The 72089-nt window shown below is 35.2% G+C and overlaps 5 protein-coding genes across 7 annotated transcripts; 4 read left to right on the plus strand and 1 right to left on the minus strand.

The window, feature by feature from the left end:
- Positions 1–16502: 16502 nt before the first annotated feature.
- On the plus strand, positions 16503–18649 carry LOC113353747 (GDSL esterase/lipase At4g26790-like). Its single transcript, XM_026597247.1, has 3 exons — positions 16503–17013; positions 17334–17817; positions 18304–18649. The coding sequence occupies exons 1-3, from the start codon at positions 16627–16629 to the stop codon at positions 18495–18497; spliced, it is 1065 nt and encodes a 354-aa protein (XP_026453032.1). The 5' UTR covers positions 16503–16626; the 3' UTR covers positions 18498–18649.
- Positions 18650–34268: 15619 nt separating this feature from the next.
- LOC113351665 lies at positions 34269–34991 on the plus strand. Its single transcript, XM_026595608.1, has 2 exons — positions 34269–34467; positions 34534–34991. The coding sequence occupies exons 1-2, from the start codon at positions 34269–34271 to the stop codon at positions 34989–34991; spliced, it is 657 nt and encodes a 218-aa protein (XP_026451393.1).
- Positions 34992–37228: 2237 nt separating this feature from the next.
- On the plus strand, positions 37229–37951 carry LOC113351666. The gene is made up of 2 exons (XM_026595609.1): positions 37229–37427; positions 37494–37951. Exons 1-2 carry the CDS (start codon positions 37229–37231, stop codon positions 37949–37951), a joined length of 657 nt encoding a protein of 218 aa, XP_026451394.1.
- A 28041-nt stretch (positions 37952–65992) lies between these two features.
- Positions 65993–67980, plus strand: LOC113353748 (GDSL esterase/lipase At4g26790-like). The gene is made up of 3 exons (XM_026597248.1): positions 65993–66452; positions 66537–67029; positions 67702–67980. The coding sequence occupies exons 1-3, from the start codon at positions 66072–66074 to the stop codon at positions 67893–67895; spliced, it is 1068 nt and encodes a 355-aa protein (XP_026453033.1). The 5' UTR covers positions 65993–66071; the 3' UTR covers positions 67896–67980.
- A 325-nt stretch (positions 67981–68305) lies between these two features.
- LOC113348521 lies at positions 68306–71743 on the minus strand. Of its 3 annotated transcripts, none has more exons than XM_026592326.1 (6): positions 71470–71742; positions 70581–70755; positions 70375–70462; positions 69306–69800; positions 69146–69214; positions 68306–69072 (listed from the first exon to the last, which is right to left on the minus strand). In XM_026592326.1, exons 2-6 carry the CDS (start codon positions 70751–70753, stop codon positions 68482–68484), a joined length of 1416 nt encoding a protein of 471 aa, XP_026448111.1. In that variant the 5' UTR covers positions 70754–70755; positions 71470–71742; the 3' UTR covers positions 68306–68481. The 3 variants fall into 3 exon arrangements, with proteins under 3 accessions (XP_026448111.1, XP_026448112.1, XP_026448113.1); XM_026592327.1 differs by having other exon boundaries at positions 68306–69069; positions 71470–71737; XM_026592328.1 differs by lacking the exon at positions 69146–69214 and having other exon boundaries at positions 68306–69069; positions 71470–71743.
- Positions 71744–72089: the final 346 nt, after the last annotated feature.

Consider the following 72089-nt stretch of genomic DNA (forward strand, 5'->3'; position numbering starts at 1 on the left):
GTCTTATGATAAATCAAGGTGCATAGGAACCAATTGATAATCCGGTCTTATATTCCCGAAGAACAACCTAGAAATAACAATGGGTTATTTGGTTTCTGGTACTCAGTTTTTGACCAAAACCTGGGTTTGGTCTAACACTTGTCCAGGCTTTGTGTTTGGTCTAAAGACCAACGTTGACCCGTGTTGACTCGGTTATATGGTGACGTGTCTAACTGTTTGACTTGGTTATTCTTTGTGCACCCCTTAAATTATTATGTATTTTAACAAACACCCCTAATTCATTCTTCATTCTTTTAACAACTCTGAATCGATACCAAAATCTAGAGTAGCAACAAGTCTTCCATGATTAAACATCATCCACTACTTCACAGATTCAACAATTCTCTGACTTCATCACAGTCATGGCAACAATACATGAGATCCCTTCTACAAACTGTTTCTCGGCTTCAACTATTGCACGCTTCTCCAGAATCATACCCACTTCTTCATCTATCTCTCGATTGAATGAGTCACAATCTCCTTCTCTCCTCTTGATTTCTTGGTCAACATCATCATAGATTCAACCTGAGTTTAGGAGTAATGAACTACATTTGATCAATTCCATTCTATTTGTATCTCAACTTATAAAATAAGTCTTGGCCATTGCCAATGACCCTTGTACAAAACAATTGAATCCTGGTTAGCCATCAAGGAGATCGTTTAGTCGCAGCTGCAACTGGCCCTTCTCGCAGATATCAAACTTAATATTCATAAACCCTTGTAGACTCTAAACTTCTCTGAACCAGACGTCATTAGCTAGTAAATCAATGGCAGAAACTCATCCATAGCTCCCTGTAATATCAGCTTGAATTGTTGTGCAACCATTCTCAACTTCTTTTCCCATTTCTTAACATAATCCAGCCAATTGGCACCGTGAATCAGTGGCTGGACCTAGCAGCAGCAAGAAGAAAACATGAACAGATTGAATAAATGCATAGCTCGTGGTTCAGGCATTTTGTCGAACACAAGATGCGCGAGAAGCTGGTAAATCAGATATTTTTAGTTTGTTATTGTATTGAGTTCTCTTTAACCTGCAAATGTGATTTCTAAGACACACCCATTCTCATAAATCTTCTCAAACACAAAAACATTCATGAACTAGTCATCTTTCATTCCTCAAATCAACGGTAGTGACTTCACTTTCTCAACTGATCTTCCGATAAGCAAATTTATCTTTCATCCCTCTAATCTTCTTCTTCTTCCATCACTGATTTCAACGGCAAAGAAATCATTTTTCTTCCCTTAATTCCCGGCACAAAACAAAGTAACAATATTTCTTTCTGTAACCTTCGAAAACTCTAGCCATTGCCAAACACCCATCGGGCAGTAACCCTTGTTGCTGATTCATTTGTCTAAGAATCTAAAATTAAATCCTGTATAACCATCCATACTTAAAGTAAGAAACAAACCCATCAGAAATTGATCAATTTCACATCGATTTCGTATCTAAACATCAACCAATTGAAAACCCTAAATTAGCTTACCATTTTTCTAATTTTTCATGATTCGTAGGAGCAACATCTCCTTCGTATTCATAGAGAATAACTCCACCTTTATCTACAGCTTCACTAGTTGATTCACTCAAACTAACAGGAAAATAAAACAAAGAGAAAAAGAAGCACGAAGATGAAGATAAGAAGGGTGACCGAGGATGCTAACGAATTATCATTTTTGAGGCCCCTGGTAGTGAATACCTAATAATTTAAGGGGTACACAAAAAATAACCAAGTCAAATAGTTAGACACGTCACCATATAACCATGTCAATGCGGGTCAACGTTGGTCTTTAGACCAAACGCAAAGCCTGGACAAATGTTAGACCAAACCCAGGTTTTGGTCAAAACCTGAGTACCAAAAACCAAATAACCCAATAACAATCACCTTACAATAACTTAACTATATGGTAGTAGAACAAGTTATTGTGGAATCACAAAGAATGAGACAAAGAGCTTTGTGATTACTTTTGATATCTTACCTATCTTAGAGAAGATAGTACTCAACATGATAGAACAAGTAAGATCAGAATACTCAACTACATAGAAAATAGTTGGATCTGGCTTCAAAATCCCAATGAAGTCTTTAAGTCGTTAAGCTATACGGTTTTGGAAAAACCTAGGCTAAAGGAGAATCGCCTCTAGTCACAACTAACATCACACATGAGGTGTGGGGATTAGGTTTCCTAATTTATAGAGTTCTCCCCTATATAGTCTTCAAATCAGGGTATGCTTAGTTAGCTGAGAAACAAAACATTCATTATTCACCGTTAGATGAAATCCTAATTTAAGATGCAAGCTAAGTTTTGCATGTCACAATCAAAGAAATATCTCTCCACCGTTAGATGGACTTATATTGTCACACACAAATGAAATATACTTCATTTATATATGGCTAACCGTACCTAAACATGTACATTTAGTTGGTTCAATAATAGCTAACCAAAGTTAGCCATATGAACATTTTTGTCTAATCCACATTCATCTGACACACCCAGATCAACTATGGTGAATAATGATAATTAATCAAAGGATCTAATTGTGTTCTTCATAGAGTTTTTTAATTGTTCATTGTTTTATAGTAAAATACATGAACGAATCGAAACAAAATCGGATTGATTCGAAATAATCAATTCATGAACATTAAGCCATGGTTTGCAAAGATTGCATTTCTTATTATATAAACATATTTGTTCATGAGTATGAAATCATAATTTACCGATTTAAGAACTTGAACCACTTAAGTTTGCAAGCGGGTATGCAAACTTAAGTTCCGGATATTGGTCACAAGCCAACAGTTTGGAAACGGGTATGCAAACTTTAGCTCCATACCGAACTCAGTTGAAACCGCTTGCGAACAGATACGCAAACTTGGTTCCCGAACTTCAAACATTAAATCAGTTTGTGAACGGGTATGCAAACTTAAGTACCCCGACTTAAACAGTTGAATAACTTTGGGAACGGGTATGCAAACTTCCGTTCCTGAATTCCGTCAAAGCAGTTCGTACATTAAGTACACAAATCGTAATGTATCCAGACATGAGTTTTAGCTCTTAACTCCCATTTCAATAATTGAAACATTCTTATAAGACGACAATGGTTGTCTCACACATACCATTATCTAATAAGCAATTTTTAAGTGATCGGATGATCAATATGAAACTTTCGAAGTCGACATCAAATAACTGTCTCACACAAATCATATAAGATATTTCAAGGCAATTTCCACATGATCATCTTTTGATATAAATTCAAGAATCATGATGAACGTAGCTAAGACAGAAAGCTAACTACACATATTTCGAGAAATAGATATGCAAGTTACACTCAATTCGAAATATCAAATATGTATGATATGAAAGACTATATCATATACGACTTGTCTCAATAGGAGATATGCAAGAATAGGATAAACTTCTGAGTGATAGACAAGTTTTAGTCTTTACATACCTTTTGTTGATGAAGTTCCTCCGAGTTCTTCAGTAGATCTTCATCTTCAGTTGTAAGTATCATGAAGTCTAAAGCTCAACTACACATTCTATCCTAGTCTGAAACATCTATTAGTAGACTAGAAATTGAGACTATAGTTTTGATCAACTAAATTGACAAAAAATCTTGAGATAGCAACACTTGCGAGTTCGACCGAGAAATGCTCTAATAAAAGGATGTAAAAATAAAAGTTAAACTCTGGAATGGAACTGTGTATGGAAATATTAATTCTAATCTGGAGGATAATGTAAAGCACCTGGAATGGATTACTCTAGAAGAAAAAAAAAGATAGATAGAGGTTCAACTATTATGGAAGAAAAAAGAGTGGTTCAACATTGGCATGATATTCAATAAAAATTTTGGAAAACCAAAAGTATGGATCGGTTTATCAAGCTTGGAGACACAAAGATGATGCCAAGAAAAGAATAAGGAGAAACAAAATTGACTCTATCCAAATGATGGAGGAAGTTGGCTTAATGACATCAAGGCCATATCTGATTTCTTTACTACCCATTATGAGATCATGGAAACTGCTGATAACATCAACATTAATTAAAACATCATCAACCTTATCCCCACTTCCATCTCTAGTTCTGAGAATGAGCATATGCTCCATCTCCCAGATGTTATGGAAATTAAAAATGTTCTCCTTTGTATGGCTGGTGAAAGGATCATGGTTATAATGCCTTCCACCTAATTTCTTTCAATCTAACTGGGAAGTGGTTAGACAAGACACAATTTCCATGGTACAAAGATTCTTCTCTTCTGGATTCATTCTGAAGGAAATGAATTATATCTTTATATCCCTTATTCCTAAGATTGATAACCCCACTACCCATCCCACTTTAGACCAATTTCTCTTTGCAACACCACCTATAAAATTATATCCAAACTCCTTGCCCAAAGACTAAAACCTATTTTACCAAAACTCATTTCCCCTTTCTAATCTTCCTTCATCCACAGTAGCCAAATCTCTGACAACATTGTTGTTGCTCATGAATTAATTCATCATATGAACACGAAAAATGGAAAGAAAAAATGTGACAAAGGCATAATGGGGATGAAATTGACATGGCTAAAGCTTTTGACATATTTGACTGGAAATTTCTCATGGCCATCATGCTTCAAATGGGCTTTAGTGATAGATGGTGTAATCTTATAGGCCGATGTATTTCAACCACCGACCTAGTTGTCGTTGTCAACGGCTCACCTGGAGAGTTCTTAAAACCTTCTAGAGGTAAGGCAAGGTGACCCTCTCTCTCTCCCTATCTATTCTTATTCTGCATGGAGGCCATATCCATAAGCCTAACTCATGTTGAATCTCTGGGACAAATTCATGGAACCAAAATTTACCCTCAAGCTCCTGCTATCAGCAATCTCCTATTTGCTGATGGCTGCATGATTTTCTGCTAATCAAATATGGAAGAATACAAGAATCTGGTTCCGCTTTTCAGTGATTTTAGCCTCACTTCTGACCAGATGATCAATTTCTCTAATTCATGGATATTTTTCAGCAGAAATACTACTCCTATCATAGCTGACAACATAAGTAACTTCATGAGAGCGCAAAAAAATTGACATCAAAGATAAATATCCGGGGTCCCCTAATTTCACTAAAAATAGTAAGGTGCAATCCTTCAAACCTCGTATTGACATATACTGAGAGATAGGCTTCCTAGATGGAAATGTACCTTATCTGCTATAGGGAAAGTCACTATGATCAACTCTGCCACTTCTATTTCCAGCATTTTTTTAAATAAACTGCTTCAAACTGCCAAAAGCTACTTATAAAGAATTAAATGTTATTCAAAGGGACTTCTTCTGGAATAAATACCAAGAAAAGACAAAAGGTCTGTACTACATTGCTTAGGATGCTATTAACAAACCAAAAGAATTTGAAATCCTGGGCTTCAAAAACATGGAGTTCATCAATAATGATATGATAATAAAAACTTGAAGGCTTATTTCTAAACCACATTCTCTCCGGACCAGTACTATGAAGGAAACACATTACCCTAACCATGAAGTTATAAGAATGAGTACTAAACCAAAACCTTATGATTTTTTGATATGGAAAGGTATTCTAGAAGGAGTGGACAATATCCAGAAGTATTGCAGGTGGAAGGTGGGAATGGTCAGAAAACGCATATCTGGGAGGACAAATGGATTTATGGGCAAGAAAGCATCACTATTAAGCCTCCACAGTGTCCATCAAATCTTACAACTGTGAATCAACTTTTAAATTCTATGAATGAATGGGACTCAAATATCTTATCTTTATAGTTCTCTCCCGAAGATCAGCATGCTATTCAATAAACCTACTATAACAATAATGAGAAGGATAACATTATCAGGACCCTAAACAAAAGTGGGAAGTTCTTTGTTAAATCTCTCCATGACAAGAAAATCAACACCAAATACGAGAACGATCTTGTCAACCCAGCTTGGAAGAAAATCTTGAAACTTGATACCTCTCTAGCCATACATGTTTTTCTCTTGAAGTGTGCTCATTGGGTGAAACTCAATTGAGATCTGAATCGACCGATGTTGAAGAATCATCGGATGAGTTGTGGTTGGGGGTGAAATGCCACTCGAACCCAGAGATAGCTGGTTCTCCCCGAAATTTTGAGATGCACCGGTCGATTAAACATCTAAGGGTAAAACACTATTTCGGTGCGGGACGCAATCCTAGTAGGAAAAGGAAGGAAATAAATACTCAATTTAAAGTCAGTAAATAGGTACTCTACCCACCAATGCTAAGACAACATTCTAAATTACATTGATCCAATCTGCAATCTTTACAAGAATGGTAAGGAAGACATTACTCATGATCTAATGACCTGTGTGTTTTCTTCGGCTATCTGGATCAAGATATTATATAAACTTCACCGGATATTTGGTGATTTTACCCCCATTCATGATTGGTTAGCAAGTGGCTCATCCATGATAATCAACTTAGTAGTTGGAACTCTACCTTTGCTACTGTATGCCGGTTCATTTGGAAAACTGGATGTGATTTCATATTCAAGAAAATATCCCATACAACCCAATCTACTGTGAGCAGCATTACTCAGCATCTTTGCTCTCATGACAGAGTGGTTCACAACCCAGGCCATATACTGAACAACCTTCATTACCAAAGGCACTCTGAAGACACTGGCCATAGACTTGTCAGAAAGCATAAAGAAAAAAATTGGAGTCACTGTTAGCATTAGTATTATGGATGTCTTATCCACCAATACTGATGGGTATATATATATATATATATCAATTTACTAACTTTTCTCTCATTGGTATATCCTTTTCAAGAACTTGTATGGGAGCAAAAAACTACAAATATTACATCTCTGGAGACTGCAGAGATGCTAGAGGAGCTGAACTAGCTATGGAATGGGGGAAAGAGTTGTAGAAAGTTAACATAAATTTTCAAGCTCAGGATGAAACAACTGTGAATGAGATCAAGGAGCCTTACAACAGAGAAGTTCAAGGCAGATTGCACCTAGGAAATCTTACCAAAATGGGATATGATCAAAATAAGACTGCAATTAGATTAACAAAACTCTCTATTCAGTTGTTTCTTTTAGACAATTTAAATCGAAGAGGTCTGAATCTCCTAAGTCTATATAACTCTTTGCAATTAGTTGACATTTTGATCTTAGTGACACCATAACAGTTGTTTTCCTTATAAAGCATAGTTTGGACAATTTATACAAGTTAAAGAGTGGTCCAGATTTCACATACGGAAAGCTAAATCTACGACTGTAAAATGACCAGTTTAATTAAATATCAATAATAAATGTTCTATTAGTATTTCATAATAAATTTTTGTTTAATTAATCAAATAAATATGTTCTCATTGACACAGTACATAATCAATTTATCTTATATTAAAACAGTAGACATTAATGGTGGTTGTGATGGTGGGTGGGCGTGGTGGATCAACGGTAGGGATAATGGTGGTGGGTGTTGGTGAAAATGGTGGAGTGATGACGTTAATGGTGGTGGTGGAAGAAGAAGTAGTGGTAGTGGGATGAGAAAGATGTCCTAAGATAGATAAATTACTTATTTACCCTTGGTTTATTTTTTTATTTGATATTACTTTTTTTTAAATTTAGAATAATACTTTCGTTAATAAAGTACATAATAAATTTATTTTATATTGAATCAGTGGATATTAATATTGGTTGTGATGGTGGTAGGGGTGGTGGATCACCGGTGGGGATAATGGCATTGGTTGTCGGATGTGAGAACGGTGGAGTGATGACATTAATGGTGGTGGTGCTGGAAGAAGTAGTGGTAAGAAAAGCTAAATCTAAGGCTGTAAATTGATCAGTTTAATTAAATTTCAATAATAAATATTCTATTAGTATTTCATAATAAATGTTTGTTTAATAAATCAAATAAATATACTTTCATTAATACATTACATAATAAATTTATGTTATATTAAATCAGTAGACACTAATGGTGGTTGCGATGGTGGGTAGGAGTAGTGGATCAACAGTGAGGATAATGGTGATGGTTGTTGGTGAGAATGGTGGAGTGATGACGTTAATGACAGTGGTGGAAGAAGTAGTGGTAGTGGGATGAGAAAGGTGTCCTAAGATAGATAAATTACTTAGTTATCATTGGTTTATTTTTTTTATTTGGTATTACTTTTTTTCTTTTCTTTTTTAAATTAATACTTTCGTTAATACAATATACAATAAATTTATATTATATTGAATCAATGGACATTAATATTGGTTGTAATGGTAGGCGGGGGTGGTGGATCAGCGGTGGGGATAATGGCGGTGGGCGTTGGATGTGAGTGGAGTGATGACATTAATGGTGGTGGTGCTGGAATAAGTAGTGATAGTGAGATGAGAAATGTCTCATAAGGTAGATAAATTACTAAGTTACCTTGGTTTATTTTTTTATTCGATATTAGTTTTTAAATTTGTTTTTTCTTTCATTTTTTCATTTTTTTAATTTTAAAATAATACTTTCATTAATATTGTACATGATAAATTTATATTATATTGAATCAATGGACATTAATATTGGTTGCGATAGAGGGCAGGGGTGGTGGATCAGCGGCGGAGATAATGGTGGTGGGTGTTGGACGTGAGAATGGTGGAGTGATGACGTTAATGGTGGTGGTGTTGGAAGAAGTAGTGGTGGTGGGATGAGAAATAGTGTCCTAAGGTAGATAAATTACTTATTTACCCTTGGTTATTTTTTTGTTTGATTTTAGTTCTTAAATTTATTTATTTTTTATTTTTTTTAAATTTTTTAAGTTAAAATAAATATTTTTAAGGACTATAAGGAAACCAAGATAATTCTGAAAGTTAGATACCAATTAAACCAATATAAAGCGCGGTTATAATTGAAAAAATTATTTTGCATAAAAAGATGCCTCAAAAGGCTTTATTAGAAAACAAAAGAACAAACGTTTACATTGAGTTGATTGGTAGTCGAGCGACAAGCTGGGCCCCAACCCTTTTTGACATCTAAAAAATCATTTACATGTAAACTTTAAATAATGCTTTATTCTGCATCCGTACCAAAAAAAACTGTTTAGGGAAAAGATATATAAATGGTTGTGGTTGTTTACATCATTATTGTATCATTAATTTCACATAATAGATATTTTACTAATCTCTCATTATAAATTAAATATATTTTCATTAAATAAATAATAAATTTGTTAATAATCATTACGGGTGATCAGGGTGGTCTTTGTGAGTGGTGGTGCATGGAGCCGGTGACGATATTGTTGGTGGTGGAAAAGGTAGTGGTTCCGGTGATGGTAGTGCAGGTGCTCAGTGCGTTAATGGTAATTATGTTTATTCTATGTCGTTAAGACTTAACTAATATTTATTATGGAAGTTGTGGTTGATTTTTTTAATGTGAAAATAAGATGGTTATTAATACAAAAGAAACAATTGTACAGACTGACCACAATTTTTTTCCGAAAAACAACCTGTGAAAACCCAACGATGATAGGGATAGTAAAGGTTTTCAGTTGGTCTCACTACATGTTTCTCCAGGTGATTTTTTCGAGAAAAATATTTAGGTCAACCTAGCAATTCTCAGAAGAAAACATAACAGTTAAAAAATATGGAGAATAATTGTCATTTTATATAGAGCCAACAAAAAGAATGTCAAAAATTAAAATTGACATAATTTTTTACTTGCTACGGAGGTCGTGCCGTTACGGCACGGGTGAAGTTCTAGTATATCTTAATGATATCTCCCTGCATGGTGCTATGCATAACCGTGCGGGGAATCAAGTTTCTTCATGGGCGTGTTTTTTTGCAGCCATCTCAGTTTTCTTACAAAAACAAATTTGCGCGCGCGCGCACAAAAAAAAAGAAAAAGGAAAAAAAACTGATTCTGATAAAGGGTCCATGCCCATGAATGTGTGGTCTAAAACAGAAGTCTTTTGGTTTTCCTCTTTTCATGTATGTAAAGTATATTGTATCCATGTAAACAGACAATTCATATCAATAAAATCCTTTTCTTCTCTGCCTCTTTCTCTTTTCCTATAATCCTACTACAAAACGTTATCATGCACGAAGCGATACCGCAGAGCTAGATTGAATCAAATTTTTTTTAATATGGATTATTGGAGATCAATTGTCGTCAAGCTAATGAATTCGCTGGAATCAAATCAGATAAGTTGGATCTATTTTTTTCTTTTTGATTTTGATTTTGGAAAATCTCATAATCAATTGATATTTGTATGTGTATGTGTATGTGTATGTTGTGTTTGATTGTGTCGTAATCTCCTTGTTTGTAATTTGGATGGGTTTGTATAATTTGTTTAGATTTAATACATATTAAATTTGTAATTAGTATAATTGGTTTAGATTTTATAATATGTTAATACATATTACATCCGTATTTGATTACGAGGAATGAGAAATTGAATTTGGCCATGAATCTGTCGTTTTTTGTAAAACGGAGGAATGCGAAGTGTTTCAGTAAACTAAGGAAGGAGAAAGGAAAATGGGTCCGGTCCACCCACCTCGGTTCAACCCACCCACGGTTCGGTCCACCCAAAATTCGGTCCACCCACGATTCGGTCCAGGCCTAGCAGTTCCAGCTGTTATCCAGTTTATGGGATCTAGGTTGTGCGCGAGTAAAGGCGTTCTGGTTTCGTGTATATAGAGATGGAACCAAAGCTGGATTTGAGGTATGTAACTATTGTCAGTTTTAACATTGTATATCGTATGGTCTTATTTATTTATTTTTGGAACATACCTGTGTTTGGTTTTTTTTTTTATTTCTTAAGATAAGTCCATAGTATATAATATCGGCTAAGTTGAATGGTCAATTTAAATTGTGATTATTGATCTCGATCATTAAGAATTTTTCTCTTAGTGTTATTTTGTTCTCTTGAATATGATATTGGCCATAGTTGAATGGTGTCTTTAGTTCAATTGGTTGTACCAACTCGATTCAAATGTATTTATTTGGGGCTTAGAAGTATTTGAGCACCATTGTTGCTTACCTGATATTTTCCTTCCAAAATTTGAATGTTCCGTGGAATGTAATCCACTTACTGGAGTATTAATTTTTCAGTAGTTTCAAACGATACGTTCAAATAAAATCACATGTATTCCAATTTTTGTGGAAGAACTCACAAAATATGATATGAGTCAGAAAATTTCCATTTCTATACTTCATCCATGATACTAACGAACCAATATATTTTGAAGTATGACAACAAGAGAATTGTTTTTAGTAATCTATTAAATCTAAAGTAATTGGTTGACATATGTAGTGAGATTCTCTTAGCTTGTTGAGATAAAGAAATTTCTAAAATTAAGCTAAATGTAGCAAAATTGAAAATGGAAAGAACCCCGAAGGAATGAGGGTTAGATGTACCGACTCATATAAAGCATGAGAAAAGGGACATATATATCATTGGATGAAGCTAAAATGTAATTCTAGCTTCCATCATAAATGAAAGAGTTGGAAATGCACCTCGTCATAGGTATTGGTATATACAATGTAATGTGTGTATCATAGTAGCAACCAATTTTTACATCAACTTTAATGGCAACAAGAACTTTGCCTGGCCAATCGACTATCTTATTAAGTTGAACGAGATCCAATTTCTGCACTTATGGAATGAAAACACGAGACATAAATTCTCTAAAGCACTTGAGATATATTTGGTGACACGTAATATATATTAACTCTAAAGTACTTGAGTTGAATCCCACTTTTATTACGTAATAAGGCCACACCACTTATTAAAACTCTCAAGACCCAAGTGTCTAACTCATAGTTGTTTTTCTTCCACTAGCTTAAGGAATTTAAACTAGTTGTTGAACTATTTCCTTATAATGTGACTACGAGGATTGGATCATCGAGCGCAATATTTCTCAAAAATTTGTTTTCAAGATAGGAAAAAAATGTCACAAAATCTCTATATGTACCGAGAGATAATCACACCTTGTTAAATTCCAAAGAAATCCATGCAACTGGATATCATGTGGAACCTGACTGTGATGATAATGTAATTGATTGCATATTTTATAGTCACTAATGTATTTGGAAGGAAACATACTTTAGAGAGACTAATGAGTCAATTTAGAAAGACTAATGAGTCAATTTAGTGAAATGTAAATCATTATAGTATTAATTTTGATTATTGAATTCATATTGACTCCGACGATGAAATATTGGAAATTGACTCATACAGACTTTGACATAACCATAAAGGCACTTTGGTTGTGACATGATGTTTCCTTTTGAAAGGACTCATACGTACATCGCTGTGTTTGAGTGGACAAGACAACGGGAAAAAGATTGACAGAATGCGAAGTAGCGGCATATCTCTCAATAAGTGTTTTCTAAAATACCAGATGCACAACCCCCTCCTCCCTCCCATTATGCTTTTAAGTAAGAAAGCATATCACCCATTTTACAAAGTCTTCAGTAAAACAGGATTGAGACCATCCTAAGATGCAAATGGTAAACAATCCATATTACAAAGATAACAATGTGAAATTTAGAAAAATATTCATGCAGAATGTGGACCATTAAAGTGACTTATGTCTCTGGTGAATGTTTTGACATTTTGGACTAGTTATAGTTCCCAAGAAATTTGCGTTTAAAAACTCCTAGAACATATTACACAATACAAAGTGCAAAGGCTCACCACCATTATTAATGCTAGAGAATTTACATCAAAAGGAATTGATGAATATTGCATGTTTAATAGGATCAATATAGAGCATCTTATATATACCCAATGGTCTCGCAGAGGATACCATCAAAGGTTATAGATGGTGCCTAAGGAATAGGTTATGCGTACCAACCTATCTTTTATTGCTTTGGGGATATGCAATATTACACGCATCTTACTTAATTCGTTTTTAGAACCCAATATTAGTCAACCTTTTCTGCGTACCAGTTGGTAACTGGATTTAAGCCTGACATTCGTGTTCTTACGCATTTTTGGTTGCACTATATATGTGCCATTACGACTCCACATCGTACTATGATGGGTCTTCAAAACTGTTAAGTAGTTATGTTGGAACTGAGTTCCCAACAATTATCCGCATTTTAAAACTTTTGGCAAGAGATCTCTTACCGCTAGATTTGCGGGTTATCACTTTAATGAGACAGTCTTCCCGTCGTTAGGGGGAGATAAGAAAAAGTATTTTCTAAGAGAACGACAGGAATTGTCGTGGTGTGTTCCCACTGTGTCTCATATTGATTGTTGTACTCCACAAATGTAAATGTGAAGTGATAAAGAATATTCGATTTTCAGAATGTACACTGATGTTGCTAAAGTGATGAGATCACACATACCAGCTGCAAACCTACCTGCAAAGTTACAAATCCTCAATACGGGATATACACCATAGACTAAGGTGTTGCAACTACACTCAGTGGAAGTGTGGTTGGGGTCGTGGATCCATAAAAGAAGTTGGAGATACCACTTGGTTCGATCAACCCTCACCTAGAAAGGAAGTAGGTGAGTAAGGCACAACTTATTTATATCATCAAAAATCATCTCATAAGATTATCTCTGAATATGTCCATGAATCAAACTGGAGGACGCTCCGAAGTTTTAAATGATTCTAGAGAACAATGAAATACTGACGGATTATGAGAATGCATATGAGTCAATGGAAGGATCATGCGTGCACAATGATGATATAACCCATAAATAGTTGCTCCAGAAGTAGAGCACAATGAGATCGAACCATGCTTTATTTTGATTAATTTCAAATAAATAGCATATTTGTCCTACACGATCCAGGTAGAACTTAGTTCTTTGGAAAATATACGGGTATTTGGTGTGGTAGGGCTAACCAACCAAGTGTAAAGCCTATTGGACATACATAATTAATTTATCATAAAGCATAATGAGAAGAAAGTAGTCTTAAAGTACAAAGACTCGCCTTGTGGCGCGAGGTTTCTCACAAAGCCCTGAATTGTTCTCTTGTAATGAACGTTATGGAGTTCCGCTACTTAGTTAGCTTGGTAATTTCAAAAGGACTTGAAATGCAGCATATGTATGTGGTTTTTACGTATCTCTCAAAGAATCAAGAGATAGAAGATATTTATAAAAGTACTTGATAGACTTTTGTTGCCCAAATCAAATGACTCTAAACTACAGAGTGTGTTTACAGTTATATAGAACGCTCACTTATAGATTCAAGCAATCTGACGGATGTGGTATACCCGTCTAAGTGGCTATTTGATTTGGAGGGGATAGAAAAGTAAGTTATTTTTCCTTGCGTATTCATAATAAAGTTTTATGTTGATGGTACATACATGATGTGTATTCTTGATGTAATAAGAGATCTTAAAAGCTATTTAAAATCCGAATTTGAGATGAAAAATCTAGGGAAAGCTCGATCGAATACTGAGCTTGTGGTATATTATTCCACCAGTTTGCATATGTCTAAAGTTGGCAGGCACTTTAACAAAGACATGCATCCTGATAGCACTCCCATGATTAGTCGAGGTTCAAATGTAAGTAAGTAACCATTTCGTCCAAAGGAATAAGACGAAGATGCGTTGGGAGATGAAATTCCTATATCTAAGTACAACAGACGCATTGTTGTACTTAGTATAATAATGTACTCGATTAAAGTTTACATCCTCGGGGAACTTGTTAGCTAGATATAGCTCCGCGCCAACGGAACGTCATTGGAATGGTATAATAATTATAATAATGTACTTAAAAGTAACCATCGACATAAATTTGTTTTATCCATACAAAGACATTAAAAGGAATACTAATGAAAGTGCAATCCAAAAGTTGTTGATTATGAAGGAATAATAATCTCTTCTCCAATGAAAGTAATCAGGGGGAGATACGGTAGACTAGTTTCTAGGTCATTACCGATATTCAGTTTCGAAAAGTACATGACTAAAGGAACAGTCTGGAACAACTGTGAAAGTAAGCAGGGGGAGGATCCAATGATATGATGTTGACATAATTTACTTCGAAATTTAAGCTGTGTTGTACTCTTTTTCCCTTTGATCGAGAATAGTTTTTCACAAAGGGTTTTATTACTCGACAAGGTTTTTAGCGAGATAATACTAAAAGCATTAAGTATGTTGAACGTTGAAGACATAAAGATCGCGTTGATATTATTGAAAATATCTGAATCAAAGAAATGAAACACGATAGTCTGTTAAGCAACGTAACTTCCATAATCAACAACATGGTTCTATAAACATCCAAGTCACCAAAATAAAGTGTGATAAACTCCTTTTGACTGCACTAGACTAATGAAAATTGTCTGACATCAGGAGGAGCATCTAATGGTGTGTTGAACTCTTTTCCTTCACCGAGGTTACTTTTTTCCACAGGGTTTTGTTGCTCGGCAAGGTTTTTAATGAGACAATAACAAACACCGGGAAGTAATTTCCTAAATAAGGCTATTGTCTTTCCCACAAGGATTTTCTGCCTTAGGAGTTGTGAAGCAACTAGTCAACTTCAACGGAACAAAGTGATCATCTGCAACAGATCACCTTTACTTTCATCTGTCACGTTGTACTCTTTTCCCTTCGTCAAGGTTTTATCCCACTGGGTTTTCCTTGTCAAGGTTTTAATGAGGCAACATATTCGAGTCCAACTATGTTATAAGTTTGCTTAATATTGTACTCTTTTTCTTTAGTTCAGGTTTGGTCCCTCTGGGTTTCCCTGGCGAAGTTTTAACGAGGAAATTAACTTAGACTCATCGATCTGTGAAGATCATATTGCATGTGATGAACTACATGTAAAGTAAGAGACAACATGTGAAGAGTTGTACCAAGGTTTTATCCCACTGGGTTTTTCCTTGTCAAAGTTTAAGTAACGCAATTGATTTCGGCACAAGTCATCAAGGAGAGAACGACATTTGAAGAACTACATTCAAAGCACTATATGTGAAGCACTATGTATAAAGTTTTGTTGTTAAACCACATAAGGGGGAATGTTAAAGGGCCCATGCCAATGGATGTGTGATCCAAAACAGAAGTCTTTTGGGTTTCCTCTTTTCATGTATGTGAAGTATATTGTATTCATGTGAACCGACAATTCATATCAATAGAATCCTTTTCTTCCGTGCCTCTTTCTCTTTTCCTATAATCCTACTCCAAAAGATTCAATTGTGTACTCGGGGTAGTGCTCAAATTGCGCTGACTTGGTCAAACAGTAAGAGGGGCAACATTATTGATGTCCGCGTCGGCCTTCTGGCATCATCAATGTCAGGGACGCCCTGTTTTAGCGGTGCACATTCATCCAGCGTTAATATCATTAGGCTTAAAATGCTTTTGGCTTTGATCGTTGGGACCAGAGTGTACCATGCATGATGATGATATATCCTCGTGTTTCAATGTTTCTAACTGTTATGGTTAGAGTTGGGTGAACTGCTGCATCACAGAAAATATAGCTCCTCTCGTGAAATGAATTTGTCTTACATATATAGTTGAGCGTACATGTAAATGCCCACATTGATCATTAATTGTTTTCAAAGTATCTCCAGACTGGCATACTTGCTCAGTCGATCACCACACTCACACCATAAGAATGCACTATTTATAATCATCCACTTGCATATATATCTTCATATATCATGAAACTGTCTGTTTAAACCAAAACAATGAGAAATATGGCTCCAAGTTTGTACCATCACATCATTCTCTTATCATGCTTTCTTTTGCTAAAAACTGGAATCCATGTCGAATCAAAAAGGGTTCCTGCAATAATAGTTTTTGGAGACTCGACAGTTGATGCAGGTAATAACAATCCTCTTCCAACCATTTCCAAGAGCAATTTTGCACCTTACGGACGAGACCTTGAAGGTGGTAAAGCTACTGGAAGGTTTTCGAATGGTAGGATCGCAACTGATTTTATATCTGAAGCGTTTGGAAATAAACCGTTGGTACCTGCATATTTGGATAGTAGCTATGGTATAGAGGATTTCGCTACCGGTGTCACGTTCGCTTCAGCTGGAACTGGTTTTGATAATAAAACAGCCGCAGTGACTGTAAGTAGTATACACGGTGATATTTGGATATGTTTACGTAAATCTACATATGTAGATGAATCTTAGGTAGTACTACTAGCTTTTTATTCATTTCCATAGTATACGAGTCATGAATATTTGAGCAAAGTGGCTATACTAACCCTCAACAGAACCACCTGAAGTTTTCTACTATTGGTGTGGGCATTCAAAAGATTTTAAATATACTGACATATTTCTTTCCAATTTGAGCCTTAGTGAAAAATCCAGAATTAAAAATATATATATATATATATATGAGCAGTTGTGTTATAATTTAACATTGAGTGCTTTGTTTTCAACAGTCAGTGATACCGCTGTGGAAAGAAGTAGAGTACTTCAAGGATTACAAAACCAGATTAGCAACACTTCTCGGGAGAAAGGCGGCAACAGAAGTTATAGGGGATGCAGTGTACATTATAAGTATAGGAACAAATGATTTCGCAATAAACTACTTTGCATTACCGGATAGATCACTGCACTTCACCCTCGAAGAGTATGAGAGTTTTCTGATCGGAATTGCAAATAACTTTATTGTGGAACTTTACCGATTGGGTGCACGCAAAATATCACTAGGGGGACTTCCTCCTATTGGGTGTCTTCCTATAATAAGAACTTTGGATCCTGCCCATGTCTGTATTGAAGAATTTAACACATTGGCTCGAAAGTTTGATCTGAAGCTAAAGAGTTTAGCTGCCAAATTAAGAGGTGAACTTCAAGGGAGTAAGGTCGTATTCTCCAACATTTATTATCAAGCTATGGATGTCATTCAGAAACCTTCTTTATACGGTGAGTTCATTTAACTTTTATTTTGTAATTACTGCAATTTACTTGAATTATTGGAAAGGCCGGCATGCAAGAATTATATCTTTTCCAATCTATAATTATGGACGAAAAATTCTGCATACAAAAACTTCAACCACCAATTAAATGCATTACATAGTGTACCACTCATACCAGAAATTAGAGTTAAAGAGGTTGTAGAAAACTATAGTGTAGTAAAATGTCTAGGTCATGAAATATGCAGTTGACGTGTCATGAAATATGCAGTTGACGTGTCTCGGTCGTACTAAAATTTCTTTTCACCAATATCATCACCCAATGACTTTACCATTGTACTACAGAGACACTAGCGAATTTCAAAGACCAGTTATTCTCTTCTTCCGGTAACAAGCATGCATTCGAGTTCTTCATAAATGGATGACCTTCCAAAAAGGAATAGGAGCCAGTTGCTCTTTGTCTTAATGACAGAATTTTTGTGTTTTTGATTACTAGGATTCGAGAATGTAAAGAATGGATGCTGTGGATCAGGCAGGATTGAAGTGAGCTACTTATGTCATCGATCTAATCCCTTAACGTGCAAAGATGCGAGCAAATATGCATTTTGGGATTCGGTCCATCCATCTGAAAAGTTGCACTTCATTGTTGCTAATAATATGATGAAGACGAGCTTGGCGGAGTTTGTATAGTAATTTCAGCTTGAATTTTTGGCTGTATGATGTTCAGTTCATATAATTGTTGTGTTTTTATTCCGGCTTTAAGTTCTAACTTTAACATGATAATCCCACAATGGTGATTAGTTTACTAATAAAAATGAAAACTCATGAAAAGATAAGTGGGACATGACGAGTCATAATCCGAAGGCATTAACTGCAAAATAAGATCATTGCATTGTAAATATCGAAAGAATCATTTGAGAAATAATGCTTGCTAGCAAAATCATTGCTGGAGATAGAGTATCGGTTTGTGTTTCCTCCCAAAAAAAAGTTAGTGTCTAATTCGTATTACCCTCCCATTATAAAGGGAGGCCTAACCTCCCACGAGGGATACCATTTTATATAAAACAAAATAATTTTGACCGACAGATTTGTGGATTGGTATTGCTGGATTTATGGATCGGTATTCCCTTGAAGATTTAAAATCCCCTTCATAAATAGTGTTTATTGAGGTTTTTTGTTTTGTTTTTTAGGGGTAAAATCGGAAATAAAATATTGCTATCAATATCGGTCCTGCAATAGATTTCCAATAGGGATCGGTCCTGCTATAGATCCCCAAGGCATGTATCAGTCTTGCTATAGATCCCCTAATAATGGTCGGTCGTGTTATAGATCCCCAATAAGAAATCGAACCACCAATCTCATTGATTCCTTTCAACTACGAAACAAGTTTTGTAAGTTTACTTCCTTAAACTCATGTATTTGAACATAATTTTCTAGGTAAGGAATCAATCCTAAGTTCATTATATAATTTAGTAACCAATTACAAACATAGTGTCTGTGTCGCAATTACGAAGTTCAAAAGATAAACGTTATACTTCGTAATTTAATATATACGCCACTTTGGCATATTTTTGCTTAACACTTTGATCATAATAAATTGATCGAGTCTCTAATACTAGAGTTTCATATATATATATATTTGCATGCAACGACTTTAAAGTAACATAGATAAAAATGGAAATAAGTCAAGTCTTGTATTACTAACCTCAGACAGAAGGATGATGTGTTCGCTGATGTCGATACGTCTTCAGGTTTTTCAAAGTAATACTTATATGTCTAATATTTCTATCCTTCCTAGTTTAACCTAACGAAGTTGATTCTAGTAATCTAATCAAGCGACCTTGAGGTTTGGAACTAAAATAAAACAACCAAACTTGGCATACCAAGGCTTGGCGAGTTCAACCGCGCAATGCTCTAACGAAACTTTTGAAAACTAAAGAAAATGGATAAACTTCGTAGTGTTTTATTTTGAGGATATGTCCTCTAAAAACTTAGATAAAAGAGTTTCTTGAGAGAAAACATCTCGTTCTTAATTTTACTACTTCACAGCCTTCTTGAACTGAGATTACCAAGTGGTTTTGAGTTTAGGTAATTGTTGACTTGGGTGGATGAAGTTATTGAGATTCATCACGAAACCATAGAAACCAAAATACTTTTCATTGTCCAACCTAATAAGTTTTAGCGAAGTAGATCTAGAGAAAACATATATTTGGTTTTGAACAAGGCTTTCAAACTTCAAAAATAACAAACTAACTTTATTTTCGTAGATCTTCTATAATTTTATCTTATATGTTAAAAGTAAAATACATAAGGGAGATAAAGGAAAACGTAAATATCATAAATCTTTATTTCTCCCTGTTTCTACTCTTAGTTGTGTTTATGGGGCCGACCATTATGATTCATACATTGCTTTCCTATCATCCCATTTGAACCTTTAATTTGATAGTTGTTTTTCCAAATGCATACACAAATATCCTCCTAAAAAATGTTGTTATACTAAAATGCACACCCAAAATCTCTTAATAAATTTATATGTGATACATGTGGTATCACATATAACGTATATTAAATTTTTATTGTTGTTCTATATTGGATTAGTTTCAGGTAATGTTTATTAGAACAAAACATCATATTTATTACCAAATACTAGCAATTCCAAAGTTAGTACGGTCCCGAAAATAACGGCATCGGTTCACATGAAGTACATCTAGATTAATACAGTTAATTCCAACCTAGATAGTGGAATTAATTCCAACCTAGATTATTTATATTAATTCCAACTTAGATTAATTCCAACCGGCATCGGTTCACATGAAAAATAATCTAGGTTGCAGTTAATTCCAACCTAGATTATTTAGACGCTTCTATATGACACTATTTACAAATCTACTTTTCATGAAGGAAGTTTTGGTTTTAGAGGAAATAAAATTTGTTGTTTTGGTTATTTTGCAGCTGCGGCCGGTGAATGATTTATGGCTTGTAATATCACATTTGAGAACTGGGCAGGCCCGGGCAAGGAGCAGGCAGTAGCATTTAGGGTTAAATCTGATCGAGCAGTTTTTTACCGTTGCAGCTTTTAGGATTTCAAGACACTTTGTATGTGCACTCATATCGTCAAATTTTTTTCATGAATGTGATATTTATGAGACTATTGATTTTATCTTCGGTGACTCTGCGGTACTAATCCATCCCGCAAGCTATCGGTTAGATAACTAAACATTCACTACACGAAATCAGAAAATGTGTAACGTTGAAAAAATGTTAGTATTTATATATTGTAACATCAAAAAAACGTTGGAAATGTGATGTTATTATTAGTGTTACAATATTTTATCAACAGTTCATTTTGTTACAATAAAAATTTATTAAATTACAGTTTCATTCGTTGGAATAAATACACCAATGGTTATCTAGTCATCACAAGATTAACCTGATGTCATTTTATTTTAACGGATAGCCGTTATTGCGCAGATCGTAATGTTTAGCCTGTAAAAGTTCAGTGTAACAGATACTGTAACGGCGACTTTGTGCGTAACGGTTGACTTATTGACACCTTTCCTTCCTTGTAACAGCCACAGCAACGATTTTAATCGTTGTTTAGTTGATTGTAACAGACTGGATTTAACAGTTATTGTAACGATTAAGAACCGTGATACCTCAGTGTAACGGCTGCCGTACGACACGTGTCAATAGGTTATAACGTCTAAAGTAACGGCTTCAAACGTCGATGATTGATTGTAACCTTTTTGATATAACAGCTTGTTGTAACGATTCAATTCGTAAAAGCTTACTGTAACGTTTGTTGTTTTCCACGTGTATATCGTTTGTAACATTTAGACTAACATCCGTAGACATTGACGATTGATTGTAACAATAATGAATTTGCCAGATGTGCTAATTACTAACATATTTTATAACGTTGATTCGACATTGGTAAAAAAAATAGTTTTAAAAAAAATAACGTTTTTTTCTGTTATAAATAAGCTCTCATAGTTGGACCCTGTAATGCAATGCAATCCATTTCTGAAGCTGCAATACAGTTGCTTTCTGAAGCTGCATTGCAATTCATTTCTCATTCCACAATACATACATTATCATTCTAGAAGCATAAGGAATTCATTTATTCACAAATCCATACAACAACTAATTGAACCAAGGTTTGTCTCCTCATTCATTCACATACGTAAGATACGATTATCATTCTTACATTGAAAGAACTGCTTAAGCCTAAAAAAATACATGGTTCCTTATATGGTTATAATCAAATGACAAGGGTTGTGTTTTTCAGTAGTTTCCAAATATAAAAATGTTGTTCTGCATTATACCTTGGATGAAAAAAAGTTGTTCATGACCAGCCAAAAGAAGTCGTCCTTTGACATCAGAGTAGCCTTAACCAGCTCATGGTATCAGTTATTGCCATCGATTTCAGTATCCTGACAAAACAACAAAAATGAAATAAAAACTCAAAAGTAGAAACAACTCTCATATGAGAGAAAGATTCATTCAGTAATTTCGGCAATTCATTTACACGTTCATTGTAATTTTGTAATACATACATTCTCATTATAGACCAACCAATTGAACCAAGATTTGTCTCATCATTCATTCAGATACCTAAGTATATGTGTGTGAAACAACTGCTTGAGGCAAAAAAACATACATGGTTCCCTATGTTATAAGAAAATGACAAGGTTGTGTGTTTCAGCAGTTTCTAGTATAAGCAAGTTTCTAATGCATACATTCTCACTGTTTTTATATGAACATGTTAACGTAAGCATCAAAAGTTTATATTTAACAGACTTGTCACTGGGAATTTATATACATGGTTTCATATGTTAAGTTAAGATGACAACAAACAATGCACTGATATAGCAAGACTTTACTCACCCATTAATAGAAGTAGACAAAAGAATGTCTCTCTTGGTACAAGTTATTTCCCTCGCTTGGTACAGCTTTGCAAGGACAATACTGTCTCGCTTGTTTAACCAGCTTCATGATTGACCCCCACACAGTGGAACTGATCCGCTTCAGGTGTTCGAATCAATGAATTCTCGAAAAACAAAGATAATGGTACCATCAGTCAACCAAATTTTTAGTAAGTAATGCAAGAAAATCTAATGTGTCAAGAGTTTACTCGCCAACTGTAATCACGGTGGTAAGTTGTACCTTTTAGAAGGAATCATGTGAAACACATACTCAAAGGGATCACAATAAGTAACACAAACAAACCTGAGATTACAATGACTTGTCAACTCTCTGCAGTAGGTATTCTCCAGCTTCAGGTGTTAGCATCAGTGAAACCTCACAAAACAAAAAGATAATTGTAGCATGTAAGTGTATCAGCCGGAGGTAGCGAATGATAACAAGGAAACTAATAATTATAATAGTTCAGTCACCAGTAAAATTAAAGAGGAGAATGTTTTGCTCGTCAGGTTAGATGCATTTATCTCCTTCAATTACAGCAAACCTAACGACCATAACATCTCCACTCCGAAAACTCGATGGTAGTAAGTTGCACCTTTTGGAAAAAATCATGTAAAACACATACTTGAAAAGAATGAATAGATGTAGCTTGAAGAGATCATAATAGGTAATGAAACAAACCTGAGATTAAAATAACTTGCCAACTTTCTCCATAGTAGGTAATCTCCAGCTTCGGGTGTTAGAATCTATGCAACCTTGCAAAACAAATAATTATCAGTCAGATGCATGGCAGCTGAATAAGCAAGTGACATATTTTAAGAGATCATAATAGGTATGGATAACAAACCTGAGATTAAAAAGGCAACTTGCGATATCCCATGCTCATGGGATTTGCATATATGAAAGAAACACAACTGATAAATTTCTGTATCAACATTCTTGTCCACACTAAAGTTCCTGAAAACAGACAAAAAAATGATATGAAATATCAGAAGAGGATACAAGGTTGCCCCTCTTGCAGTATTATTATTTTTCGATTTGATTTGATTGACTAATGGTTTTTGAACTTTGTTTGCACCTCGTTTGTTTATTCATGAGAATATTCTCTTCTGATATAAGATTCACTCAAACTAGATCGAAGTGTCGACGGGATCTTTAGAACTGTTTGTAGATCCAAAGATGTCTTGTGATAATCCATTGTTAACATACTCCGTTCTGCACGTGATTGATCACAAGAGATTCAAGTTGTGGTGTGCAGGTGTTTATTGAAGATTTAAGAAGATTTGAAGATGAAGAAGATTTCTGATTTGTGTTCATAATATTTGGTGTGCACAAAACTTGATCGGCTGGGATCCAACTATAATCGGTTTATCTTTGATAGATTTGATTGATTAGTTGCCTAAATCGACATCAGTATTTAGCATCTAGATAGATCTTATTATTGATTGCATAATCTAAATTGTGTTACTTTGGTAGTTGTTGGATATATTGATCTAAATTGTGCTACTTTGGTATTTAGCATCTTAAACAGAAGAGCCTTTGTCTAACTCATATCACTGAGATTGAATAAAGTTGTTACCGAACAGATTTGTTGTTCCTTTATTGTTTGAAATACGAACCTAAGGAATTGTTCCAGTGCGTGCACTTATTTAATGTCGGAAGCGCAGGGATACTGAAGAAACTAGGTGAACTATAGGTTTAGTTGTTTGGTCTCAACTATATGAAGTTGGTTTGATTTTGTATAGCGGCTTAATTCTGAGAGTATTAAATTCTGGACTAGGTCCGGGGGTTTTTCTGAATTTGCGGTTTCCTCGTTAACAAAATCTTGCTGTGTCATTTACTTTTGTTTTCCGCAATTATAATTGTTGTTATTATAATTTAAAGTAAATTACAAAAATTTTAACTCCATATTACTTGATAGTGATCCTACAGAGTTTGGTTAAGTCTGAACCTATTATCAAGTACTCACACTTTGATTGTTATATTGTCTCGATCTCGTATCCATAGACGATCACACAAAGTGTGAATACCGATTCGTTGCATTGTCTCGAATTAGTCCATAGACATTCACTTTCGGTAAGAGGACTTATAGGTGGAAAAGTTTAAGATTGTGGTATATTTGGGTACCCTCGTCTTTTCAGTTAGTGATCAAAACTATAAGTCTTGATATCTAGTCTACTTATAGTGATATCTCGACTACGATAGATTGTGTAGTTGAGCATTAGACTTCACGACGTTCATCAATTGAAGACGAATAACTACTAAGGAGAGCTTGTGGAACTTCATCAACAAAAGGCATGTGGAGACTGAAACTCATCTATCACTTGGAAAGTCTGTTTCTAAGCTATCTCATATATTAAGACAAAATTTGTGTTACTATATAGTATTCGATTATGCACATTTGAGATTTCGAGCTGAGTTTAACTCGCTTACATATTTCTCGAAATATATGTTGGCAAGCTTTCGCTTCGACCATGTTCATCTTATATTCTTGACGAAAGTCAGAATATGATCATATGAAAATTGTTGAGTAAACATCTTACATGGTTTGTGTGATACAACCATTTGTTGTGGACTTGGAATATTTCGTTATGATTATTTTAACTTGAAAATTGCTTTGATGCTAATAGTTCGTGAAAACAACTATTGTCATCCTCTAAGAATGTTTCAATGATTGAATATAGTTTATAATACTTAACCATTATTGGATTATAAACATAGTATGTGTTTGTTAAAAGATTTATTTTGGTGGTTGTAGTAATGATGATAAGGGGTATCGTTCAAACTCGAACTTGTGAAGGTAATGGATTTTTAGATTTAAAAATATATATACAAATATTGACAAATTGGTAGAGAGGTACTGGGACTAATGATTCGGCCAATCTTCATAACATAAGGCTTAATGATTTATTCTCAACAATAATAGCTCAAAACATATATGGACTCTTATTTTGCCAAAGTCGATTCTCAAAACATTGGTTGTAAATATTAAGCATGGAACATCAAATCACCTAAGCTAAGCATGACCCATCTAATCAAATAACACCCAATTTAATCAAATCATATTTCAATTAATTTTTAATGCAAAAGTCTTAAAAAGAATTAATAAAATTACCCATTTATGAAGCTCGGCCTCCTCCGTCGCCCCAGTGTTGGGGTTTAACTCATCATAGTAAAAATGCTCTCAAAATAATTCATTGATGCTCAAAAGTGTTTTACAATGAAGAGAAATACAAGAAATTGATGTAAAACAGAACTATGCGACCCACAGAAGACGTCCAGAATCAACGACAGAGCTGAGTTGCTGTTGTCGTTGAAGAACTACGACCCACAATCGACAGTCGATGTTGCTGTTGATAAACGACTGCTGCTGAGAGTCCGTTCTTCGTGTTCTTCAGGCGTGTTAATGGCAGCAGCAGCAGCAGCAGCAGGTAACTTCTCTGCAACTCCTCCTGCGCCTCTCTGCTCGCCTCCAAACCTCCCCAAACTCTCGACAAAACCTTTTCTAACTTCTCTACACCTCTTATATACTTCACAGCTCAAAGAAATCCCGATAGAATCTCTTTTTTTTTCTTCTCTGCCGTTGAAACAATAATCACCTCTGTCAGTGTTTGTACGCGTCTGTTAGCTATAAAATAGCCACCAAACTCTTCCTATGACTTGAACAGGACCAAATACATGATTATCCAGCGTAAAACTCTCCCAAAATCTCCACAAAATCTTTGAAAGTGCACAACAGGACACGTCTCTCTGTTTTAACTTTGATTGCTTCTCCCGGATATTCTAGCCCAATTAAGCCCATGAAATCATCCATACTAGAATTGTATATCCATATCACGTCCAGCCCATGAGAATCAGTGATTGAATCTCATTAAAACTCGTCCGAAAATCCAACCCTAAATCTGTCTGGTGAAAGGAAATTTTCCCGCCAAAATTTGTTTTCAAACTGTGAAGGTGACCTCCCCCTTATCCAGTTCTGGTGTCCCTTTAGCACATGTCCGAATTGGGTTACCCCTTATCCATAGTGAGAGTCCGAATAACACTTTCCCCTTGGGTGCAAATAGTAATTTTTCTGGGATATTTTCAACACTTTTTCAGGGTTCCTCCGGGGTATTTCTGGGGTGCTTCTGGTACGTTATCTACGGAGGTTCAAATGCCACATTTTGAGCCAATTTCGCCGCAAAAGCTTATTTCTCCAAAAACACCTACAAAGACATAAAATAACCAAATAAGTACAAAATCGAGCACTAACAATATAAACAATTGGGACAAATTAGACACATAAATGCGTCTATCAGTGTTCTTGCATATGTGATCCAGGACCGGAACTATAGTATGCATACCCGTATGCGTACCTGTTATTTGTGAAATCCCGAGTGCCTAAGTACACATACTCGTACGCGTACTGGCGAAGGGTTTGGGTCCGGGAATTTTTGCTGTGTTTGGAAGTATGTGTACCCATTTGCATACCTGGTGAACCCAAACTCACACCGGATACTTAAGTATGTGAACCCGTTTGCATACTTGAGTGGTTAAAGTTCTAAAATCGGTTTGTTCATGAACTAATACATTTATATAATAAGGAATGCATTCTTTGCAAGCCGTGGATATAATGTTCATGAATTGATTCGAGTGAATCAAACCCATTTTGCTCCAATTGTGTTCTCGTATACTTCTATGAGAATATAGCAATTGAACAACTGTATAACTAGTTTCATTTGAGTCATTTGAACTAGTTATGGTTAAGATGAATAAGGTTGATATGAGAGTGTTCATATAGCTAACTTTTGTTAACTATTGTTGAGCCAACCTAGTGTACACGTTTAGATATGGTTACTCAAACCTAAATGAAGGTACATTTCATTTGTATATAACAAGCTAAGTTCGATCTGACGGTTGAAAGATATTAGCTTGAATCTAATTAGGTTTTCATCTAACGATGAATATTGAATGCTTTGTTACCAAGGTAACTTAGATTGCAAACCCTGATTTGAAAACTATATAAGGAAGAAATCTAGCAACTGGGAAACTTAATCCTCACACCTTCTGTGTGATACTAGTTGCGACTAGAGTCGATTTTCCTTTAACCTTAGGTTTTTCACGAAACCCTGTAGGTTAATGAGTTGAAGACTTCATTAGGATTGTGAAGCCAGACCCAATTATTTTATCTGTAGTTGCGTGTTCTGATCTTACTTTTACTATCGTGATTGAGTATTATCTTTGCTAAGATTTTCTTGAGAATTATCTTCAACAGGCAAGATTAAAAGTAGTCACAAACATCTTCGTCACATCGTTTGTGATTCCACAATATCTTGTTCCGCTTCAACATGATTAATATTATTGTGAGGTGATTGATAATACTAGGCTGTTCTTCGGGAATATAAGTCTGTTTTATTAATTGGTTCTTGTGCACCTTGATTTATCAAAAGACGGAACAAAACTCATAGGTATTTCTGTGGGAGACAGATTTATCTATTCCAATAGACTTTTCTGTATGAGACAGATTTGTTTATCAAGTCTTCGACTTTGGTTCGTAGCAACTCTTGGTTGTGGGTGAGATCAGCTAAGGGAATCAAGTGCGTAGAATCCTGCTAGAGTTCAGAGACGTAAGGAGCACAACTGTACCTTGATCAGTGTGAGATTGATTAGGGCTCAAGTACATTCCAGTATGAAGTTCATTGGTAGGAGGCTAGTGTCTGTAGAGGCTTAATACAGTGTGGTGTTCAAAGCTGGACTAGGTCCCGGGGTTTTTATGCATTTGCAGTTTTTCTCGTTAACAAAATTTTGGTGTCTGTGTTATTTCTTTTCCGCATTATATTTTGTTATGTAATAGAAATATCACAGGTTGTGCTTAAGTTCAATCAGTTCTTGAATCTGACCTTTGGGTTGTTGATTGAATTGATTGACACTTGGATATTGGTTTGTGATACCGTCCAAGTTATTTCTATTATTCAATCGGGTTCGTAAATTACTATTTGTTTGATTACAAATTGAATTGAGAAATTTAGATATAACTCTTTGATATACTTTTCTATAGAATGAGTCTGATTGTCTAGTTAATTATATTGAAAGTATATTGGAGTTTGTTTATTCAGATTGACGAACGAAATATTGGGTGTGGTTGTTATACCCCCGCTTTTTAAATTGGTATCAGAGCAGGCAAACACATTTAAGACCTTATAAGTTTGTGTTTGTAGGGATCTGTAGATGGACAGAATTGTTATCTCTATAAACGTACCACCAGTCTTCGATGGCTTAAATTACTTATGGTGGAAAATTATTATGCGTGCCTTTCTTCAAGCACGTGATTATCAAGCATGGGTTACGGTTGTTAATATCTGTGATCCTCCCTTAGTTACAGTGAATGGTGTAACTACTCCAAAGGATATTGGTGAGTATGATCCTTTAGAAGTTCTTGCTGCAAAGCAAAATTCTGGCGAGTTAAATGCTATCATCCATGCCATTACCCTAGGTCTCCAGCATCATGTGACTACTTGCACGAAGTCTAAAGCTGCTTGGTGAAAAGGCGAGGGAACCCAAATATACCTCAAGCTAAAACTTTTACTACCTATAAGTCCTTTCTCCGGAAATGATTGTCTATGGACTGAGTCGAGACAATGCAATTAATCGGTTCACACTTCGTGTGATCGTCTATGGATACGAGATCGAGACAATAGAACAATGAAGTATGTTTACTTGATAAAAAGTTTCGGACTTAACCAAACATAATAGGATTTCTTATCAAGTAAATAGGAATTAACGTTTGTGTAATTTACTTTAATTATAATAAAACAATTATAATGCGGAAATATAAAGTAAATGACACAACAAGATTTTGTTAACGAGGAAATCGAAAATGCAGAAAAACCTCGGGACCTTGTCCAGAATTGAATACTCTCAGGATTCAGCCGCTACACAAAATTAAACCAACTTCGTATAGTTGAGACCAAGCAACTAAACCTATAGTTCACCTAGTTCTGTCTGTATTCCCACGCCTCCAACTTATGAACAAGTCACGTACTTGGAACAATTTCTTTGGTTCGTATTCCAAACAGTAAAGGAACAACAATCTGTTTGGTATCAACTCTATTCAACCAAGTGATGTGAGTCGGACAAAGGCTCTTCTGTTTATCTTAACATGAACTCCTTCGTCGGGTTCTTAGATCTATCTTATGTTCAATCATCAAAGGTAATTGTTAATATTTTGCAATCAATACTTTTAATCACAAAGAATTGTATTGATGCCGATCTACACAACTAAGCAATCCAATGTACCACAAGGATAAACCGATTATAGTTGGATCCTCTTATCCCGAAACAAGTATTGTGCACACCAAAGATTATGAACCCCAAATCAGAAATCTTCAATATCTTCTTTGTCTTCAAAGCTTCTTGGATCTTCAATAAAACCTACACACAACAACTTGAATCTCTTGTGATCAATCACGCACAGAACGGAGTCTGTTAACAATGGATTATCAGAAGATCGTCTTTAGAACTAACAATAGTCTAAAGATCCCCGTCGAAACTTCGATCTAGTTTGAGTGAATCTTATATCAGAAGAGAAGATTCTCAAGCATAAACAAACTAGGTGCAACTAAAGTTCAACCACCATTAGCCAATCAAATCAATCGAAAACACAAAACAAACCACAATTATCTAGTTTCCCACCAACGGTACTCGTAGAGCTTCTCAATCCCAAAGAAGATTTTAAACTGAGCGGTCGTAAGAGATTTCGCCTAATTAGGTTACTCTCCTCTCCGAATAGGAGGCTACACCAGTAACAACATAACCGAGGAAGTTTGCTGTCACGAAGGATTAGTTTGATAGAAATGAAAACTTCAAGTATTTATAGACAAGGAAGTTTTGACACCAAGGAATTTCCAAAACCTAAAATATTCTCAAAGATATTCAATATATTCCAAATTCAGTTACCATAATTCCTGGAAATGCTCTGTCCAAAATAATGACCGAAAATCTCTTTGGAAAATCTCAACTAGTAAACGCACATTACTAATTCTCATTTTCCTAAAATAAAATTAACAACCTTAATTAAAAGATTCTTAACTTATTTATATTTCGATCCTGGGATTTTCTTCCTGTAGCTATTAAGGAATAACTTTGAACAATAAAAGATAAACATTATTGTACGTGTTCAAAGTATGTCGAAATCCTTACTTTGTAAGTCCTCTTTCATACTTACAACCTTGAAACCGATTTTCCACACTTCCAAACAAGTTTAGAATTGGTTCATCTGACTTTCAAGAACTACGCGATTGATTAAGAAACACTCAATCACAAATCATGAGTTTAACGGTTCTACCAAAACAAGTTTCGGTTCTACCTCCATGTGAGTATTGTGCATAGTCACACTAGCTTTCCAAAATTCGGTTGACTAGGTACTAGGATCGGTTCTCCATATATATATAGTATCTAACTTATATGTGTTGCACATGTCCATAGGATCGGTTCCCCTTTGCTTAACATTGTGTTACACATGTCCATAGGATCGGTTCCCCTTTATGCTACAAACTTGTTGCACCTCATACAAGGATCGATTCCCCTTTGTGATGTGTTGCACCTATTCATAGGATCGGTTCCCCTTTACCCAGATTCGGTTCAACAAATCACAAACTTGATCATACCATCTCAGGTGATTGCTTAAGATCGGTTTCACTAATAAAAGTCATACCAATACATAGTCAGGCCTTTGTAAATAGTTTTACCAAGAACACAAACAAGTCGTGAGCGGTTATACTAAATCACACATATTGGATGTCAACAAGATATGCAATGAATAACAATCCCAATAACGCCTGGCGATTTCCTTTTCGATTCATAAACAAGTTTATGAACTTACTTCCTTAAAACACATGTAAAAACATTGTTTCCTAGGATGAAATCCTCACCTCATACCCATACATAATCACAATAGCATTTAAACGATTATGTCGATGTCTACAAAGTTTAAAGGTTAAGCAATAAATTTCATGTTGTATTCCTTAATACTATGTATATCTGGAGTGTTCATGCTTTACGGTTTCATTTTCAATATGCACGACTTGAAAGATATGTTAGGGAATCAAACAGTTCAAGTCAAATATCACTAACCTCAAGTGGAAGGATGATGTTGTCGTTGTAGCTTCTTACTTCTTCAAGTCTTCGCAATACTTGTAATGTCTCATATCCTAATACTTTCAAGCTAACCTATATGAAGTTGACTCTAGTGAAAAAGCGAGGTCTAACAACCTCACCCAATATTTCGATTAGCAATCCGTATGGACTAACTCCAATATACTTTCTAGAGAATCAACTAGACAGTCAGACTCAATCTAGATAAAAGTATATCTGTAAAGCCCGTCCCAAATTTCAAGGGCATTTTTGTCATTTAGTATACAAGGGTAGTTTTGTCATTTCATGAAATAAGGGTAGTATAGTCTTTTTCTGAAATGATATTGCAGTAACATGTGGTTTTATCCTCTTTGATTTTTTTTGTTGTAGTTGTACGGCTATGGATTTTTCTAATGGGCCTAATAAGTATTAGTCATTTCTTTTGTTAATGGGCCTTACAAAAGTTATAATATTCATTCGTTTCTTTTGGGCCTAAGATACAAGGAGGCCTTGTAGTTTAGCATATAGTGTCGACCACAAAGTTTAGGTCATTAGTAATCCTTTTAGGTTTAGTATACTATAAATATATAACACAGAAGAAAACAAAAAATAAATAATACGGTGGTGATTAGTTCGTAGAATTGGAGCGGCCTTGATATTAGTTGGTTATTGATCTCATTACTGTTCTTCCTAAGGATTATTGCTAGCGTTTGAGGTAGGCGCAACACAATCAAAAACCTTCTTTTTATTTAAGTTTCTTTTAATTAATTTTATTTTGTAAGTTTTGATTCATATATGAATGATAATCGATGTTGTGAGTATGATTATGTATGTTGGGCTGCGGTCCATAGATTGTGATTCTTAAAAACAACTATGATGGGATACGAGATATCCTTGGGAACGGTTTTGTTCCCTAAACCCACGTGGGGATCCCTGGGGCGAGCGGATTTGATGTGATTGATTTGATTGTTCTTATGGATGTGGTGTTTCCATGTATTTGTGATGCTATTAACCATGCTAGTTGTTTTTAAAAGAATTGAAAATGTTTGATAAAATGTTTTGTTGCTTCTTTTACTACTGGGTGTCACAACTCACGTCGTTTAATGACAAAAAATTCCAGATTTTATGGCACCACAAGGAGTTAATGGCGGAAAAGCGTAGAGATCGGTTTTGGTGCTATTATTAGTAGTTTGCATAGGATTTATGATTGGGATTGTAATAAAATATCATCAACTCTTTTAGATGATTTAATTAGTTATTTATTGGTTATTAAAGCTTTAAAGATTATTGGGTTAATGTATAACCAAAGAAAACAATGCTTTGTTTAGACTACTCTATTTGATTGAATAATGGAAATTTCTGGATCATGTCAGTTTGACTGTCTATCATAATTATTATATAATACTTTTTCGTCTCATTTTTTATGTTACATGTAAAAATCTCTCAATATGTACATATAAAAATTTCATAATTTTCTCAGTTCCAGAAGTATTTTTAAATCAATTGTTTTCACTGTACAAGGATCAGACGTTTTCTGTCAGATTCAATTTTACTGAAGTTGTCTATTTTTTTTAAATATTCTATGTCGTGTTTTAGCCTTTAGAGTCTACTGAAAACTCAAATATGGTTCTTTTATCTTTTCATAATGATCGACCAAAGAAAATTTGAAGTTGTGAGTGAATTGATATGATTTTTCTAAAACGAATCGTCATTGTTGTACGTTTCTGCAGTACTGGTCAACTACTCGTTTGACTATGGTCAAAAGGTATTTAAGATAAACTAAAAATCCTAGAAATTTTATTACTGGAAAGGAGATAAGTTAGGATTCAGAAAATATAATTATAATAATTTATGGATTCGTATTGGACTCAGTAAAATTATTTGAGTGACCTGGCGTCAGTTTCTGTTTTATGAATCTTTCTTAAAAACGTAATTATTTTGGATTTAATATGGAACTTTTAACGGTGAAATTAATTTTTCTGATAAAGTATATTTCTTTAGGGTTCATGTAAATTAAAAATCACGTCAAATTAACGGTTAGATGTTCCGAAAATAATTTTTATGTATCCGCTGCAACAGAATTTCTGAATTAAACATAAATAAAGATTAAACAAAGAATTAGTCGTTTGGACTTGGGCCAAGTATGGAAGTCAGGGCCTGATATTTAAGGTAGCATTTTGGATTTTGGGTTTTGGATTTGGGTTGAAATCCAGGCCCGAAATTTGGGTTGTTACAGTTTGGTATCAGAGCTAGTCTGATCCTTTGGGCAGGCTAGTTTCTGAATAAGTCGGTACGTCTATATGCTTGAATGTGAAATTGTTCGTGTATCTGTTGATTGTTGTTGTTTGAATGCGTAATAGGTTACACTTCTTTTGCATAGATAATTCTCTCTGTGTTACTTATAATTTAATGTCCTTCAATCAGGACATGTCTCGTCGTACGAATGGTTTAGCCGTCCCACATGATGAGGGTTTCGGTGAGGTTGTTCGTGCTTTGAATGTTGTTGCTCAAGCGATGCAACAACAAGTGAATCTTAATCAGAATTCACCTCCTCCCCCTCCACCACCTAATCAACGAGCTTTGTTAGTTAGAAGGTTTAGTGAACAAAATCTCGATTCCTTTAAAGGTAGTCCTGATCCACTAGTCGCTGAAGATTGGATAGATTAGATTGAGAAAATATTCACCCTATTAGGCGTGAATGACGAGGATAAGCTGGATCTTGCTGTTTTTAAGCTTGAGGGTGAGGCCACTCGCTGGTGGGACTTGACTCGTCGTTCTAGGAATGACGGTCTGTTTACCTGGGTAGAATTTCGACTCGCCTTCCTAAATAAGTACTTTCCACAAACTGCACGAAACCAACGCATGATCGAGTTTATGCAGTTGACTCAGAGAAATATGACCGTAGCACAGTACCAAGCCAAGTTTGAAGAACTTTCTCGTTTTGTTATTCATCTGGTGGAGAATGAAGAGCTGAAGGCTTTTAAGTTTCAGGAGGGACTTAGACCTTCAATTAAGGGTAGGTTGTCTATTTTGAAGATTACCTCTTATAATGAGATAGTGGAAAGAGCGATGATTGCTGAGAGAGACATTGAGGAAGCGACATGGGAATTAGAGCCCGAAATGCGGAGCAAATATCCTGAACTTTTCTAAGGTAACCTCTAAATTTCGTGAGGAAATTTCATTTAAGGGGGATAGAGCTGTAAAGCCCGTCCCAAATTTCAAGGGCATTTTTGTCATTTAGTATACAAGGGTAGTTTTGTCATTTCATGAAATAAGGGTAGTATAGTCTTTTCCTGAAATGATATTGCAGTAATATGTGGTTTTATCCTCTTTGATTTTTTTTGTTGTAGTTGTACGGCTATGGATTTTTCTAATGGGCCTAATAAGTATTAGTCATTTCTTTTGTTAATGGGCCTTACAAAAGTTATAATATTCATTCGTTTCTTTTGGGCCTAAGATACAAGGAGGCCTTGTAGTTTAGCATATAGTGTCGACCACAAAGTTTAGGTCATTAGTAATCCTTTTAGGTTTAGTATACTATAAATATATAACACAGAAGAAAACAAAAAAAAAATAATACGACGGTGATTAGTTCGTAGAATTGGAGCGGCCTTGATATTAGTTGGTTATTGATCTCATTACTGTTCTTCCTAAGGATTATTGCTAGCGTTTGAGGTAGGCGCAACACAATCAAAAACCTTCTTTTTATTTAAGTTTCTTTTAATTAATTTTATTTTGTAAGTTTTGATTCATATATGAATGATAATCGATGTTGTGAGTATGATTATGTATGTTGGGCTGCGGTCCATAGATTGTGATTCTTAAAAACAACTATGATGGGATACGAGATATCCTTGGGAACGGTTTTGTTCCCTAAACCCACGTGGGGATCCCTGGGGCGAGCGGATTTGATGTGATTGATTTGATTGTTCTTATGGATGTGGTGTTTCCATGTATTTGTGATGCTATTAACCATGCTAGTTGTTTTTAAAAGAATTGAAAATGTTTGATAAAATGTTTTGTTGCTTCTTTTACTACTGGGTGTCACAACTCACGTCGTTTAATGACAAAAAATTCCAGATTTTATGGCACCACAAGGAGTTAATGGCGGAAAAGCGTAGAGATCGGTTTTGGTGCTATTATTAGTAGTTTGCATAGGATTTATGATTGGGATTGTAATAAAATATCATCAACTCTTTTAGATGATTTAATTAGTTATTTATTGGTTATTAAAGCTTTAAAGATTATTGGGTTAATGTATAACCAAAGAAAACAATGCTTTGTTTAGACTACTCTATTTGATTGAATAATGGAAATTTCTGGATCATGTCAGTTTGACTGTCTATCATAATTATTATATAATACTTTTTCGTCTCATTTTTTATGTTACATGTAAAAATCTCTCAATATGTACATATAAAAATTTCATAATTTTCTCAGTTCCAGAAGTATTTTTAAATCAATTGTTTTCACTGTACAAGGATCAGACGTTTTCTGTCAGATTCAATTTTACTGAAGTTGTCTATTTTTTTTAAATATTCTATGTCGTGTTTTAGCCTTTAGAGTCTACTGAAAACTCAAATATGGTTCTTTTATCTTTTCATAATGATCGACCAAAGAAAATTTGAAGTTGTGAGTGAATTGATATGATTTTTCTAAAACGAATCGTCATTGTTGTACGTTTCTGCAGTACTGGTCAACTACTCGTTTGACTATGGTCAAAAGGTATTTAAGATAAACTAAAAATCCTAGAAATTTTATTACTGGAAAGGAGATAAGTTAGGATTCAGAAAATATAATTATAATAATTTATGGATTCGTATTGGACTCAGTAAAATTATTTGAGTGACCTGGCGTCAGTTTCTGTTTTATGAATCTTTCTTAAAAACGTAATTATTTTGGATTTAATATGGAACTTTTAACGGTGAAATTAATTTTTCTGATAAAGTATATTTCTTTAGGGTTCATGTAAATTAAAAATCACGTCAAATTAACGGTTAGATGTTCCGAAAATAATTTTTATGTATCCGCTGCAACAGAATTTCTGAATTAAACATAAATAAAGATTAAACAAAGAATTAGTCGTTTGGACTTGGGCCAAGTATGGAAGTCAGGGCCTGATATTTAAGGTAGCATTTTGGATTTTGGGTTTTGGATTTGGGTTGAAATCCAGGCCCGAAATTTGGGTTGTTACAGTTTGGTATCAGAGCTAGTCTGATCCTTTGGGCAGGCTAGTTTCTGAATAAGTCGGTACGTCTATATGCTTGAATGTGAAATTGTTCGTGTATCTGTTGATTGTTGTTGTTTGAATGCGTAATAGGTTACACTTCTTTTGCATAGATAATTCTCTCTGTGTTACTTATAATTTAATGTCCTTCAATCAGGACATGTCTCGTCGTACGAATGGTTTAGCCGTCCCACATGATGAGGGTTTCGGTGAGGTTGTTCGTGCTTTGAATGTTGTTGCTCAAGCGATGCAACAACAAGTGAATCTTAATCAGAATTCACCTCCTCCCCCTCCACCACCTAATCAACGAGCTTTGTTAGTTAGAAGGTTTAGTGAACAAAATCTCGATTCCTTTAAAGGTAGTCCTGATCCACTAGTCGCTGAAGATTGGATAGATTAGATTGAGAAAATATTCACCCTATTAGGCGTGAATGACGAGGATAAGCTGGATCTTGCTGTTTTTAAGCTTGAGGGTGAGGCCACTCGCTGGTGGGACTTGACTCGTCGTTCTAGGAATGACGGTCTGTTTACCTGGGTAGAATTTCGACTCGCCTTCCTAAATAAGTACTTTCCACAAACTGCACGAAACCAACGCATGATCGAGTTTATGCAGTTGACTCAGAGAAATATGACCGTAGCACAGTACCAAGCCAAGTTTGAAGAACTTTCTCGTTTTGCTATTCATCTGGTGGAGAATGAAGAGCTGAAGGCTTTTAAGTTTCAGGAGGGACTTAGACCTTCAATTAAGGGTAGGTTGTCTATTTTGAAGATTACCTCTTATATTGAGATAGTGGAAAGAGCGATGATTGCTGAGAGAGACATTGAGGAAGCGACATGGGAATTAGAGCCCGAAATGCGGAGCAAATATCCTGAACTTTTCTAAGGTAACCTCTAAATTTCGTGACGAAATTTCATTTAAGGGGGATAGAGCTGTAAAGCCCGTCCCAAATTTCAAGGGCATTTTTGTCATTTAGTATACAAGGGTAGTTTTGTCATTTCATGAAATAAGGGTAGTATAGTCTTTTCCTGAAATGATATTGCAGTAATATGTGGTTTTATCCTCTTTGATTTTTTTTGTTGTAGTTGTACGGCTATGGATTTTTCTAATGGGCCTAATAAGTATTAGTCATTTCTTTTGTTAATGGGCCTTACAAAAGTTATAATATTCATTCGTTTCTTTTTGGCCTAAGATACAAGGAGGCCTTGTAGTTTAGCATATAGTGTCGACCACAAAGTTTAGGTCATTAGTAATCCTTTTAGGTTTAGTATACTATAAATATATAACACAGAAGAAAACAAAAAAAAATAATACGACGGTGATTAGTTCGTAGAATTGGAGCGGCCTTGATATTAGTTGGTTATTGATCTCATTACTGTTCTTCCTAAGGATTATTGCTAGCGTTTGAGGTAGGCGCAACACAATCAAAAACCTTCTTTTTATTTAAGTTTCTTTTAATTAATTTTATTTTGTAAGTTTTGATTCATATATGAATGATAATCGATGTTGTGAGTATGATTATGTATGTTGGGCTGCGGTCCATAGATTGTGATTCTTAAAAACAACTATGATGGGATACTAGATATCCTTGGGAACGGTTTTGTTCCCTAAACCCACATGGGGCTCCCTGGGGCGAGCGGATTTGATGTGATTGATTTGATTGTTCTTATGGATGTGGTGTTTCCATGTATTTGTGATGCTATTAACCATGCTAGTTGTTTTTAAAAGAATTGAAAATGTTTGATAAAATGTTTTGTTGCTTCTTTTCCTACTGGGTGTCACAACTCACGTCGTTTAATGACAAAAAATTCCAGATTTTATGGCACCACAAGGAGTTAATGGCGGAAAAGCGTAGAGATCGGTTTTGGTGCTATTATTAGTAGTTTGCATAGGATTTATGATTGGGATTGTAATAAAATATCATCAACTCTTTTAGATGATTTAATTAGTTATTTATTGGTTATTAAAGCTTTAAAGATTATTGGGTTAATGTATAACCAAAGAAAACAATGCTTTGTTTAGACTACTCTATTTGATTGAATAATGGAAATTTCTGGATCATGTCAGTTTGACTGTCTATCATAATTATTATATAATACGTTTTCGTCTCATTTTTTTATGTTACATGTAAAAATCTCTCAATATGTACATATAAAAATTTCATAATTTTCTCAGTTCCAGAAGTATTTTTAAATCAATTGTTTTCACTGTACAAGGATCAGACGTTTTCTGTCAGATTCAATTTTACTGAAGTTGTCTATTTTTTTAAAATATTCTATGGCATGTTTTAGCCTTTAGAGTCTACTGAAAACTCAAAGATGGTTCTTTTATATTTTCATAATGATCGACCAAAGAAAATTTGAAGTTGTGAGTGAATTGATATGATTTTTCTAAAACGAATCGTCACTGTTGTACGTTTCTGCAGTACTGGTCAACTACTCGTTTGATGGTCAAAAGGTATTTAAGATAAACTAAAAATCCTAGAAATTTTATTACTGGAAAGGCGATAAGTTAGGATTCAGAAAATATAATTATAATAATTTATGGATTCGTATTGGACTCAGTAAAATTATTTGAGTGACCTGGCGTCAGTTTCTGTTTTATGAATCTTTCTTAAAAACGTAATTATTTTGGATTTAATCTGGAACTTTTAACGGTGAAATTAATTTTTATGATAAATTATATTTCTTTAGGGTTCATGTAAATTAAAAATCACGTCAAATTAACGGTTAGATGTTCCGAAAATAATTTTTATGTATCCGCTGCAACAGAATTTCTGAATTAAACATAAGTAAAGATTAAACAAAGAATTAGTCGTTTGGACTTGGGCTAAGTATGGAAGTCAGGGCCTGATATTTAAGGTAGCATTTTGGATTTTGGGTTTTGGATTTGGGTTGAAATCCAGGCCCGAAATTTGGGTTGGTACAATATCAAAGAGTTAATATCTCAATCTCTCGATTTGATCTTTGCTCAAGCAAATGGAAATCTGCGAGTCTTTATCAAATACTAGAGAGATAAACTTAGATGGTACCAAAGACCAATATCCAAGTGTCAATCAATTTAAATCAACAAGCAAGGGTTGGATATTCTAATTGATTGATCTTAACGCACAACCTGTGATATTTCAATTATATAACAAAATATAATGCGGAATAGAAATAACACAGACACCAGAAATTTTCTTAACGAGGAAACCGCAAATGCAGAAAAACCCTGGGACCTAGTCTAGATTAAACACCACACTGTATTAACCCACTACACACACTAGCCTACTACAAACTAACTTCAGTCTGGACTGTAGTTGAACCCTAATCAATATCACACTGATTCAAGGTACACTTGCGCTCCTTACGTCTCTAATCCCGGCAGAATACTACGCACTTGATTCCCTTAGCTGATATCACCCACAAACAATAGTTGCTACGACCCAAAGTCGAAGACTTTAATAAAAAAAATTGTATCACACAAAAAAGTCTACGATAATAGATAAATCTGTCTCCCACAGATAAACCTAAGAGCGTCTTTTGATAAAATCAAGGTGAACGGGAACTAATCGATAACTCGAACTTATATTCCCAAAGAAAAGCCTAGAATTATCAATCACCTCACAATAATCTAAATCATATGGTAGCGAAACTAGATATTGCGGAATCAGAAACGATGAGACGAAGATGTTTGTGATTTCTTTTTATCTTGCCCTATCGGAGATATAATCTCAAGTCAATTATTCAATTGAACTTGTACGATAGAAAAAGGCAAGATCAGATCGCTCAACTACAAGAGAAGTAGTTTCATTTGGCTTCACAGTCCCAGTGAAGTCTTTCAGTCATCAACCTACAGGGTCTCGAGAAGAAACCTAAGGTTAAAGGAGAACCGACTCTAGCAAAACCAACTAGTATCACACAGGGGGTGTGGGATTAGTTTTTCTAGTTGTTATATGTCTCCTTCATGTAGTTTTCAAATCAGGGTTTGCAATCTAAGTTACCTTGGTAACAAAGCATTCAATATTCACCGTTAGATGAAAAACCTGATTTAACCAAGCTAATATATTTCAACCGTTAGATCGAAACTTAGCTTGTCACACACAAATAAAATGCATTTCATTTAGGTTTAAGTAACCGTACCTAAACGTGTACACTTGGTTGGTTCACAAATAGTTAACCAATGGTTAGCCATATGAGCACTTTCATATTAACCGTATTCATCTTCTTCATAACTAGTTCAAATGACTTCAAAAGAACTAGTTGAAGAGTTGTTCAATTACTTAGGTCTTTATGCATAGACACAATTGAAGCAAAATCGGTTTGATTCACTTGAATCAATTCATGAAAAATATAGTCATGGTTTGCAAAGATTGCATTCCTTATTGATTTATTGTTTAAATTCATGAACTTCTGATTTGATAAATATAACCAGCTTGGGTACGCGTACGGGTACGTATACCATAGCTACCAGATTTGAGTTAACAAACCTGGCATGGAAATTTTCGGTAGAAAATTTCCGTCCCCGTACGGGTACTTAAGGTGACTGGTTTAACAGTTTTCAAACTTACAAACTCAGTAGAAATTTTCGGTTTGAAAACTTCTGCGGGTACGCGTACCCAACCTTTCTCCTTCACCAATACCGTATGCACACATATGCACACACTTGGTTTTCGGCACATGGATTTATACACTAATGTGCGAACACACTATATATGCTTATATCCATAGTTGGTTACGTAATCTCAACTCTACATTTCAATCATTGAAATATTCTTCTATAATGTTATAACAGTTGTTATTCACAACTATCATCATCAAAGCTATTTTCAAGATTGAAACGTCATCATGACTTTCGTCACAGGTTAAGATGAAAAGTGGTTAAAGAGAAAGCTTACCAACACATATTTCGAGAAAAAGATAGGCGAGTAAACTCGGCTCGGAATAGCAAATATGTATGTATGAAAACTATCATACTTATACGACTTTGTCTCAAGAATAGGAGACAGAGAGGTAGACTTTTGAGTGATAGATAAGTTTAAGTCTCCACATACCTTTTAGTCGGATGAAGTTCTACCGGTTCCTTGAGTAGTTCTTCGTCTTCGTAAGATGATCGTCGTGGAGTATGGAGCTCAACTACACTTAACTGTCCTAATCCGAGACTTAGCTATAAGTAGTCTAGAAATCAAAACATATAGTTTTGACAACTAAACTTGACAAACATGCTTGAGATAGAAACGCATGCGAGTTCGACCGAGCAATGCTCTAAAATGAGTTTTGATTCACTAAAATATGAAAACCAAACTTGACATACCAACTCTTGGTGGGTTCAACCGATCTATGCTCTAACACTTGGGATATCTTAGAAACCGTATTTGAAGGGAATACATGTGAAAAAGAAGCCAGTCTTTAAAACCTAAATTCTGACTGGGAAAACCTTTGTATGGCAGATGAAGATTCATTTGATGAGTTTAATCGCAAAGTGTCTGAAATTGTTAATGCATCTTTTGCATTGGGTAAGACTATTCCTGAAAAGGACATTGTGATGAAAATTCTCAGATCGCTGCCATCTAGATACGATTCTAAGAAGCATGCCATAGTTGAGGGAAATAACCTTGATACTCTTTCCAGAAGTTCTCTTGTTGAAAAGTTAAAATTACTTGATCATGATCAGAATACAGTCAGAACGTCTGCGTTCAATGCTGTGACCATTACAAGTGAAGCTTCTAACTTTTCATGGGCTGATGAATGTTATTCTAATCAATATGATCCTAACAGATCAATGATTACACAAAACATCAAGAATATTATGAAGAAAAACAAGAGATCCGAGAGAATGTCTTCCCTCTCTAATGCTTTTGATGATTCAGTTCAAGAAGTATATCAGAGTGTCAATGATATACATACTCTCAGAGTGTCAATGATATCTCAGAGAAGTATCTCAGAGTATCTTCTCTCTCTAATGCTTTTGATGATTCAGTTCAAGAAGTATCTCAGAGTGTCAATGATATACATGCTTTTGATGATTCAGTTCAAGAAGTATCTTAGACTGTCTTCTCTCTCTAATGCATGATCAGAATTTTCAGCCTTCTCGACAGAAGTTTCTATTAACTCAAATTGTGATTCAGGATGCGAGTCTGACACTGAGATTTTAGAATTCTTGGATAAAAGTGAAGAAATTCACAAAGAAATCTTCAACTAAAGATTCTATTGGAGAAACTTGAATCATCACTTCAGGTGAAAACTGTTGAGATCGATTGTCTTGATGATGAATTCACCAGAACCCTATCTCTGAAAGAAAAAGAGATTAATTCTCTCAAATGTGACCTGCAAAGGTTGTCAGGAAGCTCCACCAAGATTTCAACAATGTTATTTGTTCAAAAGGCTTTTGGGAATACAAAAGGTTTTGGGTTCAAAAATAAGAATGTGAGCACAATCAACTCGTTTGTTCCAGCCGGTTCTGGAACATCTAGTCTCGAAAGTTGTGATAAACAGGAGTCCTACAAAGCAAACACTCTTCTCTGTTGTGCTCGTTTTGTGGAAGTACAAGTCATGTTCAAAGTAAGTGTTGGAAACTCAAGAAGAATAACAAAAGAATTTCAAAACTTTAAAATGACATGCAAAGGATGAATCTGACTCTGGAAAAACAGCAAACGCCTGAGTACAAGAAGAAGATGTCTAAAAGAATCAGAGTCAGACGAGGTAAGTCGGTTTATTCAACAAACCTTGATATGTCACCTTGTGACACAAGAAGTGAACATTTTGTTCACTGCATTACTATCTAGTCATAGTAGTGTAATGTATCCTTATTTTTGACTTGAGAATAAGGATCACATCAAAGTTGTTCAAGTCCTGTAAAATATGGTGGTTATTTCTCATTGGTCTATTTATAACTAAAAGTTATTTTGAGCAATTGGATATTTTGTTGTTAAGATAGATAATGGATCATGAACCGTGAAGACTTTTTCAAAGTTTCTCTTGGGCTAGTTATCCTATAAGTCTATTTATGTTCATTTGTAATCAAAATCGTACTTCACTTTTTTTTTCTTTGAAAGATACAGTCTCATGGCACCTGTTTAGAGCATAGCTCGATTGAATCCACCAAGCGTTGGTATGTCAAGTTTGGTTGTCATATTTTAGTGAGACAAAACTCATTTTAAGAGTTCTTGATTATGTACTAGAGTCAACTTCGTATAGGATAGCTTGAAAGTATTAGGATATGAGACATTACAAGTATTGCGAAGACTTGAAGAAGTGAAGAAGTAAGGAGCTACAACGACAACATCATCCTTCCACTTGAGGTTAGTGATATTTGACTTGAACTATTTCATTCCATAACGTATCTTTCAAGTCGTGCATATTGAAAACAAAACTGCGAAGCATGAATGATTATACTCTAGCTAGACATAGTATTAAGGAATACAATACGAGGTTTATTGTTTAACCATTAAACTTTGTACATAAGGCATCAAAATAATCGTTTAAATGTTATTGTGATTATGTATGGGTATAAGGTGAAGATTTCATCCTGGGAAACAATGTTTTACATTTACTTTAAGGAAGTAAATTCATGAACTTGTTTTTTGAATCGAAAGAGAAATCGCCAGGCATTATTGGTATTGTTTTTCATTACATATATTTTGAACTGCCAATATGTGTGATTAGTATAACCGCTCATGAATTGTTTATGTTCTTGATAAAACTATTCACAAAGTCCTGACTTTTGTCTTGGTATGTTTTTATTAGTAAAACCGATCTTAAATAATTACCTAAGATCGTATGATCGATTTAGTGTGATCGGTATGACCGAATCTGGGTAAAAGGGAACCGATCCTAGTAAGAGGTACAACCTATCACAAAGGGGAATCGATCCTTATATGAGGTGCAACAAGTTTTTAGCAGAAAGGGGAACCGATCCTACGGACATGTGCAACACGTTTTTAGGCAAAGGGTAACCTATGCTTTGGACATTTGTAGCAAGTACAAGTTAGATACCATATATATGTGGGGAACCAATCCTAGTACCTAGTCAACTGAATTTTGATAACTAGCGTGACTATACAAAGTACTCACAAGGAGGTAGAACCGAAACTTGTTTTGGTAGAACCGTGAAACCCATGTTTGGTGATTGAGTGTTCTTGATCAATCACGTAGTTCTTGAAAGTCATATGAACCAATTATAAACTTGTTTGGAAGTGTGTAAAATCGGTTTCAATATTGTAAGTATGAAAGAGGACTTACAAAGTAAAGATGTCGACATACTTTGAACATGTGCAGTAACGCTTATCTTTCATTGTTCAGAGTTATTCCTTAATAGCTAAAGGAATAAAATCCTGGATCGAATAAAATAAATTGAGAATCTTTTACTTATGGTTTTTAATTTTATTTTTGGAAAATGAAAATTAGTAATGTGCATTTACTAATTGGTGATTTTCTAAGAGATTTTCGGTCATTATTTGGACAAAGCATTTCCAGGAATTATGGAAACCGAATCTAGAATATATTGCATATCTTGAAAAATATTTTCGGTTTTGGAAATTCCTTGGTGTCCTAACTTCCTTGGTCTATAAATATCAAAGTTTGCATTTCGAGCAAACTAATCCTCAGAGACAACAAAACTATCTCAGTTGTGCTGCTACTGGTGAAGCCGCCTATTCATAGAGGAGAGTAACCTAATTACGCGAAATATCTTACGACCGCTCAGTTGAAAGACTTCTTTGGGATTGAGAAGCTCTATTAGTATCGTTGGTGGGAAACTAGATAACTGTGGTTTATCTTTTGTTTTCGATTGATTTGATTGACTAACGGTGGTTGAACTTTGATTTCACCTAGTTTGTTTATGCTTGAGAATATTCTCTTCTGATATAAGATTCACTGAAACTAAATTGAAGTTTCGACGGGGATCTTTAGATTGTTTGTAGATCTAAAGACATCTTATGATAATCCATTGTTAACGGACTCCGTTCTGTGCGTGATTGATTACAAGAGATTCAAGTTGATTGTGTGCAGGTGTTTATTGAAGATCTAAGAATATTTGAAGGCAAAGAAGACTTTGAAAATTTCTGATTTGGGTTCATAATCTTTGGTGTGCACAATACTTGTTTCGGTAAAAGAGGGTCCAACTATAATCGGTTTATCTTTGTGGTAGATTAGATTGATTAGTTGTGTGGATCGGCATCAATAAAATTCATTGTGATTAAAAGTATTGATTGCAAAATCTTAACAATTACTTTGGTAGTTGATAATTGGATAGATCTAAGAACCTGACAAAGGAGTTTATTGAGATAAACAGAAGAGCCTTTTGTCGAACTCATATCACTTGGTTGAAAAGAGTTGATACCAAACAGAATTGTTGTTCCTTTACTGTTTGGAATACGAACCAAATGAATTGTTCCAAGTACGTGACTTATTACAGGTCGGAGGCGTGGGAATACAGACGGAACTAGGTGAACTATAGGTTTAGTTGTTTGGTCTCAACTATACGAAGTTGGTTTGATTTTGTATAGCGGCTTAATCCTGAGAGTATTCAATTCTGGACAAGGTCCCGGGGTTTTTCTGCATTTGTGGTTTCCTCGTTAACAAAATCTTGCTGTGTCATTTACTTTTATTTTCCACAATTATAATTGTTGTTATTATAATGTAAAGTAAATTACACAAACGTTAATTCCTATTTACTTGATAAGTAATCCCATTGTGTTTGGATAAGTCCGAACCTTTTATCAAGTAAACATACTTCGTTGTATCATTGTCTCGATCTTGTATCCATAGTCAATCATACAAGTTATCTTGTTGTCGTATTGTCTCGATCTCGTATCCATAGACGATCACACGAAGTGTGAACCGATTTTTTGTATTGCCTCGACTCATTCCATAGACAATCACTTTCGGAGAAAGGACTTATAGGTGGAAAAGTTTTAGTTTGAGGTATATCTGGGTACCCTCGTCTTTTCAGCACCCATAACTAGAGGTATCACAAAAAGGGATGCAGTAGAAGCTGTCAGTGTGTATTTATGTGAAGGAATCCAGTCCTCAGTAATGGAAAAGGTGAAGGCCACGAATAATGATTCGGGTTCTTCCTCTAACTTCCTATTGTTTGTTCTTCATTGTGATAATAACTTCAAGGCTATGGTGAAAGATTTCATTAGAAAAAGAAATGACTTAAAATCTCAAATCGTTTCATCTTTAGGAGAAATATCTCACTATTAACAAATGTTCTCTTACAAAGAACACTTTACGTAGACTGAAATGAGAAATTGGTGATTTAACTGATATATATGAAGATTTGGAGGAACTAAATGATCCCATTATCAATGGGGTTTTCAATAATGAGAAGGAATTCTCAGTAGATGCCCTGAGAAATCTATACAATGTCTAGGAAACTTCTTAAGAGAATTTATTCTTGTGTTTTTAAGAAGGATAACTAGGGTTTGGAATGGCCATTATTGTGAGTACACATAGCTATTGCCAACGTTTTCGTCTTACAATGTTTTTAGATTTATCTATTAAATTCTAAGTTATTTGAAAGATGATTTTTGCAGTATTAATCTTTATGGTTTTATATATTGCAAATTTTTATGTGATATGTTGTTTACGTTCGTGAACCTTGACAGTCCCATATATACTCAAAAGTTTACTCTATTATATGTCGGTATGAAAATATTGATAAAAGATATAATGAACTTTTGACTACAAAAGTTAAGCCTATTATGTCATTATGCAAATATTGATGGAAGATATGACGAACTTTTGTTTATAAAGATTAAGTCTATTATATGTCATTGTGCAAATAGTGATGAAAACAGAATGAATGTTTGATTATTACGCAGTAGTGGTCTTTCTCTGATCCACATCTTTGTGTATGTATTGATCGGCTCCGTAAGTTCTCTTATGTTGAGCATGACCAATTAAATTGATCATTTTCCTTGTGGTTAATTCAATTGAGATTTTAGGATACAAATTCATGTTTCTTGTGATTTTTTAATGTCCAAAGAAATCCTTATTTTCTTGTGAAATTAAGGTCGCTCTTATTGTTCTTTCGGGAATGACATTTTATGGGGGAGAGTTCTTAATTGAACTTGTGCTTAATTTCCAAATCTTTGCGGGGAGTGCGGCTGTGGAATATTGTAGGAGTTTTCTTGTATTTTTATAAACTCCTTGATGAATACACTAAGTTTCGACTATATGAAATCATCGAAACAAGTTGGTATGTTCTTCATTTTTGGTCATGAAGTATCTCTATGAAAATTTCATGAGGATCCCACTAGTTTTCGTAACTTTACCAATTTATATTGACAAAAAAGTGGAGAATTAATGTGTAGTTCACACTACAAATACATATGGTTTACGGATCATTATGTAAGGGGGAGTGGTTTTCATTGTGAGATAAAGTATTGATTAAGGGGGAGTGATACATATCACCATAGTATTATTTTCAATGTTGTGATACAATTGAACTTTGATGTTGTGTACTAATACTATGACACTGTATAACTGAAAACGCAGGGGTCTAACAACCTCACCTAATATTTCACTTAGCAATTTGTATGGACTAACTCCAATATACTTTCAAGAGAATCAACTAGACAGTCAGAATCAATCTTAAGAAATAATATATCAAAGAGTTATGTCACAATTTCTCAATTCAATCCACAATCTATAATCAAGCAAATAGGAATTTGCGATCCTAATTGAATATAAGAGATATAACTTGAACGGTACCAAAGACCAATGTACAAGGATCAATCAGTTTCAATCAACAACCAAAGGTTGGATTTACCAATTGATCGATTCAACGCACAACCTGTGATATTTCAATTATATAACTAACTCCAAGATACTTTAAAGAGAATCAACTATACAGTCAGACTCAATCTTAATAAAAAGTATATCAAAGAGTTATATATCAATTTCTCAGTTCAATACTTACTCAAGCAAATAACAATCTGCGAGTCTAATTGAATATAAGATAAATTAACTTGAACGGTACCAAAGACCAATTTTCAATGATCAATCAATTTCAATCAACAACCAAAGGTTGGATTTACCAATTGATCGATTCAACGCACAACCTGTGATATTTCAATTATATAACAAAATATAATATGGAAAAGAAATAACACAGACACCAGAAGTTTTGTTAACGAGGAAACCGCAAATACAAAAAAACCCCGGGACCTAGTTCAGATTGAACACACACTGTATTAGCTTACTACAAACTAACTTCGGTATGGACTGTAGTTGAACCCCAATCAATCTCACACTGATCCAAGGTACAATTACACTTCTTATGTCTCTGATCCCAGCAAGATACTACGCACTTGATTCCCTTAGCTGATCTCACCCACAACTAAGAGTTGGTACGACCTAAAGTCGAAGACTTTAATAAACAAACCTGTATCACACAGAAAAGTATACAAGAATAGATAAATCTGCCTCCCACAGAAATACCTACGAGTTTTGTTCCGTATTTTGATAAATCAAGGTGAACAGGAACCAATTGATATACCAGACTTATATTCCCGAAGAACAACCTAGAAATATCAATCACCTCACAATAATCTTAATCGACTAGCGAAACAAGATATTGTGGAATCACAAATGATGAGACGAAGATGTTTGTGACTACTTTTTATCTTGCCTATCAAAGATATTAATCTCGAGCCAATTATTCCAATTTCACTCAACACGATAGAAATAGAAAGATCAGATCACGCAACTACAGAGAAAATAGTTGGGTCTGGATTCACAATCCCAATGAAGTCTTCAAGTCGTTAACCTACGGGGTCTTGGTAGAAACCTAAGGTTAAAGGAGAATCGACTCTAGCAAAACCAACTAGTATCACACAAGAGGTGTGGGGATTAGGTTTCCCAGTTGCTAGAGTTATCCTTTATATAGTCTCCAAATCATGGTTTGCAATCTAAGTTACCTTGGTAACAAAGCATTCAATATTCACCGTTAGATGAAAACCTGATTAGATTCAAGCTAATATCTTTCAACCGTTAGATCGAACTTAGCTTGTTATACACAAATGAAATGTAACTTCATTTAGGTTTGGGTAACCGTACCTAAACGTGTACATTTAGTCGGTTCAACAATAGTTAACAAATGGTTAGCCATATGAGCATTTCATATCAACCTAATTCATCTTCACCATAACTAGTTCAAATGACTCAAATGAACTAGTTAGAGAGTTGTTCAATTTCTTAGATTTCATAGAATTATACAAGACACAATTGAAGCAAAATCGATTTTGATTCACTCGAGTCAATTCCTGAACATCATAGCCATTGTTTGCAAGAGATTGCATTCATTATTATATAAATGTTTTAGTTCATGAACAAACCGATTTTAAAAAGCGACCTACTTAAGTATATAAACGGGTACGCATACCTAAGTAGCCGAACCGAGTTTGGTTACGCCATTACGCGTACGGGTACGCATACCTAGATTCCAGACTTCCAACAACCAACCAGTACACGTACGGGTACGCATACTTAGGTTCCCGGTTTTGGATTTTTACATAAATGTGAATACACACTATGCTTATATCCAAACATGGTTACTTGTTCTAAACTCTCATTTCAATCATTGAAACTTTCTTAGAGGATGGCAATATTGTTATCCACAAACTATTAGCATCAAAGCGATTTTCAAGTTATTGAAATAATCAATATGACTTTCTTCAAGAGTGAAGATGAACCTGGTTAAAGCAAAAGCTTACCAACATATATTTCTAGAAATAGATAAGTGAGTTAAACTCAGCTCGAAATAGAAAATGTGTATAATTTAAGTCTATATAGAAATACGACTTCTGTCTCAAAATAGGAGATAGAATAGATAGACTTTTGAGTGATAGATAAGTTCAAGTCTCAACATACCTTTTGTTGATGAAGTTCCACAAGTTCCCTTGAGTAGTTATTCGTCTTCATTCGATGAACGTCGTGGAGTCTAAATCTCAACTACACTTATTATCCTAATCCGAGACATAACTATAAGTAGACTAGAAATCAAGACTTATAGTTTTGGCAACTAAACTTGACAAACAAGATTGAGATAGCAATGCTTGCGAGTTCGACCGAGCAGTGCTCTAACAATCTCCCCTTTTGTCAATTTTAGTGACAAAACTATCAATACATATGGAATACAAAATAAATAAACTTTGTAGCTTCCCATCCAAATACTTGATCTCCTTGGTTCTTCAACATTACTCGAAATCTTCGTCACTTCCAAGTACTGAAATGATTCCAAATGTGTTCAATTCCACATCATTGTCGTTGAATATCCGTAGCTATAAAAATGAGAAAACAGTAGCTCTCAATCATTGTTATACAATGTCATAGTATTATTACACAACATCAAAGTCCAATTGTATCACAACTTCGACAACAATACTATGGTGATATGTATCACTCCCCCTTAGTCAATAATTCATATCACATGAAAACCACTCCCCCTTACATAATGATCCGTAAACCATATGTATTTGTAGTGTGGACTACATATTAATTCTCCCCCTTTTTGTCAATAAAATTGGCAAAGGTACGAAAATTAGTGGGATCCTAATGAAATTTCCATAGAGACACTTCATGACCAAAAGAGAAGCACATATCAACTTGTTTAGATGCAATCATATAGCCGAAACTAGATGCATTCATCAAGGAGTTTATAAAGATACAAGATAACCCCTATAGTATTCCACAGCCGCACTCCCCACAAAGATTTGGCAATTAAGCACAAGTTCAATTAAGAACTCTCCCCCATAAAATGTCATTCCAAAAGGATTTCTTTTGGACATTAACAACAAGAGCGACCTTGCTTTTACAAGAAAAGAAGGATTTCTTTGAACATTAACAAATCTATACTCAATTAAATTAACCACAAGAGAACCTATGATTAATTTAATCGGAAATGCTCACATAAGAAAACTTACGGAGCCGCACAGTATTTACACAAAGATGTGGATTAGGGAAAGATCAATATTGCGGAATATTCAAAGATTCATTCTATTTTTCATCACTATTTACATAGATACATATAATAGACTTAATCTTTGTGCACAAAAGTTCATCCTATCTTCCATCAATATTTATATAATGACATAATAGGCTTAACTTTTGTATGTCAAAAGTTCATTCAATCTTTTATCAATATTTGCATAAAGACGTATGAAAGACTTAACTTTTGACCAAGTTTGTCTATACTTCTTATGGACTTAGCATATTTAGCAATTTAATTGAAGGATAAAATCATTAATGGATAAAATACCATAAAAGTTATTACAATCAATAGATTTATGGTTTTAAGAAGACCGACACAAGAAGTTTACCAGACAAAACAAATAACAGTATTGTAAGTAGAGAGATTAATCACTCATCTTACAATAATCCCTAGAAATTTCATAAAACTTCTCACCCAGTTCAGGATAAGCTGTCTCAGCATAATCCACCTGCTCTTTCAAAACCTCATTTTCTTGATGGAGACGAATGATTTCAGAGTTAGGTGATGCAGGAGTTTTGGACATTTTTCCAATGTTTTTCATGGTTAAGACCTTTGGCCCTCCAAGATTGGTACCAACAACAACAATTCCAAATTGAGTGCAAATCCTTGAGATGAGACAAGCAAAGCCAGGAGTCTTATTCGAAATCTGTCTGACACTTATCATCTGACGAATAATGAGGCCACAAAAGTCAATGTTCTTCCCTTCAACAACATAATAAGACAGTTCCGCAAGAGGTCTGGTCCATAGTTGTTTGTCAATTTTGTTGGGCATCAAGTTGGCCACTAGTAGCTTTCCAGAAACTTTGAGAAACAATGCAGCATCATGAACATCAATTTTTCCCTCATACCAGGAGACATCCTTTGCAAGAAGAAAGTTTGAGAGCACATTCGTAGAGGGTCTCAAATGTACAGGAGGTGGTAAGAGGAGGTCACCAGCTTAAGGCAGGCACAATAGTTCAGAAATAACTTGTAGATTCACAAAAATGGTTCTTCCTTCAACAATGGTTTTGAAGGTGCAGCTGGCAGTATCAGGCTCATGCATATTTGCATAAAACTGGGCAGTTATATCAATATAGGCAGTCCCCATGGGACGATAAACAATTCCCCATTCATGATTCTCAAAGAACCTAGAAAGGCCATCTACCTTAAGCACGGAAGGTCTGTAAATCCTTTCCATGATAGGTTTCTTAGTACAATATTCCACATAGTAATCATGAGCCTTGGTATCAAAGAACCTAATTCTCAAGCTTGGGTCGTAGAACATATCATCAATATTTTGAGTATCCGAACTTCCACCAAGACAAGCTCTCTTCCTAGATGCCATAGAGCAAAAACAAACACATAGAAAGTTGAGAAACATAGTTGGTACACGAAATTTTATTAATGGTGGAGCTCCAAAATGATGAGAAAACCAAAATAAGTTCTTGACCCAACGAATAAAAACTTCTCCTGAATTCAATGGTGCAAACCAAAAACGATTTGGTTAAGAAACGAAGAAGAGATGAAGAAAAGGTAAGTGAACTGTTTGGATTCTCTTTTGTATACGAACTGGAGAGAAAAGAAGAAGAGGTTGAATGGAACGAAGTGATTCGTTCTCTCTTTATGTGTCATTTGGTGAAATAAGAAGTAGTTGGACATGTTCTGGAAAGAGATTCATTCGTGAAGAGATTCTGAGTTCAATGTGTGTGAACCATATGTGTGCAAGTAAGGACTTTTTTGATATAAACAAAAAGGAGCAATAGCTCAACAAATATTTGCATTGAGTAATTTTTGTATGGTACAAACGAAATCTTGCACACCATGACACCAAGAGAGAGTTTTCTTCCAACAACTCTTACAGCTTCCAGTATCGAGAGACACCCAAGGAACTGTGTTTACATGTTTTCCAAAGATTTTAAGAAGATCACAAAAAGATTTGCAATACTGATTTCTTTGTTTCCATCTTGTAAAACACAGTTTCTGCAGATAGTTTATAGTACCACAACGGGAAACTCTTTTGATAAAAAGAGATGTCCTATCTTTTTCATAAAAGAAGACAATATTATTATCTTGGCGGGAGGTGTCAGGTATTGAGCAATGAATCGATTCATGCTTTGAAGTGATATACTCAGTTGATCGAGATTTAAACTCCTCTTGTAATTCGTTTAGTTTGTTACGACTAATTGAATTATGTAGAGGAGGAGCATTGCTCTCACTGATTAGTAAATCAATGTTCACTTCAACATGAATATTATTCATCATGACTTGATTTAGCTTATCAAGAGATTCTTTCTCTTTTTGGAGATATAACTCAACATCAAGAGACAAGCTCTCAAGCCTTGAAAATACTTCTATGGATTTTAAAACCTGGTGGAGGTTTAGATAGAATTTATTCTACAGATTTTACTAAATCAGTCAGGGAAGAGAATTCTGAAATCCCTAGATCTGGTGGTGCATTTATTGAAATAGCATTTCTGTCCATAGAGTCAGATCGCTATAAACACAGACTTATGAGGTTTTAAACGTGTTTTCCAGCTCTGATACCAATTGAAAATGCAGGGGTCTAACAACCTCACCCAATATTTCGCTTAGCAATATGTATGGACTAACTCCAATATAGTTTCAAGAGAATCAACTAGACAGTCATACTCAATCTTAAGAAAAAGTATATCAAAGAGTTATATCTCAATTTCCCAATTCAATCTACAATCAAGCAAATAGGAATTTGCGATCCTGATTGAATATAAGAGAAATAACTTGAACGGTACCAAAGACCAATGTTCAAGAATCAATCAATTTCAATCAACAACCAAAGTTTGGATTTACCAATTGATCGATTCAACACATAACCTGTGATATTTCAATTATACAACAAAATATAATGTGGAAAAGAAATAACACGGATATCAGAAATTTTGTTAACGAGGAAACCGCAAATGCAGAAAAAACCAGGGACCTAGTCCAGATTTGAACACCACACTGTATTAAGATGCTACAGACACTATCCTACTACTAATGAACTTCGGACTGGAATGTAGTTGAACCCTAATCAATCTCACACTTATTCAAGGTACAGTTGCGCTCCTTACGTCTCTGATCCCAGCAGGATACTACGCACTTGATTCCGTTAACTGATCTCACCCACAACTAAGAGTTGCTACGACCCAAAGTCGAAGACTTGATAAACAAATTTTTATCACACAGAAAATTCTATTGAATAGATAATTTTGATTTCTGTGGGAGACATATTTATCTAATACAATAGACTTTTCTGTGTGAGACAGAATTGTTTACAAGTCTTCGACTTTGGGTCGTAGCAACTCTTGGTTGCGGGTGGGATCATTTAAGGGAATCAAGTGCGTAGAAATCCTTCTGGGGTTTAGAGACGTAAGGGGCGCAACTGTACCTTGATCAGTGTGAGATTGATTAGGACTCAAATACATTCCAGTCCGAAGTTCATTGGTAGTAGGCTAGTGTCTGTAACGGCTTAATATAATATGGTGTTCAAAGCTGGAGTAGGTCCCGGGGTTTTTCTGCATTTGCAGTTTTCCTCGTTAACAAAATTCTGGTGTATGTGTTATTTCTTTTACGCATTATATTTTGTTATATAATAAAAATATCACAAGTTGTGTGTTAAGTTCAATCAGTTCTTGAATCCGACATTTGGGTTGTTGATTGAATTGATTGACACTGGGATATTGGTTTGTGATACCGTCCATGTTATTTATGTTATTCAATCGGGCTCGCAAATTCCTATTTGTTTGATTGCAGATTGAATTGAGAAATTAAGATATAACTCTTTGATATACTTTTCAATAGATTGAGTATGACTGTCTAGTTGATTCTCTTGAAAGTATATTGGAGTTTGTCTATTCAGATTGCCGAAAGAAATATTGGGTGTGGTTGTTAGACCCCCGCTTTTTCAAAAAAAACAACCCCAGAGCGTATGTTGTGGTTGTTGAACATCGTTAATTAGATCAAGCGTAAATGTTACGTAACCTCTGTCAATAGTTTTAACTTCATCCATTCTAAACTTTGGACCGCAAACTCTTTGTGATGAATTATTATTTTTTTTCGATGGGGTTGCTAATTTTTGAGTTTTTTTCCCAAGATTGAGGTGAAATAAATGAGGTGTTTGAGATTTAAAGTTAAAATTGAGCAATTTTTAGGAGTTTGAGATTGAAAGATAAGATTGGAGTGAAATTATAATAATGTTAGAGCATTGCTCGGTCGAACTCGCATGCGTAACTATCTCAAGCATGTTTGTCAATGTTAGTGATCAAAACTATAAGTCTTGATTTCTAATCTATTATAGCTAAGTCTCGGACTAGGATAGAAAGTGTAGTTGAGCTCAATGACTTCATGGCGATTCATCATACAAGTAGAAGAACTACTCAAGGAACCGGTCGAACTTCTCGACAAAAAGGTATGTGAAGACTTGAACTTATCTATCACTCAAAAGTCTATCTACTCTATCTCCTACTCTTTGAGACAAGAAGTTGTATGATATATATATAGACTTGGATTATACACATTTGGTATTTCAAGCCGAGTATACCTCGCTTATCTATATCTCGAAATATGTGTCGGTAAGCTTTTCGCTTTGATCAAGTTTATCTTTACCATGTGACGAAAGTCATGATATGTTTCAATCATCTTGAAAATTGCTTTGACGAGAAATGGTGTAACAACTGTATAACGTCCTCTAAGAATGTTTCAATGATTGAAATGAGAGTTTATATTACATAACCAATAGTGGACATAAGCATTGTTTTGGAATCACATTTATGTATAAGTCATATTCCTTGAACCAAAGTTTGTGAACTTTGTTGATCAAGAGATCCGGAAGAATGACGTGAGGCAAGTCTGCGAAATCAGTCCGCGAACTGCCGAAGTTCTCAAACTCGAGAATTTCTGGTGGAGTTGACAAACTACTTGCGTGAAGCTAAGTCCGCGAACCCAGTCCGCGAACCGGCGAAGTTCTCATACCCGAGAATTTCTGGTGGAGTTTGTAAACTTTTCCTGGTAACTTAAGTCCGCGAACCTAGTCTGCGAACTTGAGAAGGTTATATATCTGAAGATAATTTCTGAACTTAAACATAAAAAGACTAAGGAATGCAGTTTGCAAACCGTGGCTATAAAAGTTCATGAACCGATTCAAGTGGATCAAATCATCTTTGCTTCAATTATGTCTTGTGTAGTACATAAGATTTCCTTGCAATTGAACAACTCTCTAACTAGTTCATTTGAAGTCATTTGAACTATTTATGGTGAAGAAGAACATGATTGATGTGAAATGCTCATATGGCTAACCATTTGGTTAACTATTGTTGAACCAAAAAGTGCATACGTTTGGGTACGGTTAACAAACCTATAAGCGTGCATTGTCAAGTGTGTGTAACAAGCTAAGTTTTTGATCTAACGGTTGAGAAATATTAGCTTGAATCTAAATCAGGTTTTCATCTAACGGTGGATATTGAATGCTTTGTTACTAAGATAACATTGATTGCAAACCCTGATTTGAAAGACTATATAAAGGAGACGTCTAGTATTGTGAAAAACTAATCCCCATACCTTACATGTGATACTAGTTTGAGTGCTAGAGTCGATTCTCCTTTAACCTTTGGTTTTCTTCTTCTAAAACCAGGTTAACGACTTAAAGACTTCATTGGGATTATGAAGACAGGCCGATACTACTTTTATCGTAGTTGTGTGATCTGATCTTGCATATTCTATCGTACGAATACAATTAGATTGATTGGCTTGAGATTGATATCTCCGATAGGCAATATATAAAAAGTAATCACAAACATCTTCGTCTCATTGTTTGTGATTCCGCAACATCTTGTTTCTCTACCATACGATTAAGATTGTTATGAGGTGATTGATAACTCTAGGCTATTCTTCGGGAATATAAGACCGGATTATCAATTGGTTCATGTTCACCTTGATTATTATCAAAAGACGGAACAAAACCTTTAGGGTTTATCTGTGGGAGACATATTGATCCTTTGATAGACTTGTCTGTGTGAGACAGATTTGTTTATTGTCAAAGCCTGCGATTTTGGGTCGTAGAAACTCTTACTTGTGGGTGAGATCAGCTAAGGGAATCAAGTGCGCAGTATCCTGCTGGGATCAGAGGCGCAGGAGCATAACTGTACCTTGGATCAGTGGGAGACTGATTGGGATTCAACTACAGTCCAGTTCGAAGTTAGCTAGGAGTAGGCTAGTGTTTGAGCGGCTTAATACAGTGTGTGTTCAATCTGTACTAGGTCCCGGGGTTTTTCTGCATTTGCGGTTTCCTCGTTAACAAAATTTCTGGTGTCTATGTTATTTCATTTTCCGCATTATATTGTTTTATCTTTATAATTAAAATAATACAGGTTGTGCGTTAGATCATCCATTAAAGTAATCCAACCTTTGGTTGTTGATTTTCATTGATTGATCCTTGGATATTGGTCTTTAGTACCATCCAAGTTATTCCTTGCATTTGATTAGAACTCGCAGTTCCTGCTTGAGTAAATCAAATCAAGAGAGAGAGATATAAACTCGTTGATATACTTTTAATTGATTGAGTCTTGTTGATTCTCTTAAATGTATATTCGAGTTTGTCCATACAGATTGCTAAGCGAAATATTGGGTGGTGTTGTTAGACCCCCGCTTTTTTAATTGGTATCAGAGCAGGCAAACACGTTTAAGACCTTACAAGTCTGTGTTTATAGCGATCTGACTCTATGGACAAGAGTACTATCACTGATAAACGCGTCACCAGAAATAAAAGTTATGTCTCGTCTATTTATATTAAAGAGAAAGATTCTTCAATCTCAAATATAGACGAACCTTGTGTTCAAACAAGACATACAGGCTACGACATGTGTTATTCTGATGACCCTTCAATCTCTCTAAATGAACGGGAAACAACTAAAGAATGTGAACTGATGTTAAATTATGTAAAGTTCAAGCTGATCTAGTGAAACAACATGTCAAAATTCTTCTTTGGGAAATAAGAGACTATAATTCCAAAAACTCTGAAGCTTTTCCTTTATCTCTTCTTAAGGGGAGTCTTGAAAGAGATATCTTGGAAATTAAACATTGCTTGAACAATCTCTCAATTCAAGGATGTTTCAGAAAGTTCTTTAGACCATCTTCATCAACTATTGTGACTGAGAAAGATTTAGAAGAAAAATCAGTGTCCTCTTCTTGCATAAAAGATGTGCCTATACCCTCGTGTCAAAAAAGGTGCACATCACATGAAAGGAGGAAACCTCCACGGATTATTAAGACAATGTTTTCTAACGATCAGGAGGCATGTCCTTTTTGTGATTCAAAAGGACCGGTCAGACAAATGAGTGACTCTAGTGCTCACTCTGTGTATCCTACCAGGAAAGTCAGTTCTATGAGTTCCTTAAATGTTCTGACTCAGAACAAATATCCTGAAAATCCGAGAGAAGATAAGATTTATTCTATCATAAAAAGGGGAGTTAATAATACTTTTGATGAGAACAAGGTATCAGGAAGAAGCCGATGTCCTTCATGTAAGAATCAATTCTCTGAGTCATATTATTGTAAGGATGAATTTTTATGATTATCTTTCTCATCATAATGGTTCTCCTCCAACATTTCGTAAGGAAAAGGATAACCAAAAACAATTTTCATTGAATGAGCTAATAGCTCATACTTGTGTTATATAATCACAAGGTTGAAATCTTACTCACAAAAATCCTAACTGAGTCAGAAATGTTTAGGTATACTCGTTGCCAAAGTGACACTGATTATCTAGCTAATTTCTTATCGTTCTTAGATGGACTATCAGGTAACACTTTTACATGAGTATTTTTTTAGGATTCCTTCTTGTTTCTTGCTACAACTATGCTCAAAAGTGCTTTTCTGTGTTATGGAGTTTTTCAAACCTTGGTTTTGTAGCAAAAGTTTTGTTTGTGGGCCTTTCTTTTCTGGGTAATGTTGCACTCGAACGGGTATCCATGTTCTGGCACGAGTCAACTGTAAGCCCTAAAATCCCTTCCTCAGAAAACCCTTATATACTTACCTATTGAGTTGTAAAAGTCACGTACGCATACTCTAGGTTGTTTTCTGGGTTGTCAAGAATGTCTTCTTCTTCATCTTGCTATGGTGGTTTTGCAAGAGGATTCCTTGACAAAGGTATTGTTGAGTCCAAGAAGAAAAGAACCTTTGTAGATGAATATCATCCTAATGCTTCATGTTATTTTGCCTATATTCATGAGGATGCTGAAAAGGATGATATGATTTCTGCTGAAGTTGTTCATGACTTTCTTAAGTACTTTGGGGAAGAAAAACAAGAGCTCATTGTTACTATGAAAAATCTTGATGCATTGAAAACTGAGTTGGAAAAGGTTACTGCTGACCTTGGTCTCATAAAGTCTTACATCAATGATCTTCGCAAAGAGAATCACCTCTCTAATGCTGCAATGAATGTTGTTGTCCAAAATCTCAAAGAACCATTGTCTCATGAGGATTCTGAACCGTCCATATGATCTTAGTCCGTGTTCAGAATAGCACTGGAGTCTGTTTTCCTTTAGCTTGTGTTCTTTGTTGCCTAGTATGTCTTCTTTTTGGCTTAGTTGGAAGAATAACTAGTGCTTGGAATAGCAATGATTGTGACTACACATAGCTATTATTTTTCATCTTCTTATTTTTTAGGTTTATTTGGTTTAAATTCTAAAAATATTTGGAGGATGATGTTTTTGCAGTATTAATCATTATGATTTGATATATTGCAATTTGTTATGGGATATTGGTGTTTACGTCCGTGAACTATGTTTGTCCCATACTCTGTCAAAAGTAAAGTCATTTGTGATCGGTATTCACGTACTGGTAAAAGAAATGAATAGACTTTTGACAAATACAAAAGTTAAGCCTATATTGTCAAACATTTGATGGAAGATAGGTTAAAATCTTTTGTTTTCAAGGATTATGTCTATTAATTGTCGTTATGCAAATAGTGATTGAAGATAGAATGAATCCTTGTGTATTCCGCAGTATTGATCATCCCTGATCCATATTTTTATGTATTAATGTGAGGCTCCGTAATGCATCTTATGTTGAGCATTATACAACCAAGTTGATTTATTAGCTTAGTTGGTGTTCCGTGAGATATGTTATGTCGAGCATATTGAACTAAATTAATCATCTTGTTTGGTTATTTAGTTATTGCTCCGTAAGTTTTCTTATTTCGAGCAAAACAAATGACAATTAAATTGATTACTTTTGTGATTAGTTTGGTTGTGTATTCCAATTAGATTAATTATGGGCTCTCTTATAATTAATCTAGTTGAGTATTTTCGTGTCTCCATAAGTTCTCTTATGTTGAGAATATTCAATTGAATTGATCACCTCTTGTGTTTAATTTGATTGCATATTCCGATTAAATTAATCATGGGTTTACTTGTGATTAATTTGATTGAGTTATTTGGATATAGAAAATCATTCTCATGGTTTTTGGTTTCCAATAAAATCCTTCTTTTCTTTTGAAATTAAGGTCGCTCTTGTTGTTCTTTCGGGAATGACATCAAATGGAGGAGAGTTCTTTTGAACTTGTGCTTAATAGTCATATCTTGAGGGGTGTGCGATTGTGGAATATTAGAGGGGTTATCTTGTATTTTTAAACTCCTTGATGAATGCATTTAGCTTCGGCTTTATGATTTCATCTGAATTAGTTGGTATGTATTTTTTTTCTTTTGTCATGAAATGTCTCTCTCGGAAATTTTATTATGATCACATTCTTGTACCTTTGCCAATTTTATTGACAAAAAGAGGGAGAATTAATAAGTAGTTCATACTACAAATACATATGGTTTTCGGATCATTATGTAAGGGGGAGTGGTTTCCATGTGAGATAGAGTATTGACTAAGGGGGAGTGATACATATCACCATAGTATTATTGTTGAAGTTGTGATACAATTGAACTTTGACGTTGTGTAATAATACTATGACATTGTATAACAATGATCGAGAACTATGTTTTCTCATTTTTATAGCAACGGATCTTCAACAGCGGTGATGCTAAACTTACAACCTTTGGGATCATTGGAGTACTTGGAAGTGATGAAGATTTCGAGGAATGTTGAAGATTAGACATGTGTAATAGGAGCTACTTAAGTTTCTTTATCTTTTTTGTATTCCAAATGTATTGATAGTTTTGTCAATAAAATTAACAAAGGGGGAGATTGTTAGAGCATTGCTCGGTCGAACTCGCATGCGTTGCTATCTCAAGCATGTTTGTTAATGTTAGTGATCAAAGCTATAAGTCTTGATTTCTAATTTATTATAGCTAAGTCTCGGATTAGGATAGAAAGTGTATTTGAGCTCAAGGACTTCATGGAGATTCATCATACAAGTAGAAGAACTACTCAAGGAATCGGTGGAACTTCTCGACAAAAAGGTATGTGAATACTTGAACTTATCTATCACTCAAAAGTATATCTACTCTATCTCCTACTCTTTGAGACAAGAAGTTGTATGCTATATATATAGACTTGGATTATACACATTTGGTATTTCGAGCCGAGTATACCTCGCTTATCTATATCTCGAAATATGTGTTGGTAAGCTTTTCGCTTTGATCAAGTTTATCTTTACCATGTGACGAAAGTCATGATATGTTTCAATCATCTTGAAAATTGCTTTGAGGAGAAATGGTGTAACAACTGCATAACGTCCTCTAAGAATGTTTCAATGATTGAAATGAGAGTTTAGATTACATAACCAATAGTGGACATAAGCATTGTTGTAGAATCACATTTATGTATAAGTCCTATTCCTTGAACCAAAGTTTGCGAACTTTGTTGATCAAGAGATCCGGAAGAATGACGTGAGCCAAGTCTGCGAACTCAGTCCGCGAACTGCCGAAGTTCTCAAACCCGAGAATTTCTGGTGGAGTTGACAAACTACTTGCGTGAGGATAAGTCCGTGAACTCAGTCCGCGAACCGGCGAAGTTCTCATACCCGAGAATTTCTGCTGGAGTTTGTAAACTCTGCCCGGTAACTTAAGTCCGCGAAACTAGTCTGCGAACTTGAGAAGGTTATATATCTGAAGATAATTTCTGAACTTAAACTTAAAAAGACTAAGGAATGCAGTTTACAAACCGTGAATATAAAAGTTCATGAACCGATTCAAGTGAATCAAATCATCTTTGGTTCAATTGTGTCTTGTGTAGTACATAAGATTTCCTTGCAATTGAACATCTCTCTAACTAGTTCATTTGAAGTCATTTGAACTAGTTATGGTGAAGAAGAACATGGTTGATATGAAATGCTCATATGGCTAACCATTTGGTTAACTATTATTGAACCAAAAAGTGCATATGTTTGGGTACGGTTGACAAACCTATAAGCGTGCATTATCAAGTGTGTGTAAGAAGCTAAGTTTTCGATCTAACGGTTGACAAATATTAGCTTGAATCTAAATCAGGTTTTCATCTAACAGTGAATGTTGAATGTTTTTTTAATAAGCTAACATTGATTGCAAACCCTGATTTGAAAAACTATATAAAGGAGACATCTAGTATTGTGCAAAACTAATCCCCATACCTTACGTGTGATACTAGTTTGCGTGCTAGAGTCGATTCTCCTTTAACCTTTGGTTTTCTTCTTCTAAAACCAGGTTAACGACTTAAATAATTCATTGGGATTATGAAGCCAGACCGATACTACTTTTATCGTAGTTGTGTGATCTGATCTTGCATCTTCTATCGTACGAGTACAGTCAGATTGATTGGCTTGAGATTGATATCTCCGACAGGCAAGATATAAAAAGTAATCACAAACATCTTCGTCTCATTGTTTGTGATTCCACAACATCTTGTTTCGCTACCATACAATTAATATTTTTATGAGGTGATTGATAACTCTAGGATGTTCTTCGGGAATATAAGACCGGATTATCAATTGGTTCCTGTTCACCTTGATTATTATCAAAATACGGAACAAAACCTTTAGGGTTTATCTGTAGGAGACAGATTGATCCTTTGATATACTTTTCTGTGTGAGACAGATTTGTTTATTGTCAAAGCTTGTGATTTTGGGTCGTAGAAACTCTTACTTATGAGTGAGATCAGCTAAGGGAATCAAGTGCGCAGTATCCTGCTGGAATCAGAGGCGTAGGAGCATAAATGTACCTTGGATTAGTGGGAGACTGATTGGGGTTCAACTACAGTCCAGTCTGAAGTTAGCTTGGAGTAGGCTAGTGTCTGAGCGGCTTAATACAGTGTGTGTTCAATCTGGACTAGGTTCTGGGGTTTTTCTGCATTTGCGGTTTCCTCGTTAACAAAATTTCTGGTGTCTATGTTATTTCATTTTCCGCATTATATTGTTTTATCTTTATAATTGAAATAATACAGGTTGTGCGTTAGATCATCAATTAGAGTAATCCAACCTTTGGTTGTTGATTGTCATTGATTGATCCTTGGATATTGGTCTTTGGTACCATCCAAGTTATTCCTTGCATTTGATTAGAACTCGCAGTTCCTGCTTGAGGAAATCAAATCAAGAGAGAGAGAGAGATAAACTCGTTGATATACTTTTAATTGATTGAGTCTTTTTGATTCTCTTAAATGTATATTCGAGTTTGTCCATACAGATTGCTAAGCGAAATATTGGGTGGTGTTGTTAGACCCCCGCTTTTTCAAATAAGTTGTGGGTGTAGAAGGTGTGGTCTGGAGTTGAAAATAATAATATTTATAAGGAGTGGAATTTGAGTCGTTGGATGAGAGTAGTGTTTCCGGCTCAATCAAAGACGCTCGTCACAATGTGAGACGAGACTCGTCTCTATGTGGTCTCAGTATAGGCCGACCAACCTATCTTGAGCCGACCGTCTCAACATGAGATGCGATGGACAAACCCTTTTGTTTTATTTTGAGGGTTTGTCCATCCATTTTGAGTGTTTGTCAGTCCCAATGTGATATGTGGATACAAAATTGATAGATCTTCCTGTTTGTCGGTTCCATTAGGCTTGCTTTAATAAGATATTTTGATAAATAGTTTAAGAGGGAGGATCCATGGACACTCTTATATGGACAAGGTCAGACATGATTTGCGTCATTTTCTCCGCAAAATCCAAACGATAATGAAAGTAAGCGTAATATTCTGATGGTATCTTCCTCTTATAAGACCCTACATTCCTACAAACAAAAAAAAGAACGCAATTCGAGATAGCATACCTCACCATCTACCGATCTTAATTCCAATCGTTAATTTTGAACGGCTGATATTCAAAGGAGTAGATGGTCGTTTTATAAATCTCGAATTGTGTTCATTTTTTGTAGGAATGTAAAGTTTTATAAGAGGAACATATCATCCAAATAATACACTTAAATTCATTATAGTTTGGGTTTTGCGAAGAAAAAAAAAAGCGCAAATCTTATCCGACTTTTCCAATTAAGAGTGTCCACAGATCTACCTCTTTGATAAAAATAAAATAAAAAAACAATTAGGAAAAAAATGAAGAACAATCAAATGCTCCGTATGCCCCCAAAATAAATAGAATAATGCTCCCTCCTACCCAAACAATGTTTGACAAATCGGAGTGGTGACTCGTGAGACATTGCCACATGGGATGGGATCCCGCTCGCAAAGAAATTCCATTTCAGACTAACAAGGTCTCCCACAAGCATAAACCTCGTTACAAGAGAAATAACACTCCGCATCTGAAAACAACAATTTCACAACCGTGTAGTAAATTCATATTTGAAATCCAAGTTGAACTCTATAAAACTTAATGATCCAAATTTTGACATATGCCGTGTAATAAATTCCTATTTGTAATCTAAACAATTTAATGATCAAAGATTTCGACATATGCCAGATGTCACAAAACAAAGCCCGGAGTGTACAAGATTTCGATGATAGTCTAAGACATCATGTACTACTAAACTGCTAACTGTGGTCTGGTGTGGTGTGGTGCAATTAAATCCTCGACAGCATCTCCCATAACTCTTCCCACAACATCATTTATTTATACCTCTGCGCCTCAACTCTGTTCACCATATCTGCATAAAAAAACAAGAAACAATGGCAGCCAAATTTACACCATCCTGCTTCCCACTTATATCTCAATTCATATTACTACTACTGAATATTCAGATAACCAGAGCAAAAGTTCCGGCTGTTATCGTATTCGGCGACTCCTCAGTAGATACCGGAAACAACAACGGAATTCAAACGATTCTCAAGAGTAATTTCAAACCCTATGGCCGTGATTTCCAAGGTGGTCAAGCTACTGGTAGATTCTGCAATGGTCGTGTTCCATCTGATTTTATATCCGAGGCATTTGGCTGTAAACCATTCGTACCCGCATATTTGGATCCAAATTACGGTATAAATGATTTCGCTGTCGGAGTAGATTTTGCCTCCGCTGGAACAGGTTATGATAATGCGACAGCGGCCGTCATGGTAAGTAAAATCCTAGTTGCTTAAACCTCCATTACATTTGATTGTGTTCACGTATAATGTGCATTAATTCCATGTAAAATGCAGTCTGTGATACCTCTATGGCAAGAACTGGAATATTACAAGGAGTATCAGCAGAAGCTTAGAGCGTCCACCGGTGACGTAAAGGCGAACGAGATAATCAGTGAAGCGTTATATCTACTGAGTCTTGGAACAAATGATTTCCTGGAAAACTATTACATGCCGCTGTCGAATCGATCAAGGCAATATACAATAGAAGAGTATCAGAATTTTCTTATCGGAATTGCTGAAAATTTCATTACGGAATTATATAAACTCGGAGCAAGAAAGATATCTCTTGGTGGGTTATGTCCAATTGGGTGTTTGCCATTAGAAAGAAGTAGAAATATGTTTAGCGGAAGTGGGTGCAATGAAGATTATAATAAAATTGCTAGAGATTTTAATGGAAAGCTAAGTGGATTGACTGACAAACTGAATCAACAGCTATCTGGGATTAGATTGGTTCTTTCAAATCCATATGATATATTCTTCGAGATGATGATGAAACCTTCACAGTTTGGTAAGTTTTTTTTCATTTCCGATGAGTTTTGCTTAAAGTTTTTGGAAATGAATCAGCGTACTTTAATTAATTACTCATAAATTCCTTAAACCAATAGTACCAAACAACCACTAAGTCATTGCACGCTAGTTTGTCTTAAATTTCCTCACCAACTAGTCACATTGTGAAATATTTGTATGTTGAGCCATTGGAAACTTGATATTACGATATAATTCGACCTGACAAGAATACGACCTCAGTCTGCACTATGATTCACACCCCAAACTGTAGTAGACTAGACATTTTGTGATGTTGATGAGAGATTTTAACCGATGAGATTGAGGACCAACCGCATTCAATTTTACTTTTAAAAAACTAGTCTGTCACTCTGTTCTTTCATTGTCTTGCTATTTGCAACTTATTTTCATTATCGGTCCTGACAGAAGTACTCCATAGTGAAAAAGTGATACGTTATCTTATTCAGTAAAATTATTGCACCACAAGGATGTGTGGGTTTGGGTCTTTAATGATAGTAGGTAGTTGTTTAGGTAGTAGTAGTTGGGGGCTTAGTTGGGGGAGAGCTAGTTAAGAAAGGTAGATCACCGAAATAATGATAGTTAAAATGTAGGGTTCTTTTTCTTTTGGGTCGTTTATGTACCTGAATTCAGTTTTATTTTTCCTTATTTGATGCAGGATTTGAGAGTGCGGCGGTGGCATGTTGTGCAACGGGGATTTTCGAAATGGGGTATCTGTGTGATGCAAGCAACCCTTTTACTTGCAAAGACGCCAACAAATATTTGTTTTGGGATGCTTTCCACCCAACCGAAAGGACAAATTACATTGTTGCCGATCATCTTGTAAAGACTGTTCTGGCTCAGTTTCTGTAATTCAAAACGTTAGATTACATTAGGTACTTTGTGTGCTGCTGGTGGTGGTATAGATGATATTATATAGTAAATATTGTTGATGGTAGTTTCTCTTTTCTTTCTTTTTCTTGTTTGGTTGAAGACTTGATTCAAGTTCACAATCATCATGCATGAGTTTGGGTGAAAAATGTAATAAACGCTGAGCTCACAAATTTCCTTGCAGATAGCTACTGAGCTAGGCGTCAGTCCCATTTATAAACAACTCATGGAAGATACTACAATTTACAACTACTCCCCCCACTTGAGAACTCAATTGCCCTGCCAAAGAAGGAAAAAAAGAGAACTCAAATGTAAAGAACATCTAGAATGGGCTTCCATGAGTCCATGAATATGTCACCACCACTTCGGAAGCCGTCAGTGAAAAGAACAAATGAAGTAGAAAACTTACCATCATTAGTAGCACAAGAAACAATAATTGTACAAATTGAAATTAACATGTCCAGCTAAAACTAAAAAAAAAAAAAAAAAGTGTTTCTACTTGGAGACTACAACGTCATATACCATCACTAGTAGTAGGGACTTCTCAGATGAAATATAATCCATCATTTTAAACTCTCTTCCGTTTATAGGTGCTCATTCTGGCAATAGTTTCTGTAAGATCCATCCCAGCCCCAGGCATACCAAAGGCATGTCCTGACTGATCACTACTTTTGTGTAGATTCATTACCAAGTCTTCAAAATGTTTCAGGCGTTCTTGTTGATCTTTAAGAAGTTGCTGCTGATCCTGAAGGAGCTGATTTTGGCCCTGAACAACTCTCCGTGTGCTCTCAAGTTCAGCCTGTTGACACCGAGTTAATAAACGTTGACTCTCGAGTTCTGTTTGCTGACTCTTGCTCAATGCTCTCTGACTCTCGAGTTCAGCCTTCTGACTCAGGGTCAGTGCTCGTTGGCTCTCGAGTTCAACCTTTTGGCTCAGGGTTAATGCACGTTGGCTCTCGAGTTCAGCCTTCTGAACCTGGGTTAATGCACATCGACTATCGAGTTCAGCCTTCTGACTTACCGTCAATGCACGTTCATTCTCTAGCTCTGCTTCTAGAGTCTTAACCAATTCATTCACCTGCTCCTTCCTTGTTTCTTTACGTGATGATGTCGTCGATGACATAGATGTACTACGCTGCGGTTCGGTGCTTATTCTCTGCTGGATCAAAACATAATTTTGTATCAGATGTTGTAAACAACTGTTAAGCATACCAAACTTCCCAAAGGCATACCTCGTGTTCACTATCAGAGATGTTATCTGGAATTTGTGCTACTGCTGCAGAGTTTTTGTTAGATTCATTCTAGAAAAACAGCAATCCCAAGAGAATAAAAGAAGAAGTTAGAATGTGAATATAGCTAAACTTAATCAAAGATGAACAAAAAAATGAGTACCTTGATATCATCAGTAGGCTTGATGTTCAGCAAAACTGTATCTTGCAGTCCCTGAACCAATCTCCAATTTGGTCTCCACTTTTGGTCGTCGAGGTAGAACACTTGTGTTGCTTCATTTGCAAGAACAAAAGCATCGTCATGGTACCACTTAAAGTTCACACATATGTTTACTAAATTACCTTCCTTTTGAATAAAATTCTCATTAGGACTTGTGTTGAACCATTCAGTGCTAAATAATACAACTCGATGCCCAAGTTTATAGACCAACTCAATTACATTGGTTGCATAACCAAACAACTCGACCACTTCACCTTCATGTTCTCTAACTATATGCAATCCAGGATTTGGAGCTTTATGCCGCTTATCCCGTCTGACCCAAAAACAAACCCCGTTAATAACACAGCATGGGTATGACCTCATAGAGTGAGGTCCACAAGCCAGTGAGAACAATTCATTTGTGGCTTCTTCTGATTCTTGATGCCGCAAAGTCATCAGCTACAAATTTAAGAAGAAAATGAAGACATGGTGTTAACAAATCTAGCAATGAACATTGTATGTGATCGCAAGCACAATCCTCAAACCAACCCCAGATTCTCAACAATATAAGAGAAATACTCCCTGGAAACCCCATTGAAAACACATACTTTAATCATCTAGAAAGACCCAACTTTCTCTCAAATAAGCTGAACAGAAGGACTTGGTGAACATAATTGAGCCAACTAAACATGTTGCAACATTTGTTTTACTGGTACCTCAAGAATTAGGTAGAGGGCTTATCAGTTGCTTTGGGTCAATAAGTTCATATATCCTGATCATCACATAATCGACTCACTGAAAATCTAAGAGATTTCCCCTGACTCCTGAATGTCGAGAAACAGAACCATACTCTCCAAGTACCATAAACAGCTCAAACCTCTTTGAATATAACGTGGTCGAGATAACATGCTTCTTCTGATTCACTTACCTAAAAGAAAATGCTCCAGGTGTATTCATTTATTGGGATGTCTTGAGAATCTGGGGTTAATTTAGATTCACTCTTGTCCTAAAAGCCTTAATCTTCTATACTTACATGTTGTTTAAGCCATTGTGCAAAGTCTTTTTGTTGCCTTCCAGATAATTTAACACCACTTCCAACTTTCAGTTCTTCGCGGTATTTACTACAAACCAGATAATATATACATATAATTAATTTTTCCATCAAAAGAATAAGATTAATTCAAACAAAAGAAAAAGGAAAAGCTGTAAGGAAAGCGAAATTGATAAGAAGTCACTTACGAGAAGTATGGCTGAACTTCAACACAACTATTCAAGACATACGAATGAGCTTTATCAATCTCTTCTCTTGTCAACGCTTTAACAGGGTCTCGGCCAAGTGGACGAGCATCCTGAGAAAAAACTGAGAGCCCTTCCACAGGCGCCTGGCTTAGTCTGTCAGTGGGTGTTGTCATTCCTACATTAGGCCAACAACCAACCACTTAGAATCATTCTTAAACTTAAACGTGAACAGGTGAAACAAAATTAGTCCGAGATTTTATGTCGCCTAAATTACTGAGTGAAAGAAAATAACAAATTAAACAGAGTTCTGACAGACTATTAACTATAAAGAGCATACACTTCAGGACATCATTGATAATTTATAGCAACAACAAAGCTTGCAATGCAGGATTAGTGATGTCGAGAAGGACACCATTGCAAAACACTTCAACTACCCATTGCACCTATTTTTAGATGTTCTGATCATTTCATCCAAACTTTTAGCCGAAACAAAGGAAAGTCATAGTTTTAGTTGTTTCTAAAGTAGGTGTTTCTGAAATGCACCCAAAATTCATCAAGCTTTTAAATAAAGTTAGGGATTTTATGAAATTTTGAAATAATTTCAAAATTCACCTAACCTAGCTTCAGGTTTTCCAGAACAAATCTAAGAAAAACTCCCAATTCAAAAAGATAAGCAAACAGTAAAACCTAGGGTGCACATAAACCGTAACCATCATGCAAGAGATCCAACAAAGGTACAATTTTTAGGAGGAAAACCACATAAAAGATTCAAATGCAAGATATAAGAAAGCAACAGTCCAAAGATTTATCACTCTCCAACATGAATCTCAACATAGCAAAAATGAAAAACCCAAAATAAAGAACTGAGTGAGAGAGAGAGTGTCTGTACTTGGTTTTGGGGCTTCAGATGACCCGGTTGGTACTCGTTTTCGAATCTTCGTCTTGAAAGATAGTTGAAGAACGAAATCAAGAACCTTGAAAGCTTGAACTAGGGTTTCATTAGATGTTTCTTAGTGTTTTTCTAGGAATTTAGTTTGTTTTTTTTCTACAACTCGGGAAAAATGAAAAATGAGGGGTTGAAGTCTGTCAGAGGCGACAGTGTCTAGGAGAACCCGACAGAAAACTTAAAAACGGAGAGAGTTACCCGAACCCTAGATGCTGTAGAAAAAGTTTCCCGCTTCTGCCGTACAATAATAATAGTACTTCACTCTACTGCGCAGTGCATGGTCTTAACTGGGTAGATCTTACGGCATCCACAATTATGCTAAACTGAGCATTTGTTTGGTCATATTTGGCCATAGTAAAAAAATACCGGACTTTTTATATCAAATTTGACCGTTGATTTTGACAAGTATTTAAAAAAAAATTATTTGCAAGGCTTTAATTTTCAAACTGATCTCAACTTGAGGTTGAGGCTGGCTGGTTGGCCGTGGTTTTTGTCTGTGACTTACTTTTTGCTTCAAAAAAATAATAAAATAAAATAAGTTTACAAAAACTTGGTTAAAAAGA

Source organism: Papaver somniferum, chromosome 2 (assembly GCF_003573695.1).
Source record: "Papaver somniferum cultivar HN1 chromosome 2, ASM357369v1, whole genome shotgun sequence".
Classification (NCBI taxonomy): Eukaryota; Viridiplantae; Streptophyta; class Magnoliopsida; order Ranunculales; family Papaveraceae; genus Papaver; species Papaver somniferum.

What these genes read in the sequence shown, in the direction of transcription:
- LOC113353747 (XM_026597247.1), top strand. Translation starts at nt 16,627, where the DNA reads ATGAGAAATATGGCTCCAAGTTTGTACCATCACATCATTCTCTTATCA. An exon ending in ATAAAACAGCCGCAGTGACT is followed by an intron (nt 17,014 to 17,333) that starts GTAAGTAGTATA and finishes TGTTTTCAACAG; the next exon opens with TCAGTGATACCGCTGTGGAA. An exon ending in TCAGAAACCTTCTTTATACG is followed by an intron (nt 17,818 to 18,303) that starts GTGAGTTCATTT and finishes TTTGATTACTAG; the next exon opens with GATTCGAGAATGTAAAGAAT.
- LOC113351665 (XM_026595608.1), top strand. Translation starts at nt 34,269, where the DNA reads ATGTCTCGTCGTACGAATGGTTTAGCCGTCCCACATGATGAGGGTTTC. An exon ending in AAATCTCGATTCCTTTAAAG is followed by an intron (nt 34,468 to 34,533) that starts GTAGTCCTGATC and finishes TCACCCTATTAG; the next exon opens with GCGTGAATGACGAGGATAAG.
- LOC113351666 (XM_026595609.1), top strand. Translation starts at nt 37,229, where the DNA reads ATGTCTCGTCGTACGAATGGTTTAGCCGTCCCACATGATGAGGGTTTC. An exon ending in AAATCTCGATTCCTTTAAAG is followed by an intron (nt 37,428 to 37,493) that starts GTAGTCCTGATC and finishes TCACCCTATTAG; the next exon opens with GCGTGAATGACGAGGATAAG.
- LOC113353748 (XM_026597248.1), top strand. Translation starts at nt 66,072, where the DNA reads ATGGCAGCCAAATTTACACCATCCTGCTTCCCACTTATATCTCAATTC. An exon ending in ATGCGACAGCGGCCGTCATG is followed by an intron (nt 66,453 to 66,536) that starts GTAAGTAAAATC and finishes TGTAAAATGCAG; the next exon opens with TCTGTGATACCTCTATGGCA. An exon ending in GATGAAACCTTCACAGTTTG is followed by an intron (nt 67,030 to 67,701) that starts GTAAGTTTTTTT and finishes TATTTGATGCAG; the next exon opens with GATTTGAGAGTGCGGCGGTG.
- LOC113348521 (XM_026592326.1), bottom strand. Translation starts at nt 70,753, where the DNA reads ATGACAACACCCACTGACAGACTAAGCCAGGCGCCTGTGGAAGGGCTC. An exon ending in GAAGTTCAGCCATACTTCTC is followed by an intron (nt 70,463 to 70,580) that starts GTAAGTGACTTC and finishes TCTGGTTTGTAG; the next exon opens with TAAATACCGCGAAGAACTGA. An exon ending in TCTCTGATAGTGAACACGAG is followed by an intron (nt 69,073 to 69,145) that starts GTATGCCTTTGG and finishes GTTTTGATCCAG; the next exon opens with CAGAGAATAAGCACCGAACC.